The 72,089-nt window shown below is 42.7% G+C and overlaps 3 non-coding genes and 1 pseudogene across 3 annotated transcripts; 2 read left to right on the forward strand and 2 right to left on the reverse strand.

Moving 5' to 3' along the window:
* Positions 1 to 16,925: 16,925 nt before the first annotated feature.
* On the forward strand, positions 16,926 to 16,999 carry TRNAN-GUU (transfer RNA asparagine (anticodon GUU)). The gene has a single exon. It is a non-coding gene; the product is annotated as a tRNA-Asn (tRNA).
* A 16,200-nt stretch (positions 17,000 to 33,199) lies between these two features.
* On the forward strand, positions 33,200 to 33,272 carry TRNAN-GUU (transfer RNA asparagine (anticodon GUU)). The gene has a single exon. It is a non-coding gene; the product is annotated as a tRNA-Asn (tRNA).
* A 10,301-nt stretch (positions 33,273 to 43,573) lies between these two features.
* TRNAK-CUU (transfer RNA lysine (anticodon CUU)) lies at positions 43,574 to 43,646 on the reverse strand. Its single transcript has one exon. It is a non-coding gene; the product is annotated as a tRNA-Lys (tRNA).
* A 9,698-nt stretch (positions 43,647 to 53,344) lies between these two features.
* LOC135230549 (uncharacterized) lies at positions 53,345 to 56,391 on the reverse strand (annotated as a pseudogene).
* Between the last annotated feature and the right edge of the window lie 15,698 nt (positions 56,392 to 72,089).

Genomic DNA, 72,089 nt, shown 5'->3' on the forward strand with positions numbered 1-72,089 from the left:
AGGACTTCATTACTGAATACCTAAGCCAGAACTCATTTCTCTGCCCTAAGTCAGATGGGAGACCAGGACACAATTCTCATCTGGTTCTTGGGAGGCGGGGCACCAAACGAGACATGCTTTATGTTAGTTTTAGTTCCAGAGAGTTGTAAAGGTTCTCTTTGTTCTCTTCTATCACCTGAACCTTCTCCACAGGCTGACACTGAAGAAGAAAACGGCCTCAGGATGCACCCAGCGAACCCTACAGACAGAGGAGACTGAGACTCCGGATATGCCCTGGCTTAGGGTTCCTCCCCTACCCTGGAAACAAGGACCATGGGGCCCCACACGCTGGATTTGACATCTCACATCAAAAGCAAACTGAAGTGGCAGGAACAAGAGAAAGAGATAAGAAAGAGGCGTTAAAGCTAAGTCTTGCGAGAAATGACTAGTCAAGGCAAATGCAGTGAGCCTTGGTTCGCTTGGTACTTAACGAGGGCCTTTCCAGGACTTTGCTGCTGGCAATCGAATTTCGAAATGGGATTGAATTTGGTACACTGAAAGTCACAAAAGTTCAAGAAGGCCACCATAAAGTTTTCACGGATGTTCCTTAAGTTATGTGAACCTCTTGGTTTCGGTAGTGTAGTGGTGACCACGTTGGCCTCACACGCAAAAGGTCCCCGGTTGGAACCCAGCGGAAACATTTGCTTTTTTTATTCCTCAGAGCCCATTGCTACTTTTTCCCATTGCTTTAGATCTAGAATCAGACACAAGTCCCGGAAAGTCCCAGAGGGAAATGCACAAACTGTGATGACCCATAGTAAGGTGCAAGATTTTTGTCACTCTATATGAACCTAAATTGTAGGGTTCATCTGTGGAAATGGATCCTAAGGGAGTAGAATCAGGGCAGAAGGAATATAGTGTTGGATACGGCTAGGTTTACTTATTGATACAGGTGCACTAGGTAGAAATTCTGGAGCCACTGTATTAGTTTGAGCAGCTGTCAGCAATTCTACATTGTTCACTTGAACCAGTTCACTGAAAACTTGCACCCAAAGGTGGCCTACAGGAAATGAACTCTAAATGCCACAATGTCTTTGATACATTTCTTGTAGTGCAAAATATCTAAAGCCTTAGGGGAATGAGAAAGCCACAGTAAATTTATCATGTAAGACACGTTCATTCGCCCACATCTATAGCCTCAGGTATTATCAGGAAGACAGAACCTTCAACAAGTCTGTGAGAAATATACTTATGGGAACTGTCCTTGCATGCTCAAAGCATTCTGTGGTGGCGATTTTATGAAGGACGGTGGGAACCGCTGCCATTTCCCGGGATTTCTGAAATTAATGAGAGTGTCTTAGTCAGGGTTGCTAAAGACACAGAACGAGCGAGTATAAATAGATAGGTAGATAGCTAATGGTGATTACAACTTTTTTTTGTATTCATAAAACCATAGACCCAACTTAATTTCCAAAGTATATGGAAAGGGTTAAATAAATAATACCTGTTGCTGTTGAGTGGATTCTGACTCATAGCGACCCTACAGGACACAGTAGAACTGCGACACAGGGTTTCCAAGGAGCGCCTGGTGGATTCAAACTGCTGACCTTTTAGTTAGCAGCCGTAGCACTTAACCACTACAGCGCCAGGATTTAAACAGATAATAGTACAAGTAAACAAAGTGGAAAAAAAAAATAAAAAAAAACTTGTTAGTCACAAGCAACTCCAGGAGAGGCGGGGCCAAGATGGCTGACTAGGTAGAAGCTACCTTGGATCCCTCTTGCAACAGGACTCGGAAAAACAAGTGAGTCGATCACATACGTGACAATCTACGAACCCTGACCATCAAACACAGATCTAAAGAGTTCACCTGAGTGACAGAGTCTGAGAACCAGCAACCATGGGGAAGCAACGACTGTTTTCAGAACCCGGAGCCAGGGTCCAGTCAGAAAACCTTGGCACCGGCCTTTGGACTGGGTGCAGGGGAGCTGAGCACGGCATCTTGAGAGGGGACAAACACGGGGTGCAGCCCTAGCCCCCAGAAGTGACCTCGGGGGAAGCCCATCCAGTGCACGCAGGCATCGCAGCGATGCGGCTGACAGGAGAAGTTACCGGGAGGCAGCGACTGGTTTTGGAGCCTGGAGTGCGGCGTCCCAACCAGGGAACCTTGGCGCTGGGCTTTGGACTGAGAATGGAGGAACAGACAACACCTTCTGAGACAGCACAAGCAAAGGACTCAGGCCTGAACCTCGGGGACAATCTGGACCCAGCCAAAGCGCATAGGCTCCACACCCCTCGGGAATCTCAGATAAAACAGTCATCACCAAACAAGATAAATAACTTTGTCTATATTCCGGGGTGCTACTCTCTCTTATCTATCTGATCCCTCCCCTCCCCTTCCCAGGGGGCTTCATTAACATTGGAATTTCCTGAGCCAGAGAGTGAAGTGCTCTGCAGTTTTTGTTTTTGTTTTTTTGGTCTTTTCCTAACCCATTCTCCTGACCTGAGAGAAGCAGCTACAAAAAACCCAGGGAATAAAAATCCTTCCCTGACTTCCTGAAGTTGGACTAAAAATACAGAACCAGCTCCAGCCAAGCATATGATATCCAATGTATTGGGCTTTCATACCTACAGGGAACAAGGTGGCTATTATAATCCAAAGACAATTCTGATAGTCATCTGACTGTAATTGTTTTAGCGGATTACTGGAAAGACAAGTTTCCCAGGTCTGATATCTCTTCATATTAAACAGACCCCTCACTGACCCACAACGGAGAACTGAGGACTGAAGCTCCCCCCAGGCCACCTAGCCTTGTGCCTTAGCTGTCTGAGGATGGTGATACCTACCAATCTGTAGAGGTACATGCACTGGGTGCCTAAGGTACAGCTGCAGAGCCCACCCACCAAAGTGCTTGAGGAATAGAGACACACCTACCTCACTGGCACTTGGGGGAAGCATGTCAGCATTCTGCTCCCCCTGGAGAGTGACTCCCTGCTGCTACTAGAATCTGGTGCACACAAATAGCACCACTACTCCTCTACGTGGATAGGTGACAGTCTGCACCAAACACTTGGTGACCCAAAATCAGATTCTACTCAAGAATAGTGAATGGACTCTTAGGCTTTTATTTGTGGTAACAGCCCAAATCATCTGGTAATAGAACATAAGTGATTCAAGGGCTGCAACAATCAAGAGAGCACAATCTAGTAGCCCATCTACGTATATTGAAAGAAAACAAAACAAGATAAGACTCAGTGAGCAAATATAAAATAAATCACTACAATATCTTATAGATGGCGTGGAGACAGCAGTTGATATCAAACCACATAAAGAAGCAGACCATAATTGTTTCTACAACTCCCCAAATTAAAGAATCAAAATCTTTCCCAAATGAAGATACAATCTTGAAAATGCCAGATGCAGAATATAAAAAACTAATTTACAGAATGCTTCAAGACATCAGGTATGACCTCAGAAATGAAATAAGGCAATATACAGAAAAAGCCAAGGAATACACTGATAAAGCAGTTGAAGAAATCATAAAGGTTATTCAAGAACATAGTGGAGAAATTCATAAGCTGCAAGAATCCATAGAGAGACAGCATTCAGAAATCCAAAAGATTAACAGTAAAATTGCAGAATTAGACAACTCAATAGGAAGTCAGAGAAGCAGAATCAAGCAATTGGAATGCAGAGTGGGGAACTGGAGGATAAGGGAATTGACATCAGAATTGACATCTGACAAAAATCAGATAAAAGAATTTTAAAAAATGAAGGAACCCTAAGAATCATGTGGGACTCTATCAAGAAGAATAACTTGGAAGTGATTGGAGTTCCAGAACAGGGAGGGATAACAGAAAATACCGAGAAAATAGTTGAAGATCTGTTGGCTGAAATCTTCCCTGACATCATGAAAGACGAAAGGATATCTATCCAAGATGCTCATCGAACCCCGTATAAGGTTGATCCAAAAAGATCACCAAGACATATTATCATCAAACTTGCCAAAACCAAAGATAAAGGGAAAATGTTAAAAGCAGCCAGGGATAAAAAAAAGGTCTCCTACAAAGGAGAATCAATAAGAATAAATTCAGACTACTCAGCAGAAACCATGCAGTCAAGAAGGCAATAGGATGACATATATAGAGCACTGAAGGAGAAAAACTACCAGCCAAGGATCATATATCCAGCAAAACTCTCTCTGAAATATGAAGGTGAAATTAAAACATTTACAGATAAACACAAGCTTAGAGAATTTGCAAAAACCAAACCAAAGCTACAAGAAATACTAAAGGAAATTGTTTGGTCAGAAAACCAATAATATCAGATACCAGCACAACACAAGGTCACAGAACAGAACATCCGGATATCAACTCAAATAGGGAAATCACAAAAACAAATTAAGATTAATTTTTAAAAAGAAAAAAACGCTCAAAACAGGGAATCATTGAAGTCAATATGTAGAAGACCACAATAATCAAAAAGAGGGACTAAATACGGGAGGCACAGAACTGCCATATGCAGAGGAAAACAAGGTGAAATAGGATGATACAAGTTAGGTTTTTACTTAGAACAATACGGGTAAATATTAAGGTAACCACAAAGAGATATAACAACTCCATAACTCAAAATAAAAGCCAAGAAAAACGTAACGACTCAACAAACATAAAGTCAAATACTATGAAAATGAGGATCTCACAATTTACAAAGAAAAACGTCTCAGCACAAAAAAGTAAGTGGAAAAATGAAATTGTCAACAACACACATAAAAAGCCATCAAAATGAGAACACTAAACACTTACTTATCTATAATTACACTGAATGTAAATGGACTAAATGCACCAATAAAGAGACAGAGAGTCTTGGACTGGATAAAGAAACATGATCTGTCTATATGCTGCCTACAAGAGACACAACTTAGACTTAGAGACACAAACAAACTAAAACTCAAAGGATGGAAAAAAATATATCAAGCAAACAATAAGCAAAAAAGAAGAGGAGTAGCAATATTAATTTCTGACAAAATAGACTTTAGACTTAAATCCACCACAAAGGATAAAGAAGGACACTACATAATGATAAAAGGGACAATTGATCAGGAAGACATAACCATATTAAATATTTATGCACCCAATGACAGGGCTGCAAGATACATAAATCAAATGTTAACAGAACTGAAAAGTGAGATAGACACCTCCAGATTATAGTAGGAGACTTCAACAAACCACTTTCGGAGAAGGACAGGACATCCAGTAAGAAGCTCAATAGAGACACGGAAGACCTAATTACAACAATCAACCAACTTGACCTCATTGACTTATACAGAACTCTCCATCCAACAGCTGCAAAGTATACTTTTTTTTTCTAGCGCACATGGAACATTCTCTAGAATAGACCACATATTAGGTCATAAAACAAACCTTTGCAGAATCCAAAACATCGAAATATTACAAAGCATCTTCTCAGACCACAAAGCCATAAAAGTAGAAATCAATAACAGAAAAACTAGGGAAATGAAATCAAATACTTGAAAACTGAACAATACCCTCCTGAAAAAAGACTGGGTTATAGAAGACATTAAGGAGGGAATAAGGAAATTCATAGAATGCAAAGAGAATGAAAATACTTCCTATCAAAACCTCTGGGACACAGCAAAAGCAGTACTCAGAGGCCAATTTATATCGATAAATGCACACATACAAAAAGAAGAAAGAGCCAAAATCAGAGAACTGTCCCTACAACTTGAACAAGTAGAAAGTGAACAACAAAAGAACCCATCAGGCACCAGAAGAAAACAAATAATAAAAATTAGAGCTTAACTAAATGAATTAGAGAACAGAAAAACAATTGAAAGAATTAACAAAGCCAAAAGCTGGTTCTTTGAAAAAATTAACAAAATTGATAAACCATTGGCTAGACTGACTAAAGAAATACAGGAAAGGAAACAAATAACCCAAATAAGAAACGAGAAGGGCCACATCACAACAGACCCAACTGAAATTAAAAGAATCCTATCAGATTATTACGAAAAATTGTACTCGAACAAATTTGCAAACCTAGAAGAAATGGATGAATTCCTGGAAAAACACTACCTACCTAAACTAACACAATCAGAAGTAGAACAACTAAATAGACCCATAACAAAAAAAGAGATCGAAACGGTAATCAAAAAACTCCCAACAAAAAAAAGCCCTGGCCCGAATGGCTATACTGCAGATTTCTACCAAACTTTCACAGAAGAGATAACACCACTCCTACTAAAGGTATTTCAAAGCATAGAAAATGACAGAATACTACCTAACCTATTCTATGAAGCCACCATCTCCCTGATACCAAAACCAGGTAAGACATTACAAAAAAAGAAAATTACACACCTATTTCCCTCATGAACATAAATGCAAAAATCCTCAACAAAATTCTAGCCAATAGAATTCAACAACATATCGAAAAAATAATTCACCACGACCAAGAGGGATTTATAGCAGGTATGCAAGGCTGGTTTAGTATTAGAAAAACCATTAATGTAATCCACCATATAAATAAAACAAAAGACAAAACCCACATGATCTTATCAATTGATGCAGAAAAGGCATTTGACACACATTCATGATAAAAACTCTCAGCAAAATAGGAATTGAAGGAAAATTCCTCAACATAATAAAGGGCATCTATACAAAGCCAACAGCCAACATCACTCTAAATGGAGAGAGCCTGAAAGCATTCCCCTTGAGAACGGGAACCAGACAAGGATGCCCTTTATCACCGCTCTTATTTAACATTGTGCTAGAGGTCCTAGCCAGAGCAATTAGGCTAGACACAGAAATAAAGAGCATCCAGATTGGCAAGGAAGAAGTAAAATTATCTCTATTTGCAGATGACATGATCTTATATACAGAAAACCCTAAGGAATCCTCCAGAAAACTACTGAAACTAATAGAAGAGTTTGGCAGAGTCTCAGGTTATAAAATAAACATACAAAAATCACTTGGATTCCTCTACATCAACAAAAAGAACATCGAGGAGGAAATCACCAAATCAATACCATTCACAGTAGCCCCCAAGAAGATAAAATACTTAGGAATAAATCTTACCAAAGATGTAAAAGATCTATACAAAGAAAACTACAAAGTACTAGTGCAAGAAACTAAAAAGGACCTACATAAGTGGAAAAACATACCTTGATCATGGACAGGAAGACTTAACATAGTAAAAATGTCTATTCTACCAAAAGTCACCTATACATACAATGCACTTCTGATCCAAATTCCAATGACATTTTTTAATGTGATGGAGAAACAAATCACCAACTTCATATGGAAGGGAAAGAAGCCCCGGATAAGTAAAGCATTCCTGAAAAAGAAGAAGAAAGTGGGAGGCCTCACTCTACCTGATTTTAGAACATATTATACAGCCGCAGTAGTCAAAACAGCCTGGTACGGGTACAACAGGCACATAGACCAATGGAACAGAATTGAGAACCCGGATATAAATCTATCCACATATGAGCAGCTGATATTTGACAAGGGCCCAGTGTCAGTTAATTGGGGAAAAGATAGTCTTTTTAACAAATGGTGCTGGCATAACTGGATATCCATTTGCAAAAAAATGAAACAGGACCCATACCTCACACCATGCACAAAAACTAACTCCAAGTGGATCAAAGACCTAAACATAAAGACTAAAACAATAAAGATCATGGAAGAAAAAATAGGGACAACCTTAGGAGCCCTAATACAAGGCATACACAGAATACAAAACATTACCAAAAATGAGGAAGAGAAACCAGATAACTGGGAGCTCCTAAAAATCAAACACCTATGCTCATCTAAAGACTTCACCAAAACAGTAAAAAGACCACCTACAGATTGGGAAAAAATTTTCAACTGTGACATCTCCGGCCAGCGCCTGATCCCTAAAATCTATATGATTCTGTTACAATTCAACCACAAAAAGACAAACAACCCAATCAAAAAGTGGGCAAAGGATATGAACACACACTTCACTAAAGAAGATATTCAGACAGCTAACAGATACATGAGGAAATGGTCTCGATCATTAGCCATTAGAGAAATGCAAATTAAAACTACTATGAGATTCCATCTCACTGCAACAGGGCTGGCATTAATCCAAAAAACACAAAATAATAAATGTTGGCAAGGCTGCGGAGAGATTAGAACTCTTATACACTGCTGGTGGGAATGTAAAATGGTACAACCACTTTGGAAATCTATCTGGCATTATCTTAAACAGAAATAGAACTACCATACAACCCAGAAATCCCACTCCTCGGAATATACTCTAGAGAAATAAGAGCCTTTACATGAACAGATATATGCACACCCATGTTTATTGCAGCTCTGTTTACAATAGCAAAGAGCTGGAAGCAACCAAGGTGTCCATCGACGGATGAATGGTTACATAAATTGTGGTATATTCACACAATGGAACACTACACGTTGATAAAGAATAGTGACGAATGTGTGAAACATTTCATAACATGGAGGAACCTGGAAGGCATTATGCTGAGTGAAATTAGTCAGAGGCAAAAGGACAAATATTGTATAAGACCACTATTATAAGATCTTGAGAAATAGTATAAACTGAGAAGAACACATTCTTTTGTGGTTATGAGGTGGGGGAGGGAGGGTGGGAGAGGGTAATTTACTGATTAGTTAGTAGATAAGGACTACTTTAGGTGAAGGGAAGGACAATACTCAATACAGGGAAGGTCAGCTCAACTGGACTTGACCAAAAGCAAAGAAGTTTACGGGGTAAACTGAATGCTTCGAAGGTCAGCGGAGCAAGGGCGGGGGTTTGGGGACTATGGCTTAAGAGGACTTCTAAGTCAACTGGCAAAAATAATTCTATTATGAAAAGATTCTGCACCCCACTTTGAAGTGTGGCATCTGGGGTCTTAAATGCTAACAAGCGGCCATCTAAGATGCATCAATTGGTCTCAACCCACCTGGATCAAAGGAGAATGAAGAACACCAAGGTCACACAATAACTATGAGCCCAAGAGACAGAAAGGGCCACATGAACCAGAGACTTACATCATCCCGAGACCAGAAGAACTAGATGGTGCCCAGCCACAACTGATGACTGCCCTGACAGGGAGCACAACAGAGAACCCCTGAGGGAGCAGGAGAACAGTGGGATGCAGACCCCAAATTCTCATAAAAAGACCAGACTTAATGGTCTGACTGAGACTAGAAGAATCCCGGTGGCCATGGTCCCCAACATTCTGTTGGCCCAGGACAGGAACCATTCCTGAAGACAACTCATCAGACATCGAAAGGACTGGGCAATGGGTTGGAGAGAGATGCTGACGAAGAGTGAGCTACTTGTATCAGGTGGACACTTGAGACTGTGTTGGTGTCTCCTGTCTGGAGGGGAGATGGGAGGGTAGAGAGGGTTAGAAACTGGCAAAACCGGCACAAAAGGAGAGGCTGGAAGGAGGGAGCGGGCTGACTCATTAGGGGGAGAGTAAGTGGGAGTATGGAGTAAGGTGTATATAAGCTTATATGTGACAGACTGACTTGATTTGTAAACTTTCACTTAAAGCACAATAAAAATTATTTTAAAAAATAATAATTTGCTGGGATTTTGATTGGAATTGTATTGAATCTGTAGATCAAATTGGGGAAAATTGTCGTATTAATAATATTAAGTCTTCCTTTTTAAGAATAAACATGGAATAACTCTCCATTTATTTAGATTTCCTTGTATTTGTTTCACCAAAGTTTTGTAGTTTTCCTCATATAGATCTGCTACATATTTTTGTTAGATTTATACCTAATATTTCATTTTTATGCTAACAGAAATGTTTTGAATATCAAATTCCAATTTTTAATATAATTTTATTTATTTTGTTGTTGAGAATATACACAGCAAAACATACACCAGTTCAACCATGTGCCATTAAATGATGTTGGTTACATTCTTTGAAAAAACAAAACAAAAAGCAACTCCGATGATTCCTCACTTTCAATCATTAATGAGTTCTCAGTTTCCAAGCAAAGAGGATAGAAGGCTAACTAAGTTGCTCTCTGCCTTTATATAGTAAGATGTAAGGAGCAGAAGCTCTGGGGACATCTTAACACATAAAATTTTTAAGGCGCGTCCCTGGGTGGGCTCGAAACACCAACCTTTCAGTTAACAGCCAAACGCGCTAACCGATTTCGCCACAGAGACCACAGACTAATGTTTTCTTCTCAACAAGGGGTGAACGTCTGTAAAGCTCTAGGCGGTGCCAGACGCTTTCTGCGGAGTCAAAGGCGCAAAACCGCGAAAAACGCGGCACGTTGAGGCGACAAATCCTGTTGTTCGTCGCGTTGAAAGCAGTGCGTTTGGGTGAGTCTGAAGCTAGGAGGGCAGCCGAATGGGCCTTCGCCCCTCCTTGCTCCTCGTCCGCCTCAGATGCCAGCGACCCCCGGAGACCCCCGGGTCTGCAACCCCCGCCTGAGCCCAGTGGGGTCCACGACAGCGCTGCTCCGCCTTCACCCGCCGGCCCGCGCCGTGGACGCCACCCTCTCGCCTCGGTTGCGGTCGGTGTGGCGGGAGCGCGAAAAATAAACGGGGAAAGGGGATTGGTGAAGAGGGGGGAAGGAAAGCTGGGCGGCGTGGAGGAGAACCAGACCTCCAGGAGGCCTGTGCAGAGACTCAGGCGAGGTCCTTGGGAGAAGAGAAAGGTTTTTAAGGTGTAGCACAACGGGGAAGGAGGAGGTGAGAGACGGCAGAAAATGGGAGAAAAGCGGCGCACCTGTGGCTGTTCAAGGACAAAACAGTGTGAATGTTTTTCTGTCAGCACAGTTAAGAAACCAGTAACCGCTGGTAGGCTTCTGGTGCGCGGTGATGGTATAGTGGTGAGTACTCCGCGTTGTGGCCGCAGCACCCTCGGTTCGAATCCAAGTCACGGCAGTTTCTGGCACGTGTTTTGTCAGGTCCCAGCGCGCTTCTTATAGCTTGGTTTGCATTTCATTCCTGCACTGCCTGGCTCCCCACCTGCGGATAGAAGGCTGCAAGCCTTCCAGCTAGGGGTCAGAAGAACAGGAACCCTGACAGTGAGCAAACCTGGAGCCTGGTCTAAGGGAAGCCTTGCGTGCGCCCCATATCCGGGCAAAAGGTTAAATACCTCTCACTCAGCACCTTCCACTGTTGATATGATGTGGTCATAACCGTTTTCCTGGTAAAGGTATTTCAAATACCCGCTGGGCTTTTGTACAGGAAACCAGAATTTACTTTTTTTTTTTTAATAATTTTTATTGTGGTTTAAGTGAAAGTTTACAAATCAAGTCAGTATCTGACACATAAACCCATATACAACTTGCTACACACTCCCAGTTACTCTCCCCCTAGTGAGACATCCCACTCTCTCCCTCCACTCTCTTTTTGTGTCCATTTCGCCAGGTTCTAACCCCCTCCACCCTCTCATCTCCCCTCCAGGCAGGAGATGCCAACAGAGCCTCAAGTGTCCACCTGATCCAAGAAGCTCACTCCTCAGCAGCAACCCTCTCCAACCCATTGTCCAGTCCAATCCCTGTCTGAAGAGTTTTCGTCAGGAATGGTTCCTGTCTTGGGCTAACAGAAGGTCTGGGGACCATGAACTCTGGGGTCCTTCTAGTCTCAGTCAGACCGTTAAGTCTGGTCTTTTTACAAGAATTTGGGGTCTGCATCCCACTGCTCTCCTAGTCCCTCAGGGTCTCTCTGTTGTGTTCCCTGTCAGGGCAGTCATCCGTTGAAGCCAGGCACCACCTAGTTCTTCTGGTCACAGGCTGATGTAGTCCCTGGTTTGTGTGGCTCTTTCTGTCTCTTGGGCTTATAATTACCTTGTGTCCTTGGTATTCTTCATTGTCCTTTGGTCCAGGTGGGTTGAGACCAATTGATGAATCTTAGAAGGCTGCTTGCTAGCGTTTAAGACCCCAGAAGCTGCTCTCCAAAGTAGGATGCAGAATGTTTTCTTAATAGACTATTACGCCAATTGACTTAGATGTCCCCTGAAACCATGGTTTCCAAACTCCTACCCCTGCTACGCTGGCCTTAGAAGCATTCAGTTTATTCAGGAAACGTCTTTGCTTTTGGTTTACTCTAGTTGTGCTGACCTCGCCTGTATTGTGTGTTGTCTTTCCCTTCGCCTAAAGTAGTTCTTACCTACTATCTAATTAGTGAATACCTCTCTCCCTCCCTCCCTCCCTTCCTCCCTCCTCCTTTAGTAAGAATCAAAGAATATTTTTTCTCTGTTCTTATAATAGTGCTCTTATACAATATTTGTCCTCTTGCAACTGACTAATGTCACTCAGAAAAATGGCTTCCAGATTCATCCATGTTATGAAATGTTTCACAGATCCATCGCTGTTCTTTGTCGATGCGTAGTATTCCACTGTGTAAATATACCATAGTTTATCCATTCATCCATTTATGGGCACCTTGGTTGCTTCCAGTGCTGCAGTGAACATGGGTGTGCATATATCTGTTCATGTAAAGGTTTTATTTCTCTAGGATATATTCCAAGGAGTGGGAATGTTGGATCCTATGGTCGTTCTATTTCTAGTTTTTTAAGGAAGCACCAAATTGATTTCCAAAGTGCTTGTACCATTTTCCATTCCCACCAGCAGTGTTTAAGTGTTCTAGTCTCTCCACAACCTCTCCAACATTTATTATTCTGTGTGTTTTGGATGAATGTCAGCCTAGTTGGAGTGCAATGGAATCTCACTGTAGTTTTGATTTGCATTTCTCTACTGGCTAATGATCCTGAGCATTTCTTCATGTATCTGTTAGCTACCTGAATGTCTTCTTTAGTGATGCCTGTTCATATCTTTTGCCCATTTTTTCTTTGGGTTATTTGTCTTTTTGTAGTTGAGTTTTCGCAGTACCACGAAGATTTTAGACATTTAAAAACTTTTTCCCAGTCTGTAGGTAATCATCTTACTCTTTTGGTGAAGTCTTTGTATGAGCATAGGTGTTTGATTTTTAGGAGCTCCCAGTTATCTTGCCTTGGCGATCTGGAACCCCCACACCCTTCTGGTTCAACCTGCAGAGAAGCTTAAGGCTGAGCTGAATTCTGAACCCTGCCAAGCACACATGTGTGATGCGAAAGGGCGCACTGGGTGAGCTGTGGTTCCCCTGGGGCCGGCTGCTCTTTCTGCTCCTGTAGGGGAAGGACAACTGACCCCTTCATCCTGTCCAAAAGAACATCAAAGGGACACCAGGATAGAATAGCAGTGAATCCTTTCCTCTGGGTGGGCAGGGGAAGAGGTGCAGGAGACAGATCAAAGAAGGAAGGAAAGGGAAAAAAACATGTTATGAAATTTCCTGATCTAAAGCTACAGTGAAGTCAGAGTCCTCTGGAACTGGGCTCTCAGTAGCTGAGGGCGGGGGGACAGGTGATCTAGTCCACTTGTATCCCTGTCTCCAGTTTGAACCAAAGCAGAACAATGCCAAGCACTGTGTCCTGGCTTCCAGTGAGCAGGCAAGTCCTCGCCTTTCCCAGAGTGGGAACACTTGAACGCAACATGGTAAGCACTGCACCAAGAACAGCAACTGCTGGAAGAAAGGGCACGATCTTCCCAACCGGTGGTTTTTGTTCGTTTGTTCGTTTTTGCTTTTTCTTTGTTTGTTAAAACTTAACTTTCAAAGGATGAAAATGCTGAGGCACATGAAGTTTAACACACTTCTCCAGGCCATACAAGGGCTGAATCAGATTTCTAACCCAGAGCCTGCATTCTTGAACACAGATTAGACTAGGCCTCTCCAATTCTCTGTTTCAGTTTTTTCGGGGTTTCTCAACTACAGGAAAGGAGAGAGAGAATGTCAGAGATGGAGGGGTAATAAGGGGGAGATGGAGGGACACATGGCTCCTGTAGCTGTCAGAGAGCAAAGCAGGTAACTATTGTGAATGTTTTTGCAATATAGAGAAGATTCCTGTGAGGCCAAGACAAGCTTATTGTGATCAGGAGAGGAATCTGAGATGTCAGAGATTCAAAAATTAAAACAACAATGGTAAAGTCCCTAGAAGAAAATTGGGGAGAATACATTCACCATCCCGGGGTAAAAAGATTTTTCTTAGAGAACACAATAGGCCTTATATAAAAAGAAAAAAAGTTTTTTAAAGATACATTAGATTTCATTGATATTAAAAGCTTCTGTTCATGAAAAACCACCCAAGAAAGTGAAAAGGCAAACGATGGACTGGGAGAAAATATTTACAGCATGATTATCTGCAAAGTGACTCAAATCTTGTATACAGAACTTTTAGAGATCGGTAATAAAAAGTCAACTCAAATAACAGTGTGCAAAATATTGAATAAACTTTCTCCACAAAGGAGGATTTCTAAATGGCCAAAAGGCTTAGGAAAACAAGACCCATGTCATTACTCATTAGGGAAACACAAATTTAAACCATGAAAATGTACCCTTACAAATCCATCAGAATGGTGCATTTAAAAGGCAGAGAACACCAAGTGCTGACAAGAATGTGGAACAACTGCAACCAGCTTTGCTGGTGAGAAACCATCATAGGGGACCCTTTGGCATCTTCTATCAAGGTTTAACTGGTACCTATCCTTTGATCCAGGAGTTCCAGTACTTAAACGGAAATGGATGCACATGTCCACACAAAGACTCAGGCGAGCATACTCATAGGAGCGTTTTCACAATAGCCGAAACTGGAAATAGCCCAAATGTCCATCGACTGTGGTTTACTCACACATTGAAATAACATCAACAATACTACAATGAAGAAGTGATAGACGAAAAACATAGACATATCTTGAAAACATAATGTGTGGAAAAAAGAAGTAGAATCAGTCACAAAAAATGTGCGTTCATTCATGTGCATTTCAAGAATAGGCAAAACTAATCTCTGGTGAGAGACCTCAGATGAGTGATTAATTAAACCAGGAGGGGGTAGGGGATGGGGATTACCCAGAAAGGAGCTCCTTGGACCTTGGTGGGATGATGAAAACTTTCTGTAACTTGATTACATTTGTCAAAATTCAGTAATTGTTCACTAAAGATTTCTGTATTATTGTTGTTAGGTGCTGTCGAGTCGGCTCTGACTCGTACTGACTCTATGCACAACAGAAGGATACACTGCCCGGTCCTGCACCATCCTTACAATCGGTATGCTTGAGCCCGTTGTTGCAGCCAGTGTGTCAATCCACCTTGTTTAGGGTCTTCCTCTTTTCTGCTGACCCTGTACTTTGCCAAGCATGATGTCCTTCTCGAGATACTGATCCCTCCTGATAACATGTCCAAAGTATGTAAGATGCACTCACGCCATCCTTGCTTCTTAGGAGCATTCCGGTTGTACTTTTTCCAAGACAGAGTTATTCCTTCTTCTGGCAGTCCATGGTATATTCAATATTCTTTGCCAACACCACAATTCAAAGGCATCAATTCTTCTTTGGTCTTCCTTATGCATTGTCCAGCTGTCACATGCATATGATCCGATTGAAAATACCATGGCTTGGGTCAGGCGCACCTTAGTCTTCAAGGTGACATCTTTGCTCTTCAACACTTTAAAGAGGTCCTTTGCCGCAGATGTACCCAATCAATGCAGCGCATCTTTTGATTTCTTGACTGCTGCTTGCATGGCTGTTGATTGTGGATCCAAGTAAAATGAAATCCTTGACAACTTCAATCTTTTCTCTGTTTATCATGATGTTGCTCATTGGTCCAGTTGTGAGGATTTTTGTGTTTTTTTTGTTGTTGTTGTTGTTGTTGAGGTGTAATCCACACTGAAGGCTGTGGTCTTTGATCTTCATTAATAAGTGATACTCATACACTTCAATAATGTACTGTTAGCATAAAAACGGAGGGACAAGCGGTGAGGGACATGGCCGGCAAACGGACTATGGCAGGAGGTTTGGATTTTACTGTAAACGCATTAAAAGTTTATTCTGGTTTCGTGAACAAAAGCCCAGCTGGTATTTGAAGTACCTTTACCAGGAAAACGGTTATGACCACATCATCTCAACAGTGGAAGGTACTTGTTAGGCTGAGTGAGAGGCATTTCACCTTTTGCCCGGATGTGGGGCGCACTCAAGTTTTCCCTTAGACCTGGCTCCAGGTATGCACGCTCTCAGGGTCCCTTCCCTTCTGACCTCTAGCTGTAAGGCCCGCTGCCTTCTAGGCGCAGATGGGGAGCGATGCCCGTGCGGGAATGAACTGCAAACCAAACGAAGCGCGCCAGTGAGTGACAAAATTAGCGCCAGATACTGCTGTGACTCGGATTCGAACCGAGGTTGCTGCGGCCACAACGCAGAGTGCTAACCGCTATACGATCACGGCGCACCGCAAACCTGTCAGCGCTCACTGGTCTTTAAACTTTATTGATGTAAAAGCATTCACACTGTTTTGTTCTTGAACAGCCACAGGTGCTCTGGTTCTCTCTCACTTCTTGCCGTCTCTCAGCTCCTCCCTCCCCATTGTGGTACAAGATAGAAACCTTTCTTTCTCTCCTCCCCAGCACCTGGCCCGAGTCTCTGCACCTGCCTCCTGGAGGTCTTGTTCTCGCCCACGCCTCCCTGCTTTCCTTCGCCCCTCTTCACCGCTCCCCTTTCCGCACTTATTTTCCGCGCTCCGGCCCCACCTACTGCAAACGAGGCGAGCGAGGGGCTTCCATGGTGCGTTCGGGCGGGCGAAGGCGGAGCAGCAGTGTCTTGGACCCTATTGGGGTCAGGCAGGGGTTGCAGACCCGGGGTCTCCGGGGGTCGCAGGCATCTGAGGCGGAGGAGGAGCAAGGAGGGGCGAAGGCCATTCGGCTGCCCTCCTAGCTTCAGACTCACCCAACGCACTGATTTTAACGCGATCAACAACACCATTTGTCACCCCAACCTGCCGGATTTTCCGAGGGTTTGTGCAGGTCTTACTGCAGAAAGCCGCTGGCTCCGTCCAGTGGTTCAGAGGTGTTCACTCCTTGTACAAACAGGTGTGGTTACTAGTGGTCTCTGTGGCGCAGTTGGTTAGCGCGTTCGCCTGTTAACCGAAAGGTTGGTGGTTCGAGCCCACCCAAGGACGGTCCCCAGGTTTTGCACGTGTTAAGATATTCCCAGCGTTTCTGCTCCATAAATCTTACTAGGGAAAGGCAGAGAGAAATGGTAGTCACCCTTCTATCCTCTTCGTTTGGAAACTGAGAACTCGGAAATGACTGAAAGAATCATGGGAGTTCTTTTTGACTAAGAAGTTTTTTTCCCCCCATATTATTTATTTGTAGTGTTATTTATTTAAGCCCCGGTGGAGTAGTTGTTGGAATCCCTGGTGGCGTCGTGGTTAAGTGCTGCGGCTGCTAACAAAAGAGTCGGCAGTTCGAATCCGCCAGGTGCGCCTTGGAAACTCTATGGGGCAGCTCTACTCTGCCCTATAGGGTCGCTATGAGTCCGAATCGACTTGACGGCCCTGGGTTTTTGGTTTGGGTTGGTGTAGTGGATAAGTGCTACGGCTGCTAACCAAAAGGTCAGCAGTTTGAATCCACCAGGCGCTCCTTGGAAACCCTGTGGGGCAGTTCTGTGTCCTATAGGTTCGCTATGAGTCCGAATCGACTCGACAGCAACGGGTTTGGGTTTAGCATTATTTATTTAACCCTCGCCATATACTTTGGAAATTAAGTTGGTTCTATGCTTTTATAATTACAAATAAAGTTGTAATCACCATTAGTTATCTAGCTATCTATTTATAATCCCTCGTTCTGTTTCTTTAGCAACCCTCACTAAGACTCCCATTAATTTGAGAAATCCCAGGTCAATGGCAGTGGTTTCCACTATTCTTCATAAAGTCGCCACCACAGAATGCTTTGAGGATACAGGAACAGGTCCCTTAAATGTATTTCTCACATACTTGTTAAAGGTAATGTCTTTCTGACCGTACCTGGGGCTGTAGATGTGGGTGAATGAACATGTTTTACGTGATAAATTTCCTGTAGCTTTCTAATCCCCCTAAGGCTTTCGGCATTTTCCTCTACAATAAATGCATCAAAGACGCTCTGGCATTTCAAGTTCATTTACTGTAGGCCACCTTTGGGTGCAAGTTTTCAGTCAACTGCTTCAAGTGAACAATTTAGAATCGCTGGCAGCTGCTCAAAACACAGTGGCCCCAGAATTTCTATCTAGTGCACCTATGTCAATAAGGAAACCTAGCCGTATCCAACATTATGTTCCTTCCGCCCTGCTTCTACCCCCTTAGGATCCATTTCCATAGATACACCCTAGGATTTAGGTTCATATAAAGTGGCATCAATCTTGCAGTACTTCTGGTTGTATTGCACCTTCCTATGGGTCATCACAGTTTGTGCATTTCCCTCTGGGACAGATCTAAGGTAATGAGAAAAAGTAGCACTCCGATTTGAGGAGCAAAGACCAACTGTTTTAGCCCGGTTTGGAACCGGGGACCTTTCGCGTAAGAGGAGAACGTAATAACCAGTACACTACAGAAACACCCGGGAAAACTCTATGCTGCTCTTCTTTAACCTTTGTGTCTTTCAGTCGACGAAATTCAATCCCAGTTCGAAATTCCACTGCCAGCAGCAAAGTCCTGGAAAGGGCCTCAATAAGCACTGAGTGAACCAAGGCTCACTGCATTTGCCTTGACTGGGCATTTCTCTCAAGGCTTATCTTTAATGCCTCTTTGTCATCTCTTTCTCTTGTTCCTGCCACTTTCGTTTGCTTTTGGTGTGAGAACTCAAAGCAAACGTGTGGGGCCCCACTGTCCTTGTTTCTAGGATAGGCGAGGAACCCTAAGCCAGGGAATATCGGGAGGCTCAGTCTCCTTTGCCCGAAGGGGTCGCTCGGTGCTTTCTGAGGCCCTTTTCTTTTTCAGTGTCAGCAGGTGGAGAAGGTTCAGGTGATAGAAGAGAACAAAGGGAACCTTTAGAACTCTCAGGAACTAAAACTAACAAAAAGCATGTCTCGTTTGGTGCCCCGCCTCCCAAGAACCAGATGAGATTTGTGTCCTGGTCTGCCATCTGATTTAGAGCAGAGAAATGAGGTCTGGCTCAAGATGCTGAGTAATTGGAAGTCTTCTTGCAATGTTTTTTTTTTTTTTTTTCCCCCTTCTTCTCCTTACAAGGCTATTGGCGAACACTTGTCCACCCGCAAAAGAAAACCTGTTTCCGCCCAGTTTCTAAGCAGGGACCTTTCGCGCGTAAGGTGAAGGTGATAAGCACTGCACTATGGGAACCAGACGAGTGAGCTAACCTAAGAACTTGTCCATGAAAATTGTACGACCTGCAGTTTTCAAGTACTTTGGCTTCCAGCACAGGAAATTCAACTACATTTGAAATTCGACTGCCAGCAGCAAAGTGCTGGAGAAAGCCCTCGGGAAAGCACGAACAATCCCTCAGGCAAAGGGGTCTGTGGCTTCAGTTAGGACATAATGTAGTTTTCTGCGCCTATCCGTTAAGCTAGGACTTTGACAGCTCATTAGAGTTTCCATTTTCAGAACTAAGCTCCTCTCGGGCTCTCCAGCTCCCCACAGCCCAGGAGCTGTGAAGGCTCTCACCCCGGGGCTTCGGACCAGCGCCTCGGTGGCCCCTTTAATGACGCTGGTTCCATGAAAAGATGTGCAATGTTATTCATCCCCCCAGTTACTGGTAGTTGCCATGGAGTTGGTTAGGACTCAAGGCGACCACATGAGTGCAGTGCAGAACTTCCCCATAGGGTTTCAAGGCTGTAATTTGGTGCTGCCGTGGTTAAAGCGCTTGACTGCTAACTGAAAGGTCAGCAATTCGAATCCAGGAACCGCTGTGCGGGAGAAAGATGTGGCAACCTGCTTCTGTAAAGATCACAGCCTTGGAAACCCTATGGGGCAGTTCTACTCTGTCCTATAGGGTCGCTATGAGTCAGAATCGACTGGATGGCAACGAAGCGTCTCTGCGTGGGTTCCAAACACAAACCTTTCAGTTAGTAGCCGAGTGATCAAACGTTTGGCAGAAAACCAGAAAACATGCATTGCTGAGGATGTGGAAAATTGGAACCCGCACCCATTGCTGAAGGGTTTGTAAAATGGTACAGCCTCTGGAAATCCGTTTGGCAGTTCCTCAAGAGTTAACCATAGAATTCCCAGATGACCCAACACCTCCACTACTAAAAAAAAAATGCCATCTAGGCATAGAAAAAAAGGCATATACCCCCCAAAATTGAAAGCAAGAATGCAAACAGATATTTGTACACCAGTGTTCACTGTAGCATTATTCACATTATCCAAAAGGTGTAAACAACCCAAGTGTCCATCAGCAGATGAATGGATGAACAAAATGTGGCATATCCATATAATGGAATATTATTCAGCCATAAACAGGAAGTTGTGATACATGTTAAGACATGGAAGAACCTAGAAAAATTATGCTGTATGAAAGAAGCCAGATACAAAAGGACAAATATTATATGATCCCACTTACTTGGAATCTCTAAAATAGCAAATGCGTAGAGAACAACGTTTATTAGTGGTTACCAGGGGCGGGTGGGAGGGAAAAGGCAGGAAAGATTGCTTAAGGGGCACTGAATTTCTGTTAAGGATGTGGAAAAAAATTAGAAACGGATACTGGTGATGGTTCCGCAACATGGCGAATGTAATTACTGTCACTGAATTGTGCACATAAAGTGGTTGAAATAGCAAGTGTTTTGTTATGTATTTTATCACACACGCACACACTCAAAATGATCCACACGTCGGGGCCACCCAGGAACACTAGAAGCCTCCCTCCAGGTCCTACAGTGCACTTTCCCTGGGGCTTGACCTGCACTCTTTCCTCAGAAGCCCTTTTCCCTCAGCTCCTCCGCCCTGTCCCTCCTCTGACACTTGTGGAGTCTCTTGTTCTGTGCCACTCAATTTCAGTCCACTACTTTAATCACACCATGTTTTTGCTGTACCTTAGCAAAGGCTGAAACATGCGTCTTAGGGCACTTGGCTCTTTGAAAATATCTAACAAGCAACACAGGCCAAGCCAGCCTTGAAGACCTGCATTGGATTCTTTACAGAGGCAGAGAAGAGCTGGCTACTGGAGAACCACAAACTCACGGGGTGCGCCCCTGCATATCGCACACCTGGGTAGGGCCCAGTTCAAGAAACGGAAAAAAAGCGCTTTCTGAAGCTTGTCTGCAGACAGAACCCGAAGGGAGTTGGTTTCTTGATCCAGAGAGGCCAGTCGAGCAAGGGGTCTCAGGCATGTCCCCTACTTCCCAAGACAGGCCAGGAACAGGCTGATTTTGAGGGACAGAGCCAAATAAAAGGGGCAAAGGCAGCCCAACCCCAGGCCTTGCAATTAAGGGTCTCGAACCCTAAGGTCTGAGCGAGCGGAGGGCCACGCCTTAAACTGATCTCCCGCCTTTATCAGGAGAGTCCTTCGTCCAAATTCATAGCTCAGGAAAGGGAGAAACTGTATAGACCAACGTCCACATTTGACGGACAAAAAACCAAAAGGTCTACTGCGGTCGAGTCTATTCAGACTCATAGGGAGCACAGTAGAACAGCCCTAAAGTGTTTCCAAAGATGGGCTGGTGGATTCCAACTACGGACTCTTTACATAGCAGCCTGAGCTCTCAACCACTGTACTACCATGGAGAACACGAAAATTCCCTAATAATTAGATATGGAGTGTGAGGAAAAGACCTGCGCCAAGGAGAGCGCACACTTTTTGCCTGAGCATATGGAAGGAAATCAACAAAGATGGGAAAAAGGCAGGGGCAGCGGAATTTCAGGGGGAAATCCGGAGTTCAATAAGGGGTCCCGGGGTCCTGGTTCAAGGAGTTACTCATCCAGGCTGTCTCCGTTTTTGCATCCATCTGAACCCTTTTTGATGTTGGAGTTCTTGGGCGCTCATGCTCGGCCCTCTTTGCACCCTGCGCACCTCCTCCCTGCAGTCTAGTGCCCTCCGCTGGACCCCAGCCACCGTCTCTTCACACGCTGCCGCCGCGCAAAGGCGCATCTCTATGTCAGGTCTCAAGTGCGGCAGCGAGGAAGAGCCATTTGACTCCGAAACTTGCCGAGACCTGACAGCCCTCGGCGTGCTGCAGGCTGACTGGCGTTTTGGAGAAGACAAGGAGGGAAGGGCCTTGGGGGACGATCGCCGGAGGAGAGGGCAGCATCCGACGAGGTAGGCGTCCTGGCTTCCCCGACTTTGGTGAGAACAGATGTACTATCTGGAGGCAAGGGATTACCCCTGTCCCGGAGGTCCCTGGTTGTCTAGTGGCTAGGATTCCGCGGTTTCACTGTCGTGGCAAGGGTTTGATTTCCGGTCAGGGAAAGCTGTTTTGCGCCCTCTCTCCTCCGCCTTGTTTGATGCAGAAGAGTCCCCGCCGAATTGCCCAGGCTTGGAGAGGTGAGAGGCGATGAACAACTGTACAGCGGCTTCGGGCTCCCAACAGCTGTATCCTGCTCTGGGCCACCAGGAACCTTCACCGCTCCTGTGGTTCTCATCTTAGAAACTTAACCTTTCGCTTTCAGAATGTTCACCTCCAGAGAACAAAGTAGAACCTGTGACAAGAGCTCCAAATCTCCTTTTTCAAAACAATTGCAAACATAAAGTTGAAAGAGTAGTGACTTTATGCTTCACGCATTTACCAATGAACATTTTCCACATTAGCTTTGTCCATCTCTCCAAATGTATGTATTTTCTACCCCATTTCAGAGTAACTTGCAGATATCTCAGGATCCTTTGGTTACTCCTTTCCTTTGGCAATACCCCTCTAAACCAGCCTCTTGGGGACTTTTCCTCTTTATCCTCTCAAAGAGGTCCGTCTTGCTCCTTCAGCATAAGCTCTCAGGTGTGACCTGGAGCCCCTCCAGGAATTACAAAGACTCCAATCCCTGGGAAAATCTCAGGTGTTTAGAGATTCTCTCTCAGAAACCAGGGAAAAAGTCCAAATCCTTTGAGTAAAAATTAATTGTACACTCCACAGACATGCTCATTCGCCCCTACTTTTATCCCCTGGATAGGTCAGAAGACACTACCTTCAACAAGGCTGTGAGAAATAGATCCTACAGAACTGTTTTCACATCCTCAAAGAACTCTGTGGTGGTCATTTTATGAAAGACAGTGGGAACTGCTACCATGGAACTGAGATCATTGAAATGAATGGGGATGATGGGAAGATGGGATTGGAAGGGTCAAGTCACAACATTTAACCTTAAAGGACAAGGTGACCTCAGTTACTACATTGACTACAGAGCTGAAGCATTAATCAGAATGGTCTGTCCCTCAAAGCTCTTTGGCATTAACTCCTTGGTTGGTGTCTCTAGAAATGCAATAGATGGGCAACCTATTAACGTCTTACTTGATTTGCATAAGCAGAAACACACTAAGTCTGGTGAACATAGTCTGACTTGAATCACAGCAATAGACAGTCACAGACCCTCAACAAATTTACAAGCACAGAGCTCTTTGAACAAAAGAGAGGTAGATCCCCTCAAGGAAGAACCTGTTTATACAGTCAAAAATCAATTCTCTTAGGGTTTTACCTAAATGGTGTATTCCCACCAAAGTTATCTGAGTAGGATGACCTCTTAGTAAATATTATTTTATAGCAGAATATTTGGAATTTACACCATAACAGTATAAGTACTTAGGTGTGTTATTAGTTCATTTTCATAAGCAAAAAATATTTTAGAAGGGTTGTCATCAGGGTTGATCATCAGTGAAACTAGAGTGAGGCAAGTTTAGAATGTGAACATCTATTTGACTTTGACTATTATAAGATTTACCTTTCCTAGGAAGGAAAAGTATATTAATGTGTATTGAAACAGGACTTAACGTTTTTATAGGAGTAGATAAAATTATTTATAGGTTATTTTAGTTACCAATTGGGAAAATTCTTAAGGTAATCACTGGGTTGGTAATGTGTGGCGGTTAAGACTGTGTGTCAGCTTGGCTGGGCCATGATTCTCAGTGGTTTGACAATCATGTAATGAAGTAATCTGGCAGTTAAATAGTGATGTAGTCATCCTACATGATGTGATCTGACATGATAAGCCAATCAGTGGTAAGCGGATTTTCTTTAGGGGTGTGGCCTGCATCCAATATATGTATAGATGTTTTGCCAAACCTTGCTTGCTTGCTCTGGATCCTGCATCTAGCTGGTCATCGTCTGATGTCCAGTTCTTGGGACTTTAGCTAGAAGCCTGCCACCTTACCTGCCAATCTTGGGTTCATAACCCCTTGCAGGTACATGAGATGGGAGAAGCCTCCAGCCTGATGTCTGACCCATGGACTTGGGACTTGCTATCCCGTACAACCATGTGTGCAATTTCCTTGAGATAAAGTTCTCTCTTTATACCCATATATATATATATATATATATATATGTATATATATATGCACACACACACACACAGTTATGTATGCATACACTCACACACACTCACACATACACATGCTTCGCTGGTTTTGCTTCTCTTGAGTGTCCGGCCTGAGACATTTGGTACTGAGAGTGGCTCCATAGGAACAGAATCATAGGGATGAGTTTTCTAAATTCGTTCTCAAGTCTGGCTAGTCCTAAAAGTGCTGACAACTCTACAACCAATAGTAAAGAGCGTGATGCTAATCCATGGTATGAGGTGGCAATTTTAATATGCCAAATATCAACAGAAATACATCATGTATTGGTGAGAAGCGAGGCTCTGAGTGATCACACGTTTCAAAATTTTCTACAGTTTTGTCAGAATGAGAAGTACGGAAGCTGGTTGGTTGGTCCTCCTTACATTAGACAAAGTGATAAGAGAGAGGAGCTCAGGGCTTCAGAGTTACAGTTCAAGTGCCATATAAAACACCTCAAAGTTGCAACTTGTGCCCTGAAAGAAAGCCTTATTTCTTGTAGTAACAGAGCTGATATTGCCGGAAATCTAACACAGGATCTTATTGTAAGAGTGGCTGAATTACAATGCCAATGAATTCCCAACTTTGAATGGTGTCTGAAGTTAAAGTGAGGGCATTGATTGAGAAGAAATGGGACCCTATAGGACAGAACAGAAGTGGCGCATAAAGTTTCCAGGGAGTGCCTGGTGGATTTGAACTGTGGACCTGTTTTGTGAGGAGACTTAGCACTTCAGCACTATGCCACCACACTTTGCATATTAGGTATGGGAGATAGGAAACAACTTCGAAGATAGGTTTTTTTTCCCCCTTAATTATGAAATATAAGAAAAGCGTACAGATTTCTGCTTTGAGCCATGTTGGTGTTAGAGAAAATGGTATTTACTGTTCTACCTTAAACCACTAGAAGACAAGACAAAATATGTGAAATAGCTCTTTGGAGGCACTGTACCACAGAAAGTATATGACAGAGCTCAGACTAAGGCAGTAACAGTGTGTGTTTCCACCAGGCTGAATGGAAAGAGCATCTAACACATGTGGCAGGGAGGAGAGTCTTCAGAAGGGTAATGCCTCAATACCCTGTCCACATTAGCCTAGAATGTTCTGAACTTGCCCCAACAAAGCTTAAAAGCAAGCCTGGAAAGAATGAAATTGTTTGCAAGTCACTTCACAGCATCCCAGAGCAAAGTCCTAAAATATTTAAAGGAGTATCTGAAAAAAAACTTTTTAGTAACCCTGATGTAGGAAAATATGATCCATAAGCATGAGAAAAATCAATTAACAGAAATAACATAGATGACAGAATCAGTAGACAAGATATTAAAACAGCTATTATAAACACACTGTATAGGTTCAGAAAAATGGAGGAAAGCATGAGCTTCATGAGGAGAGAAATAAAAAATAGAGATTCAAATAAGTCCTGTTGGACTTCCTGGCAGCCTTTGTGACAGACTGCATCTTGATTCCAGCAACCTCTGTGAGGAAGTCCATCTTGAATTCTAACTTCCTGTGCATTTGATTTTCATAATCCCTCCCCTTCTCCTGGAAATCTTAGTCCATCTAATGAATAAAGATAATGCCTTCTCCCCTCCCCCAAAAAACTTTTATAAGCCCCAGGGAATCCTTTCTTCATTGAGAGACTGGAGGCTAAAAAAAGACTGGAGGCTAGCTAGGTAGAAATCCCTCTCCCTCTCTCCGTCGGGAGCCTTTTACTTTCTTTCTGTCCCTAATAAACTTGCTCATGTGGAACCTCTGAGCCTCTCCTGGTCATTCCTGGTCATGCAGGGCTTAGTCCCGAGCTGGGAAGCCTTGCCCTCTAACAAATTCTACAGATGACACAAACCCCCGAAACCTTTAAAGAGTGATACATATGACTACATCAAAGTTTCAATTCAAATACAAATGACGAACTTTAAAAACATTCTACATAATGAAATTATTTTTCTTTTCATTGTTGCTGTTGTTAGGTGCCACTGAGTCGGTTCTGACTCATAGCAGCCCTACTTAAAACAGAGTGAAACACTGCCCAGTTCTGTGCCATCCTCACAATCATTATGCTTGTGCCCATTGTTGTAGCCACTGTGTTAATCTGTCCTGTTGAGGGTCTTCCTCTTTTTCGATGAATTTTTTTTAGTATGTATGTTTATCAAAGTAATATATGCCCAAAAGTTTGTTATGAAAAACTGTAGTTCCCTGATCCCTTTCTACATTTTCTGTTCTCCAGAGAAAACCACTTTCAACCCATATAACCAATTATCTGGCTATTTCTCTCTTTAAAGAAACATTGTTATGCCTTGATTTTCCAGTCTACCCCCTGCAGACAACCTGCAAGGTGAAAAAAGGAGTGCATCTGAGTTGGTGCCTGCATCAACTGCTAGTCAACACCAAGGGAGCCAACAAGGCGCTTCACTTGGCTTCCACTCAGTTGCCAACCCATTTAATCCACATTACCCTTCCACAGTGAAAGGAAACTTTGCAAGAACAAATGCCAGGCAAGCTGCTTTGAGGTTAATCGGTGGAACCGGGTTTGGGTTTTCGGGTGGGTCAGGAAGGAATGGGAGTGCTCCTGAGGGAGGAGCTGTGGTGGACCACACCCAGCAACTGAAACTGCTGCTGTGAATGCCCAGTTCCTCTGCCTTCCCCTCCCTACTTTATCATGTTTTTTTTTTTTTCCTATTCTCCCCTTTGTTTTTTTCTGTCTTTCCTCCTTACTCAGCTATTTTCTGAGGGTTTCTGGAATCTCAGTTTCTGAGGAGGAGAGAAGAGGATGAAGGGACAGGCTGCGAGGCCTAAAAGGCCACGGGGAGCAAGAGGGATATCTGGAGCAGCTCAGTGCTCTGCGGAGCCTGTGGCTCCCCTCCTGCTTCTTGCCTTCCAGTCTGAAACCTTTCTGGCTCCTAAATGACCATCAGGAGGGGAACGTGGAAAAGGGGGTACCGAGTTTTATTCACTAAACAGTTAAAAAAAAAAAAAAGCTTTAATTAAACCCTCTGTATTCAGAGTCCAGAGTGCTCACCATTACACCGTGGAACCCCCTCAGAAGTTGATGACTGCATCCCAACACCAGGCCTGACTTCCATTGCTGTCCAGGGGATTTTGTCTCCTACCTATGAGTATTGCAGTGAAAACCCAGACCCGATAACACTACTGTCAAGTTGATTCCAACTGATATATATGACTATCTCAATAAAAACCAAAAACAACAAACCCGTTGCCATCAAGTTGATTACGGCTCATCTCAATAGCCCAGACCCAGTGCCGTCGAGTCGATTCCAACTCAGCACCTTATAGGACAGAGTAGAACTGCCCATAGAGTTTCCAAGGATTTCAATAGAGGTGTGTAAATACTAATTTAGCATCCATAGTTTCCACAGACTAATCTCAAGGCAGTCCTCTGTCAGACAGGACTTGAATACGGTTGACGTGTGTGAGTGGGCTCACAGGTCTTGCTTTCTCTCTGCCTCTCTCCTTTTATTGACTTCCATCATTTCATTCAGAGCCCTGGTGGCCCAGTGCTTAAGAGTTTGGCTGGTAACTGAAAAGGCTGGAAGTTTGAATTCAACAATCGCTCCTTGGAAACCTTATGGGAGCAGTTCTACTCTGTAATATAGGGTCACTTTCAGCTGGATGGATGGCAAAAAAAAAAAAAAAAAAATCATTCACATCTCAGGAAATGAGGTAAAATTCACTTTGAGTTTAGGGCAATAGCACAGCTCTTTAAGTCTCCATCATAAACCACAAACTCTGCCTCATTTGCCAGAGTTTCCTGTCCCAAGGTGAAATTTCTGCAAACAATAGTGTTATTTCCTTTTCTCTGCCTTCACCCATTTCTCATTGCCCAGGGAGGGCAGATGATTGTCAGAGCAGGACTTGGGACTTTGTGTGTCCCTTGGGCAAACAGTTCCCATTACACTCCAAAGCCACCACAGCTTCCTATGTAGAGTATAGAAAGGTGTGTCAGCAGTGGTTTATCTGGAGGTGGGTTCAGGAGGCAGGATAACTTTCATTTTCTTCTTTATACACTTCTTTTTTTTGGTAAGTTTTCTTACAACAAGCATCTATTTGTCAGATTTACAATAAAACAATTAACAATGCTTAACATTTACACACTTAGACAAACCAGACTAACCTCATCTGCTGTGACTCATAATTGATCACATGCTCTTGAGGCTGTAAAGATAGAGGTCTGACACTTATACAGCCACAGTCTGTTTTCTAAGAGCTTGGCCACATCCATCACATTGCAATTTCTCAATATGTCATTCATTGTTTTTTAGATGTTTTCTAAAATGTAGTGTAAAGAATTTAACTTTATCCAAGGAATTTTATCTTTGTCCTTGGTTTCTAAGAGATAACTCTAAACCCAAAACCAAAACAAAACAGCAAACTATTGCTGTCAAGTCAATTCCAACTCATACATACATTTATGTAGTACAGGGCAGACCTGCCCAATAGATTTTCCAAGGATGTAAGTCCTTAGGGAAGCAGATTGACACAACTTTCTCCAGTAGAGTGCTAGTGGATTGAAACCACTGACCTTTGGATTAGCAGCCCAGCACTTACCCACTGTCCCACCAGGGCTCCTTGAGATAACTCTAAACTCTTGGAATTTGCTAAGTAATTGAGACTCCTTTGTTTACTACGAAGCCCTGGTGGTGTAGTGGTTAAGTGCTAAGGCTGCTAACCAAAAGGTCAGCAATTTGGATCCAGCAGGCACTCCTTGGAAACTCTATGGGACAGTTCTACTGTGTCCTATAGGGTCGCTGTGAGTTGGAATGGACAACAGGTTTGCTTACTATAGGCCTCCAGACCACACCTGAAGGTTTATGCTAATAAAGCAACTCATTTGGGGGCTGGCCAACCTAGAAAGACCACCTCCTGTTATCAGCCAATTTGGGGGGAGGTCGGTAAGTTTTGCTGGAACATCCATATATAGTGGATACAGGCCACACCCCCCAAAAAACTCTTACAACTGATTGGCCAATCACATGAGATCACATCATGGAAGTGAATACAATATATTACTTTATGAAAAAGCAGTATGTCCAGCATAGCCAAACCACTGAGAATCATAACCTAATCAAGTTGACACATAATAGTAACCATCATGGGTCTTATGTCCTCAACCTGCCATCATGTGGCTGGCTGATAGTCCCACCTCCATTGGGGACTGGTGTCATATCAGGGACTCAGAGTTGTTTTCCCCTGTTGGTTTTGGGCACTCAGTAGTGGCTGTAGCTAGATTAGCCTTGGTGAGTGGAAGCCCATGTCACTGAGCCCATGCATAATTTCTATCACCGCTGCTAGGCCACTTTATGAGCCCTTTGAGCAGTCCTAGAATTTCCATTTGGTTTCTTTTGATGGTTTTCAAAGCTCCATTATCTATCAGGTCACTCATTGACATCATGTTTTCTGTGTGCGTGTGTGGAATACCTGCTTTGAAGTCTGCTAAATCTAACATCTGGGACATTTTTGAGCTGAGAGTTGGTTTCTATTGACTTATTTTTGCTTTGAATATGAGTCACATGTTTCTTTGAATGTATAGTATTTTTTAATTATTAGACACTTTGAATGATACATTGTAGTGTGTTCTGATATCTTTCTCCAGAGTATCAATTTTTGTTCTAGGATACCTTATGGGCATTTCTATTCTGTCATATAGCGTCACTATGAGTTGGAATTGATTTGATGGCACACGACGACAACAACAAGCATTTTGATTACTGGCTGATTACCTTACATTTGTATAAGACTGGATTTAGGCTTTAAGATGAATCTGTGGAAAGTTCAAGGTGTTTACCAAAACCCTCACCTTGTTGGAACTCCACCTCCAAACTGTGACTCCTCTGCAGCTCTTCTCAGGAGTTGGTTTGTACTTTGTTAGGGCCTGTCATATAAGTAAACCTTATATTAGGGTATGGGTTGTGCTCTTCAAGTACAGTCTTCTGGAGAGAGTCTCAGCTGGATGCTCAGAGGTAAAGAGTTAACAAAGCTTGAATTCCAACATTACCTGGTACTGATCTCTAGGACCTCTGTTCAGTTCTCCATCCTGTAGCATCTGTCCTCTGGCGAGCCTGGGTAGTACTTTCCTGCACATGAGCAGCCCAGGACTCAGCAAATAGCCTGTAGAGGACCCCCATATGGAATTCTGAAAATTGACCTCTAAATGGTTTTCTCCCTTCTGGTGCTCTAATCATTCCTTACTCTGGTCTCTGCCTCCTCATGTGAACACCATGCTCTGCTGGGATTTCAGCTTGCTGTACCACCGTCAGGAATTCTCCCAAACCCTCTCTCAGTGATCACACTCTTGCACTGCTTCTGTCCAACATCTGTAAACTGGAGCCTCATATATTTGGTCTTTTTTATGGTTATTTAAAGGAAGAAGACTAATTTGGGAGGAGTTACTATGTCATAGCTACAGGCGAACAGAGCAGTGCACAGGCTTCAGCAGACCACCTTTAAAACAGTGGCTTTTCCACATGGATTCTTGTCAGTGCCTTTGCAAATGAGGGTTTAATCACATGTGTTACTGATTTCAAAATAATTTGAGCATCACTTTCCACATTTACAAATGACCTGGACCAAGGATTTTCTTTTTATTTTCTTAATGAGTACAATAAAAAATGACCTGGGACTGCTGGGTTTACTTTCAGCATGATGGTCTCACAATACCTAGGCTGAATATCCTGTCCTCTGGGGATAATTCAATACTTCTAACTCTCCTAGGACCACAAGAGAGAGGATTAGCAAAAGGAGACCTGTAAAGCACCAACACTGGTCCTGTTAGAGAGGACTGGGCCTAGGCTGGGCAGGTGCAGTAGAAAATGATAACATTCCCAGAATGGGGAGGCAGGTGGAGGGATGAGAGGCCACCATGAGGGGCAAAGGTGGGGAGGAGAGGCCCAGAGAGACAAGCTGCCTTTACTGGGGCCAGTGAATAGATATAGTGAATAGACACATTGAATAGGTGGGGTCTTCTTCACTTTTCTCTTCATTCTCACAATCCTGTCCCTCTTCCCTCTGAACCTCCCTCTGGATAATCTTCTCTATCACTGTCTAGGCAGGGTGGAGGTGGAGGTCTGGTCCCACTGCATCTTCTCTCCCATACAAACTAACCTTTCTTCTATAGGGACCCATTTTGGGGCCTGTTGAAGCCTGTACATCTTTCTTTGAATAATGACTTTTAATGTGTAGAACAGAACATTTAGAATGACAAAAAGAGGTAACTGTCAAATCTAGTTATCTTTGTGAGCCTTCCAAGTCTGATAGGAGAGTGAAATAGCACCAACCTTCCAAACATAGGAAGCACCGTAGACTCAAGACCCCAGAATTGGGGTAGTCCAAAATAAGAAATCTTAAATTCGGTCACTCTCAGGGAAATTTAAACTCTCAGATATCATTCTTCTTTACTGGCCAAACAAAATAGCAGTAGTTCCCAGCAGTACAGTTCCAAGGGGAAGGACCACCAGACCCCTCATGGCCACCCCAGGGATTTGCATGGCCCCAGGAGCAGCCATTCCCTGATCCAAATAAAAGACACTGACTGGAAGTTGGGCGGTACTGAAGACCTTGAAATTAGAAGCCCTGCACCGTGCAGACTGAAGAAGCAGGATGATGAAAAGCTGTGAGCTTCTCTTCTCCCTAGCTAGCAGCCTGAGATCAGTTGCCGAAATGTAAGATACCTGGGCGCGTTGCCGATGACGAGAGTGAGCTTTGCAGGGAGTTTAATGGATTTCCTCGCTTCCAGGACTGGTAGGGACTAAGTCACTGTCCAGGCCCCTGAACGTCTTGGTTCAGAGCCCAAGAGGGGAGCCGGGCAGCAGATTGAAACTGCTGCGCAGAAGGGGCATCTGACTGCAGGAGCGACTCCGCCCTCCCTTGGTCCTCTGAGAATGGCCTCCGCCTGTGCTCTTTTCCTGCAGGTGGAACTCCAGGCGTTCATGGAAAGAAAGGACGACCAGGATCTAAGGGTCTATACCAACCTACCCCATAAGATCCTACCGAGACTTACCACGGATCCACCCTCTTGGTCCTGTTACTGGAATGTGCAAGCTTTCCACGACCATCGTGGGTACTTTTCTCCCAGTTCTTTAGGCACAAGAGAAAGTTCCCGGGGCTCCAAGTGCACCTACTGTTTGTCTGCCTCCCCTTCCTTACTGCGTGGTCGGAGCTGTACGCTCCTCACTTCGTTTCTGAAGGCTCTGGGAGAAATACTACAGCAAAAAAAAACACACTTATTAATAAACATAACTTTAGTTAAGTTTATTATCGATCCAAAAAGAGAGAGAATACAAGTTTGCAAGTAGCACACAAAGGCCTACAAAGCTATACTGGTTTTGCAGCTCCATATGGAATTAAAGTAACAGCTGTACATTACCCTACTGTTAGTGAACAATCAGCTTTATTCAAGTTAAGCTGGTATGAACCTCACTCTGACGCTCTGCGCATCCTAAGTCCTTACCAGTACCTCCTACGGTTGCCCATGACAATAATGCACTTCACACTTCACTTGGTTAGTTACTTTCTCAACGTCCTCGTCCTCGGAAAGTCCCAGAGCGCAAAGAGGGGGCGGGGGTGGGCGGTTGGGGCGTGGACCCCGGGAAGGAAGGCTGAGGCAGATCTCAGAGGCTTCAGAACGCGGAGCCCTGCAGGGCGGTGGTTTGTGGTGCGTCCTCCCTTGCTGGTGGTGAACAGCCACTGTGCGTCTCCCACTGTGAGAGCGTTCGGGTATCGGAGTCCCCCAGCTCACTCGGGCTCGATGTCAACGCCCAAATGTGTCCAAAGGCAGGACTCTCGGCCTAAGTGTCTCTGGAGCGCGCGTGGTTGAACAGGCCAGAACAATGTTAAGATGTCCTCAGCCTGAGCTTAAAGGACAATTCCTGACATCAGATAGTAAATTTGGAAAAAGAGGGCTCTGTGTGTCTGTGGTGCAATTGGTCAGCACGTTTGGCTGTTAACCAAAAATTGGTGGTTGGAACCCACCCAGGGACGTTATGCTTTACTTTAAGCTCTTTGTGGTTGCTTAATAGCAGCTTCACAGCAACACACAAGCCCCCACAGTACGACAAAGTGACAGACTTTTGTGTTGCTGTGATGCTGGAAGCTACACCACCAGTATTCAGGTACCAGCAGGGTCACCCATGGAGGACAGGTTGCAGCTGAGCTTCCAGACTAAGACAGACTAGGAAGAAGGACCCGGCAGTCTACTTCTGAAAAGCATTAGCCAGTGAAAACCTTATGAATAGCAGCAGAACATTGTCTGATATAGTGCTGGAAAATGAACCCCCCAGATTGGAAGGCACTCAAAAGTTGACTGAGGAAGAGCTGCCTCCTCCAAAGTACAGTTGACCTTAATGATATGGATGGAGTAAAGCTTTCGGGACCTTCATTTGCTGATGTGGCACGTCTCAAAATGAGAAGAAAGAGCTGTAAACATCCATTAATAATCGGAACCTGGAATGTACGAAGTATGAATGTAGAAAAATTGGAAATCATCAAAAATGAGATGGAACTCATAAACATTGATATCCTAGGCATTAGTGAACTGAAATGGACTGGTATTGGCCATTTTGAATTGGACAATCATATAGTCTAGTATGCTGGGAATGACAACTCGAAGAGAAATGGTGTTGCATTCATCGTCAAAAAGAACGTCTCAAGATCTACCTGAAGTACAACGCTGTCAGTGATAGGATAATATCCATACGCCTACAAGGAACACGAGTTAATACCACTGTTATTCAAATTTACACACCAATCACTAGGACCAAGGATGAAGAATTAGAAAATTTTTATCAGCTGCTGCTGTCTGAAATTGATCAAACATGCAATCAAGATGCATTGATAATTACTGGCGATCGGAATGCGAAAGTTGGAAACAAAGAAGAAGGCTCAGTAGTTGGAAAATATGGCCTTGGTGATAGAAAAAATGCTGGAGATCAAATGATAGAATTTTGCAAGTCCAACGACTTCTTCATTCCAAATACCTTCTTTCACCAACATAAACAGTGACTATACACACAAAAAAAAAAAATTTTTTTTTTTTATACACATGGACCTCGCCAGATGGAACACAGAAATCAAATTGACTACATCTGTGGAGAGAGATGTCGGAAAAGCTCAACATCATCAGTCAGAACAAGGCCAGGGGCCAACTGTGGAAAAGACCATCAACTGCTCATATGCAAGTTCAAGCTGAAAATGAAGAAAATCACAGCAAGTCCACAAGAGCCAAAATATGACCTTGAGTAAATCCCACCTGAATTTAGACACCATCTCAAGAATAGATTTGATGCATTGAACACTAGTGACCGAAGACTAGACGAGTTGTGGAATGACATCAAGGGCATCATCCATGAAGAAAGCAAGAGGTCACTGAAAAGACCGGAAAGAAAGAAAAGACCAAGGTGGATGTCAGAGGAGACTGTGAAACTTGCTCTTGAGTGTCGAGCAGCTAAAGGAAGAGGAAGAATTGATGAAGTCAAAGAACCGAACAGAAGATTTCAAAGGGCCTCTTGAGAAGACGAGGTAAAGTATTACAATGACATGTGCAAAGAACTGGAGATGGAAAACCAAAAGGGAAGAACACACTAGGCATTTCTCAAGCTGAAGACTTGAAGACAAAATTCAAGCCTCGAGTTGCAGTAGTGAAGGATTCAATGGAGAAAATGTTAAGTGATGCAGGAAGCATCAAAAGAAGATGGAAGGAATGCACGGAGTCATTATACCAAAAAGAATTAGTCGATATTCAACCATTTCAAGAGGTGGCATATGATCAGGAACCAATGGTACTGAAGGAAGAAGTCCAAGCTGCTCTGAAGGCATTGGCGAAAAACCAGGCTCCAGGAATTGATGGAATATCAACTGAGATGTTTCAACAAACAGATGCAGCGCTGGAGGTGCTAACTCATCTATGCCAAGAAATATGGGAGACAGCTTCCTGGCCAACTGATTGGAAAAGAGCCATGTTTATGCTTATTCCCAAGAAAAGTGATCCAACCGAATGTGGAAATTATAGAACAATATCATTAATATCACACACAAGCAAAATTCTGCTGAAGATCATTGAGACACAGCTACAGCAGCATATTGACAGGAAACTGCCAGAAATTCAGGCTGGTTTCAGAAGAGGACGTGGAACCAGGGATAACACTGCTGATGTCAGATGGATCCTGGCTGAAAGCACAGAATACCAGAAGTATGTTTACCTGTGTTTTCTTGATTATGCAAAGGCATTTCACTGTGTGGATCATAACAAACTATGGATAACACTGCGAAGAATGGGAATTCCGGAACACTTAATTGTGCTCATGAGGAACCTTTACATAGATCAAGAGGCAGTTGTTCGGACAGAGCAATGGGATACTGATTGGTTTAAAGTCAGGAAAAGTGTGCGTCACAGTTGTATTCTTTCACCATACCTATTTAATCTGTATGCTGAATGAATAATACGAGAAGCTGGACTATATGAAGAAGAACGGGACATCAAGATTGGAGGAAGACTCATTAACAACCTGCGTTATGCAGATGACACAACCTTGCTGGTAGAAAGTGAAGAGGACTTGAAGCACTTACTAATGAAGATCAAAGACCTCAGGCTTCAGTATGGATCGCACCTCAACATAAAGAAAACAAAAGTCCTCACAAATGGACCAATGAGCAACATCATGATAAATGGAGAAAAGATTGAAGTTGTCAAGGATTTCATTTTACTTGGCTCCACAATCAACATCCATGGAAGCAGCAGTCAAGAAATCAAAAGACGCATTGCATTGGGTAAATCTGCTGCAAAGGACCTCTTTAAAGTGTTGAAGAGCAAAGATGTCACCCTGAAGACTAAGGTGCACCTGACCCAAGCCATGGTATTTTCAATCACATCATATGCATGTGAAAGCTGGACAATGAATAAGGAAGACCAAAGAAGAGTTGACGCCTTTGAATTGCGGTGTTGGCGAAGAATATTGAATATACCATGGACTGTAGAAAGAACGAACAAACCTGTCTTAGAAGAAGTACAACCAGAATGTTCCTTGGAAGCAAGGATGGCGACTGTGTCTTACATATTTTGGACATGTTGTCAGGAGGGATCAGTCCCTGGAGAAGGACATGATGCTTGGCAGAGTACAGGGTCAGCGGAAAAGAGGAAGACCCTCAAGGAGGTGGATTGACACGGTGGCTGCAACAATGAGCTCAAGCATAACAACGATTGTAAAGATGGCGTAAGACCGGGCAGTGTTCGTTCTGTTGTGCATAGGGTCGCTATGAGTCGGAACCGACTCAACGGCACCTAACAACAACAACAGAAGCTTTAGGCCGTTAGCGACTTTTATTCTCAGAGTCCTCTGGATCTCTATCCACGTTGAATCAGACACCAAAATTGCTGGGCGAAGATTCAAGTCCCATAAAAGTGACTAAAGGAAGGATTTTTTTTCTGCAAAAAGTGTATTTCCAAAAAGCCAGCGAAAGCAGCTTCGGTGTTTACTTATTCCAGAGCCACTGCACGGATTCTCTCCCTTCTTGATGCTGAGGTTTTACACTGTGCAGCCCAGAAACCTGAAGAGTCCTGATAATAGAGAATAAGAAAACCCCACATCTGTGGTGCAGCTGCAAGCTCTGTGAGCAAATCTTGGTTCCGCCACGGTGAGACTTGGAAAAAGTAACTGAATTTTTTCGGTGTCTCTGTTTCTTCATGTATAAAGAGGAGCAAATGGGAGTATTTCCCTTATGGGTTAACCTAAATTTTGATGAGAGAGGCACATAAAGCATTTTAGCACTTAATAAATGCTCACTGACATCAGCTGTTAAAATTGTTTTCAGTGGCATCATCATCACCGTTGTTATCTACCCTGTCCTTTTCACAACTGCATATCCTTTCACAGCACAGGTAGACCATTGTATATTTACGCATTTCTTAACTAATGGACATGACATTGGTTCTAATGTTTATTGTCATAATTCTTCAGAGGACAGCTTATACAGATATGTTTAATTAGGTGTGCAAGTATTTCTCTCAAATGCATTCCCGGATGTGGTGTTGCCTGATCAAAGTATTTGTGCATTTCTAATTTTGCTAGTTAGTGTCTAATTGCCCTCCAAAGGGGCTGTACCTAGTCATATTCCCGCATTCTGAGAGAATGCTCTTTTCTGGGCAGCACAGAATCTGGCATTTTAATAGCAGCTGAAGCGTATAACTTTTACTTGGAGAATGCTATTGCTTGCTGGTTTCACTATGAATTTTGTGGATGAGAGGCTGGCTCTGTGATGTTCTTCTGTATTCTCCTGACCCCTGGGATTCTGGAAAAGTGGTTCCCAGGAGGGACTTGAGCTTGCATTGACCTGACTGTAGAGGGGTGGACAGAGGTAACCCTGTTCCCATTGATCCTGTCACAGAGAGTACAAGTTGCATCTTCTGAGGAAGCCATAACTCACCCACTCTCCATAGTGGGACCTTCATGGCTGCTCCTGAGCCAAATAAAAATGGAAAAGGGAAGACTTTTTTTCTTTTTATTTAATTTTAGATGAAGATTTACAGAATAAACTAGTTTCTCATCAAACAGTACATACACTGTTGTATGACATTGGTTAACAGCCCCATGACATGTCAACACTCTCCCTTCTCAACCCTGGCTTCCCTATTACCAACTTTCCTGTTTCCTCCTACCTTCCAGTCCCTGCCCTAGGGCTGGTGTGCCCCTTTAGTCTTGTTTTTGTCCATGGACCTGTTCAATCTTTGGCTGAAGGGTGAACCTTAGGAGTGGCCTCATTACTGAGCTGAAAGGGTGTCCAGGGGCTATACTCTCAGAGTTTCTCCAGTCTCCATCAGGCCAGCAATTCTGGCCTTTCTTTTTGAGTTAGAATGTTATTCTATATTTTTCTCCAGCTCTGTCCAGGACCCTTTTTGTCATCCCTGTCAAAGCAGTCAGTGGTAGTAGCCGGGCACCATCTAGTCGTACTGGACTCAGTCTGGTAGTGGCCATGGTAGATGTAGTCCATTAGTCCTTTGGACTGACCTTTGTCTTGTGTCTTTAGTTTTCATCAGTATTTCTTGCTCCTGAGGAGGTGAGACCAGTGGAGCATCCTAGATGGCCCCTCACAGGCTTTTCAGACCCCAGACGCTACTCACCAAAGTAGAATGTAGAACATTTTCTTTATCAACTCTGTTATGCCAGTTGATCTAGATGTTCCCTGAGACCATGGTCCCCACAGCCTTCATCCCAGCAATTCGTTCCCTCAGGGAGTTTGGATGTGTCTATGGAGCTTCCACGACCTTGCGTTGTACAGGTTGTGCTGGCTTCCCCAGTATTGTGTTCTGTCTTACCCTTCACCAAAGTTACCTCTTATCTATTGTCTACTAAGTGTTTTGGAAAGGGAAGACTCTTAAGTTTAATCTTCCATGAGATTAGAACTTTAAATAATGGATTTTTTCTTATTTTCTGCGGCAACTAGAGGAGAGATTGCATCCTTGAGACTTTATTTTCAGGGAACTTAATACTAGAGGGTGTTCTGTTGTGCTTGTGGAATTGTTTGGTCCGTGCTGGTATGTAGTGCTGGCTGTAAAATCTTGTCTGGTGAGCTGGGGTGGACAAGTAGCTAACAAAAACTTGTCATAGGAAATAGAGGATGAATTCTCACATAATTTTACCTAGAATTAATCCCTAGTTTGATCCTTTTAGAGGTTTGGGTGATAACATTAAAGAGACATCCCTTGAATGTCTAAAATGCTTGCCATAGTAACCAGGTTACAAGTTCTTAGGAAGAGTCACATGAGGTGGGTGTAGGACCTTTTTTTTTTTTTTTGTCCTTTTGTGATCTTTTCCTCCCAGAGAGATAGGCATATGGTTGTCTGACAACAGAAAATTCAGGGAATATACAGAAAGGCAGATGCGGTGAGGACATTTTCAGTTCTCTACTTAAGCTGCTAGTTCCCAATGACTGAACAAATATTAACCTCATTGTTTCAAATACAGACTATGTATTGAAGTTCGATAAGTGTTTAGGAGTGTGGAGCAAAAGCACAGGCGTGAGGCTCTATTTCACAAATGATATATCACTGGTGAGGCTGACTCTTGCATGGGAGGAGTCCCCCACCCCCTCTCACTTTCTCCCACCCATCTCCTTTTGTTGACTCCTATCATCCAAGTATATCTGAGATAATGAGATAATATCCAGTTTAGGTTTAGGAGAAGGAAAGAAAGAACACATTAGGTCTTCAGCCAAGACACGTGTTCTCCCTCAGTTTATAAGAATTCCCTGAGTAGGATGAAAAGCCCTATAAAAAATGGGACCATTCCTTATTCCATTGATCAGGGTAGACAGATTATTGTCAGGGTAAGAGTCAGGGTTTCCTGCATCTCTTGGCTAAACAGCATCTACTAGCATCTCAACCAATTACCACTTAACCCATATAATTGGTAAAGTTGTACACCTGTACTATTGTTTTAAAAGGCCATATAGCAAAATATTAATGAGAATTACCTCTTATGATTGGAATTGAGAAACGGGAAATTTAATTTCTTCTTTGTAGTGTATGGATTTGTTTGTTTTACACCAAGCATGACTTTATTACTTTTATAACAAATAAATGACCGACTTTAAAAGTATGTATTAAAATCCTCAGACAAACCAGACCATATTGACCTGCTGTGACTCAAAGTTGACCACAGGCTGCAGAAGCCACAAGGCAGGCCATTAACCCACAATCATTGCCTTTCCCTGAGAACTCAGGGAAGTCGCAGTCTTTAGGGACTTCTTAATGCATCATAATGCAGAAGTTTCCACAGGATTTTCTTTCCATGGCTTTTCCAGTCTTCTCTGGGCTAGAAGCCAACAGATGCAAAACAAAACAAAAAACCTTTGTTTTGAATTTCTAGAAACATGACTATTACTTTTTTGTGAAAAAGAAAACCCACTATGGTATTCAAAACATACGTTGGCAACATAACTTTATTTTAATGAAATAGGCAGCCTCTGACAAAAATATAAAGGTTCTGACAATGATTTTTGGAAATTTTGTTGTTTAGCTGTTTTCCTTTATTTACTAACTTATTCATTTACTTTTATTGTGCTTTAGGTGCAAGTTTACAGCTCAAGTTAATTCCTCATTCAAAAATTTATACACATATTGTTTTGTGACATCAGTTGCAATCCCCACAATGTGACAACACACTCCCCCTTTCCACCCAGGTTCCCTGTGTCCATTGAACCAGGTCCTGTCCTTTCCTGTCTTTTCATCCTGCCTCTGGACAGGAGCCACCCCTTTGATCTTGTATATCTGATTGAACCTAGAAGAACGTTCCTCATGTGTATTATTTTTTGTTTTATAGTCCTGTCTAATCTTTGTCTGAAGAGTAAGCTTCGGGAATGATTTTAGTTCTGGGTTAACAGAGTGTCCAGGGGCCGTAGTTTCAGGGGTTCCTCCAGTCTTTGTCAGACCATTAAGTCTGGTCTTTTTAAGTGAATTTGAGTTCTGCTCCACTCTTTTCTCCTGCTCCGTCCAGGACTCTCTGTTGTGTTCCCTGTTAGGGCAGTTATTAGTGGTAAGCTAGGCACCGTCTAGTTCTTCTGTTCTCAGGCTGGTAGTCTCTGGTTTAGATTGGGGGGAAAATTTATCTCAGTGTTTATAATGATCTGAGTGAAAGAAAGAGTGAATAAAATGAGTACATACAGACAGATAGCTTTCCAGTCAAAATGTGATACAGGCCCAAAGACAGCAAGCTCATTCTCATATAAATCAGGAAATACAGACTTTCAAAAAAAAAAAAGCCTATTTGACACCCAAATTCTGCCAGTGACAAAATTAATCACAACAAAATCTTAAGAATGATAAAGTCATGTGTGCTGGGTATTCTGCTTTTGTCCCTCTAGATCCATTTTCAGCATTATCCACTCCATTTTATGTCTCAGGAAGCTGACCCCTGCATAAAAGGTTTCCCTTGCCCACTTGATTCTTGGTGGATACAGCCAGTGGGGTGCAAGAATATGACATGGGGGGTAATTATTCCCTGAAGGCCAGCAGAGGTTGTGTTCCATCCATGAAGTCCACAGCTATCGTCCAGGGCCACTCTGTGACAGCTGCAGGCTTAGCTACAACTATGACTTCATCCAGGTTCCAGAAATATCTCTCTCTCCTTGCCCCACTAGGTCTAGGGATGGTAATGACTCTTCACTGTTGCTAGTGCTGGGATGTTGCACCATCTTTTGGTGACTGCATTCCCCTCTTAGACAGAGTCCGGTAATCTTAAGATGGAGGTCCCAGGAAACAGCCTCAATCCTCAGCAGGTAGGGTCTTCAGAGAAGCTCAGGGGATGCACCACAGAATTATCTGGGAGCTAATTGTATCTCTAGTCAACTCATTAGCACAAGAATAAACACACCCTTCTTCCTTCAAAACTACCTGCAGTAAAAATTTCATAGTCTCATAGGCAGAGCAATTCCCCTACAAAAGTCAAGAGACAACAAACTGGCAAAATACTTGAAAAGCCTTTCTAAGCCTGACAGAAAACTCAGAAGCCTTAAGGGGAAAGACTGATATGTTTCACTACACAAAAATTTTAAGAATTTGTATGACAAAAAACAAATCATAAAGAAATTTGTCAAGCACACAGCAGCAGACAAGGTGTAAGAATGGTGTGGGGGTGGTATCTGACCCCCTCTAACTTCACAAGGTGGAAGGAGAGTCAACATTAGCAGCCCAGCTATGAGGCAGACTTGCCTCTTCTCTTTCCATCTTTACCAATTCTGACACCAACCAGCCCTCTCGTGGTGCTCTCTACTTCTCTGTTGGGTCCAATAATTCATTGCAGTTGCCACTCAAAACTCATAGACCATACTCACGATTGTGAGGTTTATGAGGGAAGTAACAGATTAGACTCCTGCTTCCAGGAGCTTCTCAGGGCTGGGATCCTGGGTCCAAAGGGTGTGCTGGCTCTTGGCTGTTTCTCCATTGGTGGTAGTGGGATACTTTCTTTTACACCTCTGGGGTAGCTCCTTTCAGTCCAGCAAGATGGCAGAACTAACCAATCCCCTTGGTGGGCCACAATTACCCTATTACACAGTTCTGCCCAATCACTTGGTTGGGAGTTGTAAGATCATGTCTAGACAGGCCACTCAAAAGCGATCCATCACACCGAACAAGGCCAAGGTCTGGGTGATTCAGATTCAGACAATTTATTACTTATATAGACAACAAAAAGATGAGTAGCCAAAGGTGCCTGGGTTCTAATCCCACACGCCAAAAAGGAAGACATGGAAACAAAAGGGGCCTGATGACTACAGCAAGAGTTGCAGAATATCTGTCGCTGATGAGCCAATTCTAGACTGCAACTAAGCAGTTTTATAGTTTGCAGCTATAGCCTGAAGGTGAACAGACCAGAAAACCTCGTATCTCACATCAGAACCTGGAAGGCGGTGAGAAACTGTCCCATGACTGCCTCCCAGAGAAGATAGGGAGGCAAGTGGAGAGATGGTCTCAGGGTAGTTCTTCACAAGCCTCATGGCAGTTCTTTACATGCCTCCAAGGTCTCTTGTTCTGGGACAATCACTTTTTATGTTTAAGGATAAATCATTTCCCAGAAAATGATTTGGAAAAGGATAGTGAGAATGGTTACACAGCTTGAAGAATGTAATCAATGTCACTGAATTGTACTCGAAGAGATCATTGAATAGGCGTAGGTTTTATTATGTAGATTTTCACCACATGCACTCAAAATTATATTTCTTCTCTCTCTTTTTTGTAATGTGTCAAAAATATATTGTTGCTATTATTAGGTGCACTTGAGTGGGTTCTGACTCTTGGCCACCATATGTACAACAGAATGAAATACTGCCGGGTCCTGCACTATGCTAACAATCATTGCTATGTTTAAGCCCATTGTTGCAGCCACTGTTTCAATCCATGTCCTTGAGGGTCTTCCTCTCTTTCGCAGGCCCTCTACCAAGCTTGATGTTCATCTCCAGTAAGTGGTCCCTCCTAATAACATGTTCAAAGTAAGTGAGAGGAAGTCTCAGCGGCAGCAACTGACAATTTAAAAGCTCCTGATTCTGTTGGTGGAGCTTAGTTTGCTAGGTGGTTGAGATCTCTTAGCTGCTAATCAAAAGATCGGCAGTTAAATCCAGCAGTGGACCTTGGAAAGCCTATGTAGCAGTTCTACTCTGTTGAATAGGGTCTCTATAAGTCAGAATTCACTTGATGGCAGTGATGATGGCAATGGGTTTTTCTTCTTCTTCTTTTTTAATTCTCTTGGTAAGCGGCTAGAGAAGATTCTATAACAATGGAAGGGAGGATAAAATCTACCCGCCCAACGTGGGGCTCAAACCCACAACCCAGAGATTAAGAGCCTCATGCTCTACCGACTGAGCTAGTCGGGCACCACACCCACTCACTTTCTACATAATTGTTATTATCTTTAGTGATCTACAGTCATAATTACTCAGTGTGAAAGTAATTCCTGAGTTTACAAATTCATGGACGCAGTCTCTACCTTTTACCACTGAAACACTGGAGGCTCAAAGACAGAGCTTGCGCAGGTTCATCGGACTCACCTGACGTGGGACTCAAGAGTCCTGAAACCTGGATATTTATGAAAATTCCTTCTGGACCTGGTCATTCTGAGAACCCGGTTTCGAGGACTCTGGCTCCGGAACAGCTCGAGGGGAGGGGGATGAGTGCCGCAAACAACCGCAGGGAGCAGGAGGAAAAGCGGAAACTCTTTTGCTCTTGGAACCTTCGAGCTGCAGCCCGAGCTCCGTCTTCCCGGTCCAAAATCCTTTTCTCTCCTAAACCATGATGCGGGTGGGGGCAGAGGGAAGAGGGCGACGCGTTATTGGAAAGTAGGTCCTATATATTTGGAAAGTAGGTCCTATATATTTGGGAGCACAATTTTTAAATACATAAACTGGGAGTATCGATTTGTAAACTCAGATCGGATTCAGGGCCTCATGCATCCTTGCTCACGTGATCCTTGGCTCCTCTCCAAAGGGTTCCAATCTCTAGCTTCTGAAAGGTTGGAGCTCCGGGGTCATCCTCTAGAAGGGTCTTCTCTGCTGCTCCCGTGAAGGTGAAGGAGACTGTCCTTGTAGCCTTGGTTACTGCTCCCATGGATTTTCGTTTTGCCGTGAAGTGTCTCTCCGTATGGATGGTGGAAACTACTATTTGCCAATTCTTTGGCTGCACTCCTGAGAGGCTGCCTCCAGCAAAAGTAGCATTACAACTTTTAAAAGACAGGGCTGCAGAAAGAAGTTTCAACTACATGTCGCGACTGGCATTTGAACCGAAGTTGCTGAGGCCACAATGCAGAGTCCTAACCAGTGTACCATCAAGGCCACTCATTTAGGACAACTGTACTTAAGTTCCCCAGGAAAATGGATGCACACGTCCACAAAAGACTCATCTGAAAATATTCATAGCAGCCTTAGTCACGACCAAAAACTACAAGTAACCCAACTGCCCATCAATACTGCTGTGTTCACACTTCGGAATAACCTGCATTAATATTGTAGAAATTAACCAGTGATGCAGGCAGCCAACAATGTGTACGAATATATTTCAAAAACATGACAATGCTTGACTGAAAAAACAAAACAAAGCAAAACCAGGTATTACAAGATATAGATTCATTAACGTGAACTCTAAGAGTAGGCAACACTAATCTCTGGTGATAAAAATCACTATAGTGAATAACTAAGCGTGAGCGGGTGGCGATTGATTGGAAAAGGGTTTTACAGACCTTGCTGGGATGATGGAAATTCCCTGTAACTTGATCTGCGTGATGGTTACATTTTTCCATTTTAATAAGTCACCCAGTTAAGGTTTTTACATTTCACACTGTTTGAGTTATATTTGAAGAATTAACTGTTGGGATAAACATGGGGGACGGAGGATGGGGATAAGACTGTGTAGAGCATGGCAAAGAGCTTGGATTACATTTTAAACTCACTAAAAATTCATTCTCCCTTAGTCTAAAAAGGTCGCTATGAGTCAGAATTGACTCGACAGCAATGAGTTTAATGGGTTTAGTCTAAAAAAGTCATACTGATAGTTGAAATATCTCAGTCAGAAAAACGGTTATGACCACAACTCAGACTAAGTGAGAGGCTGCATTTTACTTTCTCCTCACTTGTGGGGAACATCTATAGTTTCTGAACGACCAGACCCCAGGTTTGTGCACTATCACGTTGCCTTCGCTTCTCTTGACTCGCAGCTCTGAGTCCTGCTGCTCTATGGCCTCATAGAAGCGTGCAGCCTGCGCAAGACCTAAAGGCAAACCTCAAGAGGAGTGAGTTCCTGCTAAGACAGGCTCCCGACACTGCCGAGATTGCTGTGGGTAAACGAAGAGTACCAACCACTCACTGTCTGATCACCGCATGCCATAAACTTGTTAACAGATGATGCGTTTCCTTGAATGTTTTTGAAGTAAGAACCTTCACAGTATTTCCTTGCTTTGTTTTTGGATAGCCACAGATAATTTGCTTTTCTCTCTTTCAAGTCTTCTCTCAGTTCCGTCCCTCGCCTGCCTCCCCATCCCGCTTCCTCAGAAAGACCATTCTCTCCTCGCCAGGATGCCTCCTGAGTCTCTGCACAGGGCCTCCTGGAGCTCTTGTCCTCACCCACGCCTTCCTGTTTTCCTTCGCTCCGCTTCACGGTTCCCCTTTCCCCTTTATTTTCCCATTTCCCTCCCCACCGACCACAACCAAGTTGAGCCCGGGGAGTCTAGTGGCGCGGGCGGGCGAAGGAGGAGCAGGAGATGCTATGCGAAGAGACGTCCCGAAGCCCACTGGGGCTCAGCATGTTGTGGGCCCCGCCCGGGTTAGGCGGAGGTCGCACTAGGGGTCTCCGGGTGTTGCTGGCTTCTGAGGCGGGAGAGGACCAAGGAGGGTGAATGCCATTCGGCGGCCCTTCTAGCTTCGGACTCACCCGAAGCACGGGTTTCAAATGTGCAGACCAACGCGATTCGTCGCCCTAACCCTTCCGGTTTTTCCGAGGCTGTGGAGCCTGCGCAATTGTGCGGCAGACATCGTGGTTAGTTAGAAATCCCTGTTTATCGACACCAGAAACACTGGCTACTGAAGGCTCCGTGGCCCAACCTGTTAGCGCATTCGAATGTTAACCGAAAGGTTGGTAGTTCGCAGGCCACCCCGGGAAGCGGAGACCTCCCTTACCCTCCTGTCATCTCAGAGCCTCCCAGAAGAGTCATTCAGAACAAATTAGGAATGCGCCTGGGAATCCGGAAATGCTTGAAAGAATAAAATCATCATCATTAAACGAGCTTTTCCTGTTGTTTGTTTGTACTGTTATTTATTGAACACTTTCCTCATTCTTGTACACATATCTTTGGCGACTTGTGCAAGTATTTCTATAGGGTACAGTCTGGAAGAGCAATGGCAGAAAAGGCAGTATGCTGGGGCAATCGTAGGGCTCACCTTGTTTGTTTCCTGGTTTTCAAGGGTTGCTCACCCTTGTTGCCTGATTTCCAGTGTTTTGAAAACCGGTGTTTCATAAAATTCCTCTTTTTTTTTTGTTGTTGTTCAGGAGCCCCGTTGCCGCAGTGGTTAAGCACGCTCGCCTGTTAACCGAAAGTCCGAAGTTTGAACCCGCCAGGCGTTGTGCGGGAGAAAGATGTGGAAATGAGCTTCCTTAAAGATCACAGCATTGAAAAACCTCTGGGACAGTTGTATAAAAGGTCCGCTAATAGTCGGAATCTACTCCAGGGCAAAGGGTTTGGTTTTGGTTAGTCCATGTTTGCAAAAAGTGGAAGGCATATGTTTAAATGTTTTTCATTTGAGCTCAATAGGTGTATAAATGTATTTGTATTTCAATTAATTTTTCCAACTCAATGAGTCCTTTTCTTCGTGCATATGCCAGCACAACAATTTTTTTTATACATCTGTGGTGCAATGAGTTCCTTTATGTGGTCTTTTGCCTTGGATCTTCGGAAAAAATAGCTTAAGAGGTTTTTTCCTAGCCTTGATGAGTTGTTACTTTTTCCCTAGTTCTTTGAAAAAACTACTTGAGGGACCTCCAAGGGGTGTTACTCTTGCGCAGGAAAGAAGCCTGTCTCTACAGGGAGAAAGACCTGGTGATCTGCTCCTGTAAAGATTAAAGCCTAGGAAACCTCATGGGGCAGCTCTACTCTGTCAAGTGAGATCACGATGAGTCAAAATCCACTCGATGGCACCTCACAACATGTTTGGTTAAAAATTGTAGATAAACATAGAAGTCTCCATGCTGCAAGTGCTAATATAACAATTGATGCAGGCAGGGATCATCAACAAACGTTAAAACTTCTAACAATATACACGTGCACACATACAGTGTATTTACATCTCTAAGTATCATCCCACAAACTATCTAAAAATTACAAAGTGAAAAAATGTATCCTTACAGTGGAGAGGACAGACACACCAGGTGCTCTGTGGGAGAAAGATGTGGCAGAGGGAGAAAGCTAAGGATAAGTTAACAGTGATGAACACCCTGACCCCTCTTTCCTTCCTGACAGGATGCTGTTCAAAGCACACAGCATTACATATGCAGTGTTCTTGCCCAAAGTGTTTAGCTTGAACAGAATGTAGGGCAAAACAGTGGGTCTGTCCTCTTCAAAAATTTGATATCATCAAAACACACACCAACAAAGGAGTACAAAGCGGGTAGGGAGACAGTTCAATGTAATTAGGAATAAAGAGATGTAACAATCAAGTGCCATTTAGGAGCCTTGATTGGAGGTTGGAGAAACAACATCACCACAACTCTCAATCTGCTCTCACTCTGGCTCTCTGGCTCTAGATCTCTCACTCTCACTCTCATGATATATTTATATCTGTCTGTCTGTAAAACAATGGAGGAAATTTATACCTGGACATTATGTTAGGTTTTATTGAACTAATGTTGATATTCTTAAGTTTAATAATTGAATTATATTATGGTGATATGTAATACTGTCCCTTAATCTCAAGATAGTGAGAAGTATCTAGAAGTTGTTTTTTTTTGTCTGAATTTACTAAAGAAATACGTATGTTTGTGTGGGTGTGTGTCAATACAGAAAGAGACAAATGAATATCAATTGCTGAACTTAGTAGAGCAATGTGAGGCGATCATCGTATTACTCTTTCAATTTTTTTTTAGGTTTAAAAATTTTCCAGTAGTTGCTGGGGGTAGGGACAGGATGATTGTAAAATATGGTCGGCTGTGGAGAGCTGTCAGCATCCTGGATTAAAATTGACTCCTATGGGTCTCCTTGCTGGAGGATGTGACAGTCCCCACTACCATTCACTGCTACAGTTTAACAAAGATCACTAATCTGCTGTACAAACTCTTCTGAAGGGATCCCTTCCTGCCACACAGGATTTGGGAGATGTGTCTCCTTTGCCCTTCTTCCTTGAATTAGCCTACTCTAGTCTGGTAAGTTTGAGGCTGCTTTGTGTGTTTCAAAGTTTGTGAATAAGATGTCCTGCTTTTTTACTTGATTTCAAAAGACAAGTCAATGTTTATGAGAAATTTGTTTCCTGGGGAAAAACAAGCAAACAACAACAAGAGGATAGTAAAATTATTAGAAACCTCCCAGTATCATCTGGGAGACCTCAGCAGAGACCTCTAGGATGGAACTTCTGCTAGAACTGTACAGGAAGGTTTTTCTTTATCATGTGTGAACGGCAAGCTCTCAGGATTCCTCCTTGGCAGAGGGTATATCGCTGTTTTCTTTGAGAACCCAGTCTTGGACACATGTGAGTCTGCTGCCCTGATTACAGGCACCTCACCACAAGGATAGATGGTGTTGGCTGAGTGAGCTCTGTTCTCAGGTGTGAGACCCAGTATTGTTTTTCTAAGTAATACCAGGTGCTTAGTAACATTTTAACTTTGGAAGGAAGTGATGTATCTACACTGGGTTGCTATTGCTCTGAGATATAAATGTAGTGGATGTATTAATGATGGAATTTTCTTATATTAGCTTGGAAAAGAAAACTTTATAATTTTGATATCTACAAAGAAAATTTTAGGCAACAGAACATGTATAAAATAGTTCATTTTCAGAGATTTAAAAACCCTCATCTTTCAAGGGAAATGGACGTGTGCCGAAGAGCTGATGAATAGTCTGCAGTGATATTATTATTCCCAAGTCCTCGAGATTTTCTTCCAGCTGTCGCTAACTCCTGTCATCTACGGGATGGGGCTGAGGAGGGAAAAGAATCTGGTTCTCTCATGATTATCTGTGGAACGAGTCATCAGTGCCCTTCAGGAAGTTATCACATTAGGAGGCTGAGGGGTTGCAGCTTCTGCCATGAAACCAGCTGTCTGGAGTAAAAATCCTAAGTGGTAGTGACATCCGATTCTCATCTTGCTTTCAGATTTGGACTTTCACTTGTTTTGTTGTATTAGTTTTGGTCAACAATTTGAGAATTAAGCTGAAGTTTGTGACTATGCTTTGTTGAAAGTAGACAAACTCTTTTCATAGTTCCAGCATTAGTTGTTACCTGAAACAGAAAGGAAAAAAACCAAATGAGAATCTTCTACCAGGTGCTGCTGATAGCTAAGTGAGGCTAAAGTGAGACCTAAGTGGTGATGGAGGTCAGGTGCAAACTGAGTGCAGTTAAGTGGATGAGCCACAGTCTGGAAGGAGTTAGTGATGATAGCAGGGGAGAGGAAGTGTGGTCTGAAATATACTTAGGTCCTACTCCCTGGTGCTGGTGATAGCCCTGCTCAAAGATACTGCTTGTTGATTGGTGAGATCCCTCCTCATCTGCCAGTTTACTCTCTATTGTATTTTCCTGGAGGAAAATGAAGCTCTCTCACACTTCCTGGGAAGAGATGTGCATAGCCTCAAACATGCACTTGCAGGAACAGCTGGTTATAGGGAAGAATGTTTTCAGGAAAATCTGCCTCCCAAATTCATGTCCTATTTTTTTTTTAATTCTTTGCAAATAGGAGGGTGGTGCCAAGGGAAGTTCCCTGGAATGTGTAATCCAGCAGGGACTATCCAAGTACATTTTCACCTTTTGCAGATGAGGAGACAGTGGTGGCAAGAGGGTGAAGATCAGGTAAACCTGCATGTCCTGCAAATGACAAACTGGAACCAGAACCCAGGTCTTTGACCTTTTCCAGTGCATCTCAGAGTTTAGGGAAAGGGAGAGTAAAAGCTTCAGTCTGGTTAAAGCCAATGAGCACCAGAGGCTACTGGGTCATCTTGGTAAGGAAAGGAAAAAGGCTTTACAGAAAGGGCTTGCAAGCGTTCTTCTAAAGAGATCAGGGAAAAAAAAGAATCATCGGATAGAAAAAAATGGGAATTAGCAGATAAAGAACAAGGCTTTAACCTTCGACCAATCCATTTTCACCCCGTGGAGGCCAATATTCTCTAAAGTCACTTCCACATTCAGGTTGTATCTTAGGGGAATTTCTAGGAATAGCAAAAATTTGAAGTGAAAAGTGAAAAACTACTACTTTCTTGTTTTTACGTGGTCTCTGTAACCTAATACATTTCAAATGAGTTCTTAAGGGAAAAGAATTGTTTTTAAGCTGTGGTGATAATATACACAACTAAACATATGCCAGTTTCCTAATTTCTACATATATATCATTGGCATTGATTACATTTTTCCACTTGTGCAACCATTCTCACTATTCTTTTCCAAATTATTCCACCACCACTAACATAAACTCAATGTCTCCTAAGCAAAAAACTCCCCATTTCCCCCTACCTTCCACCCTTGGTAACTAATAATTTTTGGTTTCTACATATTTCCTTTCCCGACTTATCTGTCAGTCTGTCAGTGGAACAAGGGATATCATTGCTGATATCAGAGGATCTTGCCTGAAAGCAGAAAGATATTTACCTGTGTTTTATTGACTACGCAAAGGCATTTGACTGTGTGGATCATAGAAAATTATGGATAATATTGTGAAGAATGGGAGTTCCAGAACACGTAATTGTGGTCATGCAGACTCTGTGCATAGATCCAGAGGCAGTCATGCGAACAGAACAAGGGGATACTGTGTGGTTTAAAATCAGGAAATGTGTGTGTCAGGGTTGTATCCTTTCACCACACACATTCAACCTGTATGCTGAGTAAATAAACCGAGAAGCTGGACTATATGAAGAAGAATACAGCATCAGGATTGGAGGAAGGCTCATTAACAACCTGTCATATGCAGAGGACACAACCTTGCTTGCTGAAATTGAAGAGGACTTGAAGCACTTACTGATGAAGATCAAAGATACAGCCTTCAGTAGAGATTACATCTGAACATAAAGAAAACAAAAATTCTCACAACTGGACCAATAAGCAACATCATGACAAAGAGAGAAAAGATTGAAGTTGTCAAGAATGTCATTTTATTTGGATCCACAATCAATGTCCATGAAAGAAGCAGTCAGGCAATCAAAGGACTTATTCTACTGAGCAAATCTGCTGCAAAAGACCTCTTTAAAGCATTAAAAAGCAAAGAAGTCATTTTGAGGACTAAAGTGTACCTGACCAAGCCATGGTATTTTCAGTTGCCTCACATGCATGCAAAAGCTGGGCAATGAATAAGGAAGAGTGAAGAATTTGATGCCTTTGAATTATGGTGTTGGCGAAGAATATTGAATATTCCATGGACTGCCAAATTTGTCTTAGAATATATACTGCCAGAATGCTTCTTAGGGGCGAGGATGACAAGACTTCGTCTCACGTACTTTGGACATGTTATCAGGAGGGACCAGTCCCTGGAGAAATACATCACGTTTTGTAAAGCAGAGGGCCAGCGAAAAAGAGGAAGATCCTTGATGAGATGTACTGACACAGTGGCCACAACAATGGACTAGAATATAGCAATGATTATGAGGATAGCGCAGGAGCAGGTGGTGTTTCGTTATGTTGTACATAGGGTCACTATGATTGGAAGTGACTCGACAGCACCGACCAACAGCGCATATCTTGTTATTTCATTTAAGTGAGATCATATGGTAGCTGTCCTTTTGAGACTGACTTATTTCACTCGTCATAATGTTTTCAAGGTTCATCCATGTTGTGGCATGCATCATGACTTCATTTCTCTTTATGGCTGAGTAATATTCCATGTTGTGTATCCATTCACACTGACAGACATTTCAGTTGTTGCAACATTTTGGCTGTTGTGAAGTGCTGTAAGAACATTGGTGTGCCTCGTTCTTTACCTGCTAATTCCTGTTTTTCTCTCTCCGATGATTCCTTTTTTCCCTGATCTCTTTAGAAGAACGGTTGCAAGCCCCTTCTGTAAAGCCTTTTTCCTTTCCTTACCAAGATGACCCAGTAGCCTCCGGTGATCATTGGCTTTAACCAGACTGAAGCTTTTACTCTCCCTTTCCCTAAACTCTGAGATGCACTGGAAAAGGTCAAAGACCTGGGTTCTGGTCCCAGTTTGTCATTTGCAGGACATGCAGGTTTACCTGATCTTCACCCTCTTGCCACCGTTGTCTCCTCATCTGCAAAAGGTGGAACTATACTTGGATAGTCCCTGCTGGATTACACATTGTAGTTTGCATTCCTGCTTTCACTTCTTCTGGGTATATACCTAGAATTGGGACTGATGGGTCATATGGTAGTTCTATGATCTTTTTTTTTTTTTTTGAGAAACCACTAAACAGTTTTTGTTTTTTTAAGTACTTTATGCCATTGTGTTTTGTTGTTAGGTGTCGTTGAGTGGATTTCAGCTTATACTGACTCCATGTGACAGAGTACAAAAACTAAAAACACCCAAACTGACTGCCGTTGAGTCGATTCTGACTCATAGTGACCCTATAGGACAGAGTAGAACTTCCCGATAGAGTTTGGAAGGAGCGCCTGGCTGATTCGAACTGCTGACCTCTTGGTTAGCAGCCGTAGCCCTTAACCACTATATCACCAGGGTACTGCCCCAAGAAGTTTTCTTGGCTGTAATCTTTTTGGAAGCAAATGGTGAGGTCTTTCTCCCGTGGAGCCACTGGGTAAGTTTGGAACCGCTAACCTTCAGGTTATAAACTGAGTACTTAACCATTTCCACCTACATGGCTCCTTTTATGTCACTATAGAGAATGGGAAATGTAAATATGTAATATGTCCCCTAAAGGTTTATCCTAAACCTAGCCTAAGCCTAGCCTAGCCATACAGGTCCACGTAGGGCTGGGAAATATTTACATATGCATCAGGAGGGTGTGACTTGGGTGGTACCAGGGATGAGTGGTTTCCACTTGGGAAGTCTCAGGTCAGATCTGGGTCACCATGCCATTGTCTTTGGAGTGACTCTTTATGGCCTGGAAGATCTACTCCCAGAAGTAGCTCACTTTGTTGTAGACACCTGGCTTCTTGGCCAAAGTGCGGGTAGTGCCCCATCTGACAATGCCACACAACTGCCATCGTGGGGTCCGAGAGATGCTGTCCTCATATACGAAGGGGTTGCTGCTGTCACCCTAGCAGGCAACAGTGCTACCTTCTAGGTAGCCAGCACAGAATATCTTGGGCTTCATCTGATTCCCATAGAAGTCTGGGCTGTTGCAGACATTATTGCTGATTATGGGGACTCAAGCATCCTGGAGTACCCCAGCCTGTTGACCTGGGGTCATGCAGGCAAGGCTGGCCAGAGATGGGAGCACGCACAACCCCTTTCCCTCCTGGTGCCCACCGCAGGTCCTTCAGGGTCCCTCCACCCCAGAGCCCAGGAGTCATTTGAGCAGCCCCAGGTCAGAGTCTCCCTTTTGGTGCCTTCATACCAGAGAGCAGCGACTCCCCATAGTAATGCGTGTTACCCCAGCCAGTCATGGTGCACAGCTTGCCATCCACCAGGGCCTGGCCAGCAGCCGGGAGGCACACGGGCTAGATGTACTCCGTAAGGGGTAAAAAAAAAAAAAAAAAAAATTAGGGGTGGGGGCTGGAAATGTGGACAACGGCAGTGTCATTGCTGTTCTTCTCACTGTTGGAATCACAGAAGGGAAGACAGCCCCTATGGTAGACCACTGTCTGTATTCCCAGCTGCAGGCCATAGGGCGAAGCCTGGGCCACTGCACCAGCAAACACCCACCGTCCGAACAGAACCTGGTTCTGCTCAGGGAAGCAGTGGGCAGCTGTCAACACCCTATCTCTGGACAGTAGGGACCCCCCACAGAGGTGTGCCCCATCGTAGGGAAGACTGACCTGCCATGGCCACTTTCCCAGGCTGGTGTCCTGGCATCCCACAATGCGATCTACAGGCAGTTTTCTGCAGCCAGAGTCTTGGCAGATGGTAGCCAAGAAATAACCCCTGGGACAGTCACACACAGAGATGACCTCTAGCAAGCTCCAGAAATGGGAAAACTTTCCCTCATCAACTCAGAAGCCCAGTGTGCCATCTGCCCATCTAGCTCCGAGTGGACCAGTGCCCTCAGGAAGGCCATTTCCTCACAGCTGAGCCTGGCCACCCTGGCATTGGAGCACGAGGAGCACAGCAGCCACCATGTCCCTCCTGTCCGATCAAACAACATGAGTGGAGAGTCCCCTGGGCTGACCTGCACCAGATACACCTGCTCCTGATTCCTCTTGAGTAGCACAGTCACAATGACCCAAGATGCTGCCTGGATGCCTGTCAGGAGCAGCAGGGTCCCAGCAGTTAGAGCTGCCACCTTGGATCCTCGGATTTCACCTGTTCTAGGAGTATGTTCCCCATCCTGAGGAAGAGGCGATATCCCCAAACCTTGAAGTGGCTCGAGGCCAAGGGAGCAGTTTCTGGCAACGTCACCAAGGGCTGATTTTTGGTTAACTGCTTGGGTTCTGGTGAGCCTTTCCATATCCAATGTTCCTTTATCAATACATGGCAAATTTGGCACAATTCCCAGAGCCTTCAAAATATTAAGTTTGGACACAGGACAGGTACAGTTTTCACTAAACCAGGGATCTATGCAGGATTTGTGGAAAACATGCTTGCAGGGGAGAATTAGGACAATATCATTCTGCTTATAACTCTCCATGCAGATTGCACAGTGATCAAAGTCAGGGTATGTTTCCTTATCACTGTTTTTTACTGTCCTGGTTGTCAATTTGCTGATGGCCTTCTGGGCTGCATTTCCTAGACGACGCTGGTTCCTGTCACTTGCATTTGTGTACCTGATCTTCTGAATGAAGTAGAATGTGAGCCATGCTGAAGAGATAATCATCAAAACAGTAAAGGATATTGACATGAAGACTAGAGAGCTACAGCTGAAGTTCTTTGTTGGCATACGAGCTCCAGCAGCTGTTGTCATTTGTACAGAGATTTTTTTCCCAGATAACTCAAAATATCCATATCCCTCAATTCTGTAATCATGACAGCAATAATATCTCCAGTGCCTGGATGAATCATGGTGACTGGCTCCTCTTTGGCTTTATTATTATAGATGACTACAGCAACTGCATCGTGGAAAGCAGTCCACGGTATTTTCTCTTTAAATGTACAATTTCCCCTCTGCAGCAAGGCAATACACTGATATTAGGAGGAACAAAGAACCCCGTTTGAGGATCACAGCCCAGATGATCAGGAACTCCATGTTTGGGCAGTGAGGCCACCACCTGGCCTCCGACCTCGGCCTTGGGTGACTCCATCCCGTAGCGCCCATGGTCTATGCAGAATATAAGCGGGGTTGCCATGACCTGGGTCCTGCACCGTCAAGCTCTTGATTGCGGTGTAGTACTTCTGACTAGCGTTGCTGGCCTGAGTGGGCCCCAGGCTGCAACTCAATGGCTTGATAGTGGTGCAGGGGTGGGGGGGGCGGTCCGCCCACACCCCTGCCTCCAACTCCTGCCAGCTCTTTCCACCTCCCCCCAACCCCAGCTCAGACTGAGGACAGCAAGGAATGGAGGAAAGGGAGGACAAAGGAAGGAGATGAGCATACAATGTGGGATATTTTCTGAGATGTCTTACCATAAAGTAAATTAAAATGCAGGCCTTTCCTTTTAATTCAGGCCCAGCTGTTCACAATGGTGGGAGGGTACAATGTATTTGCAGAGGCCACATGCCAAGCAAGCCACTGCAGAGCCAACCAAACACCTACTGCATGGTAGTGTTTGTCTGCTTAACCTTGACCATCCTTGATACCAGCAATTACCCTGTTTACTGCTAAATGGCATCTGGGTATGCGATAATGGAAGTGCTTGCCTATTGTCATTTGAACATTAAGAGGAGCCATGGAAGGAAAAGAAACAATTGATAAACTTGAGCCTAAGAGAGGAAGAGGAGAGATGCTGCAATATTCTCCTTTTTAATTTTTTTTGATATTGCTGGTTTTTTGGACACAGTGTTGGATGAGTAGGTGGGCAAAAAAAAAAAGTGGTAAATATTGTGATAGCAGTACTGAGGGTGGTACTAAGCATACCTGGGACCTGTTAATAGTGACAGATTCCTTTGACCTGGATGGATTTCGGAAGATCAAAACATAGAATGACTTTTTCTGGTCTCTCTGAAGCAGCTAGATGAGTGTTGATAGATATTTCAGGATTGTGGAGGGTCTGGAAATAGAAGATAAACTGTAATCATTTATAATGTCAGAATACTGGGTCAGAACTCCATAGAAGTGGAAAAAAAGTGTATCAGTATGTATATTCTTTTATATTGGGAAAATAAACTGTATGTGTGATGTGGGTTCATCTAGGTCTGTGAGCAGAAGCACAATTTGGTAGCCTTTCAGGCCTTAGGTGTGACTCCTAAATTATGCTTGTCTGTTTTTTCCCACAAGCCAATCAGGTGGGAAACCTGGAAGAAGGCATGGAATTGAAGCAGGCAGCCATGAGAGTGTTATTAAGGGTATCTCATAATGGCTGTTTTTCAGAAAAGTCTACTCTGGCCACATTTTTGTTACAACCTTTCCAGCGCTTCACCCAGACTGGTTGATTCCCCAGGTTTCTTCTCTTCTCCTAGCAGGAGGCCAAAGAGCAGATGCACTAACTCTGAATTTACCTGAAATACGTCCTACCTCGTGTGGCAGTAGCGAGCCATCGCCATTTTTTTAGGGTTATGCACAATATTTTTAGAGCCGTGTGCAAAAATTTATTTATAAAATTATGAGGACTGCACACACATCACAAGACTGAAGATCCTCCCCTCTCTGTTCATGCATATGTGTATTAAAAAAAAATGTGTATTACTCCCTATAAAAAGAGTGAATCTACCCTGGTTAAGCTGAGCAGGCAGCCTTAGGTCATGAGACCCTGCCTGGCTCCCAGTTTGCAAACTGTGAATAAACTTTTCTGTTCTTCCAACCCTGCCTCTGGTTGACTTCAGTTCACCAGTCTGCTTGTCAAGAACCTATTAGTTGACCACTTCATTTTGGTACCCCAGGTGAGACACAGTGGACACTAGGGCTCCAGCTAAGTTAGGTCCTGAAACCTCCTCCAAAGGACTTTCTGGGCAGCATCAACCCTGACCAGACAACCTGCAAGTCCCTCGTTGGAGCACAGAAACATTCTGACAGCGCAGTGAAATACATACCTATTTTAAGTTTTATTTTGGAGTAGCTACTGGGTGGTGGATTGTGTCCTCGGTAACGGGTGTAGGCCTTGTGGTGATCTCGCTGTGTCCTGGGGCTGAGTCCCCACCTGCATGAGAGCACAGCCCTTGATCCCCGCATCCAGAGGACACCTGGAGAGCCTGTCACTGTCCAGGGACGGAGTCCCCACCTGCATGAGGGCACAGGTCTCCATCTGGTCTTTTGTCTCGATCCCTGCATGTTTTTTCTGTTTGTTTTGGTCGGGATCTGGTTAAGAAATATTGTCTTTGTGCCTTGGGCCCTGTTGTTTGTCTCGTGTGTTAGTTAGGAAGATTCAACTGGCTCAAACCCAGGACCCTTCCTGTGCAGGATATTTTTATCTCTCTTCTAAGGTGTGTACTGAAGAGTCTTTTTAACTTTAGATACTGAGTCTTGCAGTCTTAGTTGGAACAAAATACACTTCTTACAAATATTGGTTCTGGAAGGTGTGGTACTTGAATTGCACTGCCAGAGATTATTTATCAGGGTAACCAAGTTCCGTGCCTCCGTATAGCCAGGGCCTCTCCAATAGATCCTTCTTCTGGCCAGCTAATTAGAAGGAGTGAAGATCTACAAACAAGATAGGTGCCAGTTAGTCCACCCCTAAACTATCTCCCTTAGAGTCCATCTTGACTCACTGAGTATGACTTTGAATTGTGGTGTTCCTGAAGAATATTGAATATACCCTGGACTGCCAAAAGAACAAACAAATCTGTCTTGGAAGAAGTACAACAAGAATGCTCCTTAGGAGTGAGGTGTATATAAGCTTATATGTGACAGACTGACTTGATTTGTAAACGTTCACTTAAAGCTCAATAAAAATTATTATAAAAAAAAAAAAGAATGCTCCTTAGGAGCAAGAATGGCAAGACATGTTGTCAGCAGGGATCAGTCCCTGAAGAAGGACATCATGCTTGGTAAAATAGAGAGTCAGCAGAAAAGAGGAAGACCCTCAATGAGGTAGATTGACACAGTGGCAGCAACAATGGGCTGAAGCATAACAACGATTGTGAGGATGGTGCAGGACCAGGCAGTGTTGAGTTCTGTTGTGCATAGGGTCTCTATGAGTTGGAACTGACTCAACGGCACCTAACAACAACAACAACAACAAGTACATTTAAAATATATTTTGGAAGACGATTATTTATACTCTATCTTAAATCTTTTGTAACACTAAGGAAATATTTGAGAAACATCATTCATGATTATTACATTTCTAAGTTCAATTTTGTTTATATCTTAAACTTTCTTAAATTTGGATGTATCTGTGTAATGGTGTGCACAAGAATGGAAAGGGGATATTAGCAAAAGGATTGGTGAAGAGATAGCTAAAAGGGGAAGAAGGCAAGATCATATCTGGAGGCAGAGCTCTTCATTGTAGGTCTTTGGGGAAAAAGGAAGAACATAGCTCATAAAGCACATGATGAAGGTGACCAATCTCTAAGTTATGACATAGAAAGAAAAGAAATGATGCTGTTAAACCCTTCTCCTTGCGTACTAGTGAGAGTGAGATTATAAACTATGTCTATTTAGTGAGTCAGATTTATCAGTCACTGTTCTTGTTGTAGGTGTAAGCAAAACAAGCTTAGTATAATACACAGTTAACATCTCCCTTCTAGTACCACAGACAGTCATTGCTGATGGAGTCTCATAGTAGCAATACTTGTCTTTAAAGAGCTCTAAGTACTTCATGGACACTTTGTCTGTTCTTTAGATCTCTTATCCTCTCAGATGAACTCACACTGCACCGGTACTGTGCTTAGCACACATGGGAGTTCAACCAGAGTTGACTAATAGACTCAGTGTATCAGGCTGCTGTTGCTCTGCCTGATGCTAGATTCATAGCCAATAAGAAATGCTTGTTGGTATTCTGTTGGAATCCTGCTAACCATCTCTTCTTAGCCACTCTGCATTTGTTCATACCATCTGCCAAGGTCTGTGCTATACCACACAGTTGGAAAGGCTGAAGTCAGCTCCTCATCTTTCAAGAGCAGTTACCATGTGATATGCCTTCCCATTCTCATCTCCTCCCTTCCTGCTCTCACTGCCTTCTCTTGAAGGCAATGAGAATGTCTGTTTCACAGGAGGTAATCTGGAGGCCCATAGACCATTTGCTGCATCTCCTGGTCATTCAATAACTGTCAAAAGAAAAATTAGGGGTTCCTCTGTCCTCCTCATGTATCCTGACTGTTGGATCACTTTGCTTTTTTATGGACAACCAAGACCAGTAAAGGGAACAAAGTATTTCCTTTAAAGAGGCTGAGGAAGCATGCAATTCTGAATGAACAAAGGGCTTGGATTCAGAAGATTAAATAATTGGATTGTGGCTCCAGCACTTACTAACTCGTTGGCCTTGTGCTTTAGTTTCCTAATCCTCCAATTGGGAACAATAAATCCCAACTCCTGGCCGGGGTTGGGGGGGGCGGGGTGTTGCAAGAGGGAGGAATAGTTGAAGTGCCTTGTAGATTGCAAAGATTGATAAATTATTATTTGGAGGTTTCACTTTGTGGATGCATGTTCATAAGCGTTGAGAAAATTTCAGATTTTCCAATATTATGGTAATGTAGGGTGGCTGAAAATTTGAACACATTTTAGATTTGACTTTGGAGCAGGGAAGGAAAACGGAAAAAATTTCTTTCACTCTATGTCTTCTAGGTGATTGCATTTGGGAATACCGTAAAACAAGCTGAGCTTATAGAAAAATACTAGTTTAACTAGCAGCTCTTTTTGATCTTGCTGCATTTTTTCTGGTGAAACCTAGAAAATTCATAGATTTGAATTTAAAATATTCTCTCTAAATTCATATCTTTTGTAGAGTACATGTTAAACTGTAGAATGGAAAAAATGTCCTCCAAAACATGAAATAAGGCTTGGTTTCTTAGATACCTACTATTCTACTTAGCTAGTTTATTTTGAAAAGTCCATAGGGAGTAAAACTTTAGGCATGAAAACTTCCATTAGCTTCTTGTCAATGATTTCCTGCTATGAGTTTCCAAGAAAGTCTGGCAATTCTCCAGATAGTCTTGCTTAAGTATACTGGAGCATTGTCTCTTCAGTCTTCTCTTCTGTAGTTGAATGAGCTAATAGTCGACGGGGCAGGGGAGAACTTTCTTTCATTCATCCATACCTAAGAAGAAGGTAGTGAGAGAAAGAGAGACAGAGGGAAAAAAAGAGAAACATAGCCTCGGATATGAAAATAAAAGAGAGAAGGAGCACACCACTTAATTGCTTCTCCATGTTACAAAGACAAAACCACCTGTAAATCTCTTCCCAAGCAAATGGAAGCTACTTTCTACACTTGCTTAAGAGTAGATTTGGACTTATCTGTCAGACTAGACTGTAGGCTCCACGGAGGTAGAAACTGCCCATTTTGACCATTGTATTAATAGCACCTGGTTGGGGCTCTGACTTATGATAGGTGAATGATAATATTTGTAAAATGTATGAATAAATAAGTGATCACATTTCCCCCTCTTAATATTACTTTCAATTTAAGAAGCTAATGGGTGTTTGGATTTAGATACAACCATGCTTCTCTGATTGTTAGGGTAGACCACAACCTATAAATTTTACAATTGTTGAAACTTCTAGAATGCTTTAGCAAGAATGTTCCTTAGAAAGGCAGTCTAAACAATAGCAATTGTATTGAAATCAATTCTTTTGGAAAAAAATTTTTTTTAACTAATTTAAAAATAGATGCCACATAATTTCATTCTAGAGTGTGGAAGACTGAAAAGACATAGGCCTAACTATACAAAGAGTATTCACCAAGAATACTCTTTGTAAATACCCTTGGCTGGTAGGGTTGGTTGGGTAAATCCGTTTGAAGCAGGACCTTGAGGAGCATGTTGCAATAATTGGATTTATTCTGAAGCATCTGCTGATTCTTAAGCAGCCAAGCAGGACAATAAAATCACAGTCTAAGTTTCAGGAAGTCGCCATTGGGTGAGTATGTGGGTTCCAGGTGATTATGACTAGAGATGTGCAGAGTGTGAACATTGGATAGAGACATCAACCATGGAATGAGATGCCATAGATTTAAACTAAGCTGCTGGCAAAAGGATCCTGAAGAAAAGCAGAAATCTAACATTCATGAAAAATGAAGAAAGCAACAAGTTTGGGCGACTACTTAGATATGGGGGATGAAGGAGAGGGAGACATTACAATGCCTCTGAAGTACTGAATTTGTGCAATATGAAGAACAGTGGTGCTGCTGATAGATTCAGGAAACCTTCTAAGAAGGAACCTCACTTTTGATATGCAGAAGGATGGAGGGATGAAGGAATAGCCCACTCCGCCACTCAAGGTATATGGCACGTGTGTATTTGTGCATCTGTGTCAATGTATGTGTCTAATTTATGACATGAGCTCTCTGGCAGTGAAGACTATCATCAATATAAAATGCTAGTAGGAATAAATTAAGCTACAGATTAATAATTTTCAATACAACAAATATTTATTGTTGAAGTCTCGAATGAATTCTTGTGCTAAGAATAGTAGGAAATATGAAAATAAATGGTCCTTGCCAGCTAAAAGATTACAATCTAGTGAGGGGGTCATATACTTAAATAACTTTAGTCTAAAGAAGACTGAGACATTACAATAAAGACAATAAACATAATCATAAATGTAAAAGTTGTAGGGTGAAGGGGTTAATTCCAACTATTAATGTTTGGAAAAAATTCTACTTGGAGCAAGTAGGGCTTGATCTGATACTTGGAAAATGGTTGGATATCAATAGACAACAATGAGGAGGTTACTGCAAAGGGAAGGCACAGCATGAGCAAAGATTCAGAGGTGAGAGAATACAGCAGGGAACATTGAGGAAGAAGAGCAGAACATTATGACTAAAGTGTAAAATAAGTAGGTGTGCACAGGAAGGACAAGACTGAGAATTAGGCACCTGTCCAAAGGGTCAGCTGTTCGAATCTGCCAGGCGCTCCTTGGAGACTCTATGGGGCAGTTCTACTCTGTCCTGGAGGGTCGCTATGAGTTGGAATCGACTCGACAGCACTGGGTTTGGTTTTTTTGGTCCTGAGATCATGCATTCTCTATGGGGGTGATAAATGTCTCTCACTTTTTCAGATATAAAATACAGATATGAGTATAATCAATAATCAGATATACAGTTTTTCTGTGATATTGTTATCGCTTAGGTGGCGATTGGGAAAAAAAATGTCGAAAAAGTATCTCTAATGGCACAATAAGGAAAAAGTTTGGGAAACACTGCTATAGATGGATTTTGACAAAATGGTGAATTTTATGGAGCCCCCTGAAGAAAGTAATTTGCCTTTCCTCAGTTCTTGTTCAGGTCTGTTTCGTGGAGATGAGGTTCTGGGTTGAGGTGAATGTAGGTAATCTGGATAAAAATACAAACTCAAATTGGTTAACATAATTATGGAAACTGTGTGTGAGGCAAAGTATGCAAAAGTTAGTTCTTCCCTGACTCATGGAGCGAATGACTTCCAAAGTAATGTTGGCCTTCCCTTTGATTTGGGCAGCTTCGTATTATAAGGCACATGGATTGCAGAATGCTCTGAGAAACGGTTACAGTCATTAAATAATGAACTCTCACAATCTCACCAATTCCATTGAGTGACATCATCATTATCTAAACCCAGAGACAAGACATGAATCTGCTGCTTTTATATTGCAGAGCAGGTGGAGATAGAGCTAGGAATCAAGGTTATGGTTTTTATTCTAAGAGATGCCCTAAAATTTGATTTTTATCAATTTATTAGCAAATGTTTATAAAAACATAAAAGGTATTGTAATCATTAAGGATGTGTGTCAACTTGGCTGGGCCATGATTCCCAGTGTTTTGCCAGTTATGATGTAGGTTGGCAGTCATATAATGATGTAATCAGTTCCATGATGAGATCTGATATAATCTGATCACCTCCATAATGGGATCTGCTGTGAGTAGCCAATCAGTTGAAAGGGAGTTTCCTTGAGGGTGTGGCCTACATCCAACATTTGTAGACTTTCTGGCAAGGCTTGTGGGCTTCTGCTCGCTCTGGATCCTGCAGCTGGCTTCTGTTCATCTGGCCCCAGTTCTTGGGACTTGAGCTAGCAGCTTACCTGCTCATCTTGGGATTCGTCACCCTCCACAGTCTGTTAGCTAGCGGCCTGCCAGTTTACCTGCAGATCTTGGGATTTGTCAGCCTACAGAGCCTGTGAGTCAGAAGCTTGTTGTCTGACCTGCTGATCTTGGGTTTGACAGCCCCTTTAGTTATGTGAGTTAGGAGAAGCCTCCAGACTGACCCACGGACTTGGGACTTTCCAACCTCTACAGCAGCGGAAGCCATTTCCTTGATATAAATCTCTCTCTCTCTCTAAGTATATATACATAGATGCTTCACTGGTTTTGCTTCTCTAGAGAACCCAGCCTAAGACAGGTATAATTACTACAAGTGCCAGGTCCCATGGGGAAAAAATATAGATGATACATTAACTGGTCTAATAGAGAACTGGAAAACAAGATAGAAACTCGTAAAGATTTGCTTTAGAATGGATTCATGTAGTGATCTGCTAACCTAATGTGGTCAAAAACAAACTTGACCTTTTCAAAATATGTCCCATTTGGGACAGTAATACTATGTCCGGTCTCAGATTTAAACAAAACAGAACTAATCAGGAGTCACACAGAAGTAATCAGGAAACATGTAAAGACAATTTATATTGATCTTGGAAAAGTAGAATTGCACCCTAGCTCAGTAGGGTCAAAAAAAAAAAAAAAAAAAGAAGAAGAATTGTAGCAAGTAGGAATGTGTCGTAGATTGTACTATGTTCATCAATATCCACTTCCCTACCCCGCTGAGAATAGGCTTGGCCATGTGACTTGCTTTGACCAATGAAGGTGAATGGGAGTGATGCATGTCAATACCCAGGCAGAAGCTTTCAGAACTGGGTCACGTTTTATCACATTCTCTGTTTCTCTACTCTGATGCTCACAACGTTGCAGATGGAGGCTGCCCTGTCAGCTTGATCCCAGAGTAAGAAGAGGGGCAGAGCTGCAGGCGACTTGCCATGACATGAAGCATAAGTGAGAAACAAACCTTTGTTCTTTTAAATTAATGCAATTTTGTTACTACAGCATAACCTTGCCTAATCTGACTGCTGCTGAAAGCTACATTAGAAACACATCAATGATTAAATGCAATGCTGATGAGTGTGATTAATGAGAACTCTGGAAAATCCCTCCTTCTAGAGAAAACCAGCTGAAGGGAACGCAATAGGAGAGACAGTGATCGTAATCTAATTGTTCTTCCATAGATTAAAAAAAAAGTGCACACTCACTTCTGGAGTTCTATTTTATGTATGTATTTGTGCATTTATCTTTTTCAGTTATTGGAGAGTGGGATAAATCTAATGATTTCAAAGAGGGGGAGTAACTGATGAGAAATGGTTTCAGACTTGCAATGTGATTCATGTAAATTCACCTCTACTCAAAAAAAGTGGGTTGTTTCAAGGAAGAAAAAGCCTAACACGACTTGCCTGTGACCTCAGGGTAGTTTTGTTTTTGTGATTCTTCCATAGTTTCATCCAGTCCTATGAATTATTATTACCATTCCTGCACATGCATTATATTACATCTTTGTCTTTTACCTTTGTCCTTTGAACATGACTGCTATCAGTATACTAGCACCTCTGTAACATTACTGATGGTGTAAGGGGAAGAATCCACTTAAGTCAAATGATGATGCTTAATCACTAATGGAAACCCTGGTGGCGTAGTGGTTAAGAGCTACAGTTGCTAACCAAAAGGTTGGCAGTTTGTGTCCACCAGGTACTCCTTGGAAACTGTATGGGGCAGTTCTACTCAGTCCTATGAGTCGGAATCAACTCGGTGGCAACGGGTTTGGTTTTTTGGTTTTAATAGCTAATGTTTGCAAAGTGCTCACTGTGCACCACAGACTCTTCTAAGAGTTTCCCATGAATTATCTCGTTTAAATCCTCATAATAACTCTGTGAGGCAGGTACTATTATTATCTCCAGTTATTAATGTAGGAAACTGGGACAGAATGGTCAAAAGACTTTCCCAAAGCCGAACAGCCAATGAATGGCAGAGCCTGGATTTAAAAACTAGCAAGTTGGTATTAGGAGCCATGAAGCCATTTTCCAGCCCTTTTTCCGCTACTACTGAGTGGTGTAAATTTCAACAATTCCATTTCACGTCTCTGGACTCAGTTCCCTCATGTTTCAAATAGGAAGGGTTGACTAAGGAAGTTTTCTGCTGTAAAAACTCTGTAATTCTATCGACCATTGAATGAGTACATCTGAATCATCTAATATATTATGAAAAGGAGCTGTGGTATAATAGAAAGGTCATAAGTTTTGGTGTGATTGAAACTGTGACCTCTGACAAGTCACTTAACCTCTCCGAGTCTGTTTTCTTATGTATAAATGGGCTATAATCCCTATCTCAGAGATATGTTGTCATTTTTAAGGAGATAATATTGAGGTTCTTTGCTAATCTAAAGAACACTATAAATGTAAGAAATTATCATTGCATAAAAGACACCATACATCCATTCTTTCATTGAGTGATTCATTCATCCACTAAGTATTTATTTAATGCCATTCACAAAGGTGAAAAATATGGTTCCTTCCCCTTAAGGAGTTTGCAATTAAAGCGGGAGACAGACAAAATAACAATCACCACAAAACTTGATGAATATACCTGGAGGCAGGCTCTGAATATAATTAGTTTATATGAACGACTTAAGGTGCCTGAAGCAATCAGGGGGGCTTCACATAGGGGGCAGCATTTAAAATGAGACCCAAAGATGTGAATCGTATAAGTATAGGCTGATGTGGGTGGGGGTAGGTGGGGGATATTTCAGGAGAGTAAACAGATTGTACCAAGACATGGACCTGTGAGAGTATAGCATATTTGAGTACTTGCAGGTAGATCATTCAACCTAGCTTGCAAACCTCAAGGTGGTGAGGGTAGGAGAGGGACACACAGGGAGGCGAAGGAAGATCATCAAGGGTCTTGTGCACCATGTTAAGGAGCTTAGATTTTGTCCCATGTTTTTGTTAGGTCCTATCAAGTTGGCTGCAACTCATGGAGATCTTATGTATAACAGACCGAAAAGCTGCATGGTCCTGTGCCATCATGATGTTTGGAGGTTTGGAGGCTAGAAGTCCGAATTCAGGGCACCAGCTCTAGGGGAAGGCTTTCTCTCTCTGTCAGCTCTGGGGAAGGGTCTGTGCCTCCTTTCAACATTGTTTTGTCTATTGCGTCAGTTCATCTCATTGAGGGTTTCTCTTGTTTTCGCTGACCCTCTACCAGATATGATGTCCTTTTCTAGCAATTAATCTTTCATAATGATGTGCCCAAAGTAGGAGAGCCAAAGCCTCACTATTCTGGCTTCTAAGGAGCATTCTGCTTATATTTCTTCTAACACTTATTTGTTTGTTCTTCTCCCACAGGAGATAGAATCTAGGGAAGATTTGAAGGAGTGGATGTGATTAAATTCACACATCCAAAATATCAATCTAGCAGGGCTGTGGAGGATGGAGATGGGAAGGAAATTCATGGCAGCAAGGCAGCCTCTGCTCTTCACTATGTGAGGCCTCAGACAGTGACTTGGCCATGAAGGATCCTGAAACTGCAGTTAAGAGAAAGCCCAAGTCTGCTCTGAGACCAGGGAGGGAAGAAAGAGGGACTGTGGGGGAAGAGCCTATCAATTCTGCTGGCCAGGCTCACTCAGAGACTACAATATTGTGTTGTTATTGGGAATTCACCCCTCTGCCCCCACATGCCACACCCTCTACTGGTCTGCTCTATAGCTGGTACCCAGGGAACCACCTGTTATGATGGAAATATAATAGGTAGGTATATAAAACTGATCTTATTTTGATTGTTCAATTCAGTTTATTTTCCCTTTTAAATCAATCCCAAGCAGGACTAACATCAAACTGTAGCAGCAGAATTGGTCATGTTTGTGTTTTTCCTTTGTTGTAATCTTTGCTTTCTGGGAGAAGTGTGAGAAGGTGGGAAAGCCAGAGGCCTAGATAATCCAAGAATTCTTTAATCAATTCCTAATTGTTCTCCCCAATTGACCATAATAAATAAACAGATACCAAAGGAAATTGTGTATCTACTTTTCCATATATATAAATTCTATAGTTACACGTGTTACCGCAAATGGCGGATTCGAGCCACCTGCTGCAAAGCCAACACTGAGACAGGAGGAGGTAGGCTGCAAGAGGGCTTTATTGAACACCGGTGTCCAAGAGACAGAGGGGGTTAAATTTCTCCCAAATTCTGTCTAACGTTAAAGGGCTAACTGGAGGCTTTTATAGGGGAGAGGTCAGGGTTTAGAGATTTCCAGGAATCCTGGCTTTTCTTTGAGGTGGACATCATGATTATCATTGCAGCCTTGTAAGTCTCTTCATGTTATCGTGGAGTCTTGGCAGTCTCTTCACACTGTCCTGGTTTCTGTCGGGTTTAGAGATCTCGAGGAATTTGGACTCCTCTTTGAGGTGGACCTAAGCTTTGTTCAGCTATCTCGGTCTTGTGTGTTTTTGCCCCTGTGAGTGGAACATAGTGTAATCAACAATAAAAAATTGATTACCTCATTTTTCTTTAAAGGAACAATCATGAGACACATTTTAGAGCAAGTAAATGTGTTTCAAGGACTAGAGATTATTCACAGCTATAAAAAACTAGGAAATATATTCTCTCTGGTTAAATACTAAAACACTAAAAATATATTTTCTCTACTTCATACATATATACCTTTCCATATACATAAAGAAAAATTAAATTTGTTCTCGAAATTTTTAATAATAACTGCTAAGTATCATAGTGTGTAAGGATGTTAACTATGGAACCACGCTACCTGGTTTCAAATCCTGGCTAATTTTCTTGCTAGTTGTGTGAATTTGGATGAGTTATTTACCTTTCTGTGCCTTAATTTCTTCAATTATGAAATGAAAAAAATTATGAGTTCTGCCTACTTTAAAGTGTTTTGAAGAATGAAATAAACATAAAACACTTAAATCAGGTTTTGTTCCATAGTAAAAGTTTAACCAGGGTTAATTACTATTATTAACCATTATTAATATTCATGCTGCTGAGTTTGCGTACTGTTTTAGTTATCTAGTGCTGCTATAACAAATACCACAAGTGGATGGCTTTAACAAACAAATTAATTCTCTTACAGTTTAGGAGGCTAGAAGTGTGAATTCAGGGCACAAGCTCTAGGAGAAGGCTTTCTCTGTCAGCTCTGGGGAAAGGTCCTTGCCTCCTTTCAGCATCTGTGAGCTCAGCATCCCTTGGAGATCTACCTGTGTCTTGGCATCAACCTTCTTCCCTTGGGTCTAGGAGGTTCCCAGTTCAGGGACCCTGGGTCCAAAAGACCGTGTTCTGCTCCCGGCTCTTTTTTTTGGTGGTAGGAGGTCCCTCTCTCTCTCTGCTTGAGTCACTGTCCTTTTATCTCTTGTAAGATAAAAGGTAATACAGGCCCCACCCCAGGGAAACTCGCCTTACATCAGATCTGGGCTGTGATCTGAGTCAAGGTGTTTCATCCCACGCTAATCCTCATTAACATGATCTAATCCTGCCTTATTAACATAGCAGACAGCTGGCTCCGAAACGGGACCATACCCACAGGCACAGAGGCTAGGATTTACAACACATCACAAAATGGAGCCCAAGGTCTCCTGCACCAGAACTACTTAACAATCTCTTTGCTGATGCTCCAAAATGGCTTCCTAACAGAACAACAATAACAGCATCATCACACTTGTAACTTTGTTCTAGATCGCTAAGTCTTTGATATATGGGCTAGTTATTATTAAAAGGGTGAATTGATACACGGATGCCTTGCTTCTACTTAAGGAGCTCTGGTGGTGGTGCAGTGATTACGGTGTTAAAAGGTTGGCGGTTTGAACCCACCAGCTGCTCTGTGGGAGAAAGATGTGGCGGTCTGCTTCCGTAAAGATCACAGCCGTGGAAACCCTATGGGTCAGTTCTACTCTGTCCTCTAGGGTTTCTGTGAGTCAGAATCGACTTGACGGCAGTGGGTTTGGTTTTTCGATTTTTCCTTCTACTTAGTTTACAAAGTATATGAAAGGAAAACAATAGAAGACACTGGTTGTTAAATTTATCCTAAAAAACTTCAATGTCAAAAATCGTAAGTGAAATTAAAATGCAGACAACAAATTTGGAAAATATTTATGAGTTATGACAAATGAAAAATTAGTTTCCTGAATGTGTAAATAACATTGACCAATCAATAAGGAAAATCTTGAAAATGGAGCAAGGATGAGAAGGGATAATTCATAGCAGACATAATTAAAATCAATAAACATGAAAAAATGCAACTGCAGTAGTAATCATATAAACAAATAATAAAGAGATACTATTTTTTGCCTATGAAGCTGGTAATGATTAAAATAGGTAACAGTTCTGGCAAGGTTACCATAAGATTTATTCTTTCTTACACTGTTTAAATAGTATAATTCAGGAACAGAATCTGACAGTATGTTAGCAAGGGCCTTAAAAAAGTCCATACCTTTTCAGCCAGACATTTCAGGTCTGGAAATCTCTATGGAATTAGAAGTTCATAAAAGCATTTGTTTGCTGTAGCCTTGTTTACGGTGGCAAAAACCCCAACCATATCAATGACAACAAAAAAACAAAATAAGCCCCGAATCAACCACAGCAAAAAAAACTGGAAACAGATATTCCTAATGAGTTAAAAATAGAAAATGATCAAATAAATTATTGTTCACTCACATGGTAGACTTATTACCCACAATATTTTTGTTGTAGCCATCAATCATATTTGGAAATAACTCTCAATAACATGAAAATGTGAACATTTATACATAATATTTTTTATATATATGTATGTGTATATGATGGGCTTGTTATGCTAAGCCGTTATTAACCACGTTTTCAAAGAACTTTTACTAACCTAAGTATTTATGAATACATTCTTGGTCCCTGGGTAATGCAAATGGTTTGTGTTTGGCTACTAATGGAAATTTTAGTGGTTCAAATCCACTCAGTGGCACTGCAGAAGAAGGCCTGGTGATCTACTTCCATAAAATTACAGCCATTGAAAACCCTAGTCTGACACACATGGGGTCACCATGAGTTGGAATTGACTTGACAGCAACAGGTGTGGTTTTTTGGATATGCATACATATACCATAACATATACAGTTATTATAATGCATAATTATACCATAATGAAATAATTATATTTTTAAAAGTAAACCCCCTCATAAACACAAACACGCATACACATACTCTGGAAAAAGACTTGGAGAATATAAATGAAAATCTTAACAGTACTTATAGCTGACCAATAGGTAAGAAAGGACCACAAGAAACTCTTAAAACACTGTTAAAAATCCTGCTACAGGTATATAATGATGATTTACAGTGCATTTTTGCATACTTTTCAACTTGAGCTTCGTAGCCATCCTGCGATTAAGTGCAGACAGGTATCATTTTCCCTTTTTATAGATAAAGATACTGAGGCTCAGAGGGATGCCTTGAGTTAGCCATGGTTACAGGGTTAATGAAAGGCATAGTTGAAATTTGAACATGAGCCATTTGACACCATAACGAGCTACTTTCACTGCACTAAGTTGACTGTAAGATCACATTGCTAGAAAATCTACAGCTGTAAAGAGGTCAGGACATTGTGACAACCTACAGTTGAAACTCCTGAAAATCTAAGAGGCGTTAGTAAGAAATAGGGTAAGTCAGTTGAGATTCTAGGTAGTAGTTATATATAACCAGATGAAAGGTTCTGCAGACTTTAAAGAAATTATTTATTATTTAAAACATGTCAGCACGCTGGCTAAATTGAACAAGCATTTTCGTGAGTCATCTCTGAGACCTTTGAAGGAAAGTAAGTGGGTATTATCTCGGTGTTGTTGTTGTTATACAAAGGGAAATAAACTCATAAATAAGGAAAGAATACTCTTCAGTTCACACGGTGAAACGGTGAGGAAGCAAGGCACAAAGCTCACATTCCTGGCTGCCTATGTCCTGTGATGGCTTCATATTCCTGGCCCCCTGCACAGGGGAAGCAACTGAGGGGAAGGTCGTCAGGCATTGTTTTGCTGGCTAGTAAGCAAACGCACTGCTCACTGAAAGGCATGGCCTCTCTACCTTATTTCTTTTCAGACTCCCATTTTATAGTCCCAAATTAGAGCCTGAGCATTCTCAGCCAAAGAGTCCCTGAGTGGTGCAAATGGTTGAAAGCTGGGCTGCTAACTGAAAGTTTGTTGTTCGAGTCCACCCAAAGGCATCTTGGAAGAAAGGCCTGACCATCTGCTTCTGAAAGGTCACAACCACATAAAACTCTATCCACTCTACAACACA

This window comes from Loxodonta africana, chromosome 3 (genome assembly GCF_030014295.1).
Source record: "Loxodonta africana isolate mLoxAfr1 chromosome 3, mLoxAfr1.hap2, whole genome shotgun sequence".
Lineage (NCBI taxonomy): Eukaryota > Metazoa > Chordata > Mammalia > Proboscidea > Elephantidae > Loxodonta > Loxodonta africana.